Source organism: Dasypus novemcinctus, chromosome 7 (genome assembly GCF_030445035.2).
Source record: "Dasypus novemcinctus isolate mDasNov1 chromosome 7, mDasNov1.1.hap2, whole genome shotgun sequence".
NCBI lineage: Eukaryota > Metazoa > Chordata > Mammalia > Cingulata > Dasypodidae > Dasypus > Dasypus novemcinctus.
Window position 1 is genome coordinate 25,243,613 of NC_080679.1, and position 72,089 is coordinate 25,315,701.

Genomic DNA, 72,089 nt, shown 5'->3' on the forward strand with positions numbered 1-72,089 from the left:
GGGGAAATGGAAAGGAGAAATGAGATTATAAGGCTGTGAGTCTCTAAAAAAGAGTCTGGAGGTTGTCACAAGGAATACCCCTATGTACAACTGAACAGAGTCTAAGAGACAGATAAGGTAGATACAACCCCAGGTATTGGTTCTTTTGAGTCTGCGTGATGGAATTGGACTCAGAGGGGATCTCTTTTCACAAGACTTGCATGCTACTTTATTGGAATTGTAGTTGGTGCTGGGTTTGAGATATATGTAGGGGATTTGAATCTCTGGACTGATAATATGACACCCAGGCCCAGAGCCTCAACAGACTTCAGCTCCTACACTTTGATTTATTGGACTTACTCCACTCAGCTAACATGGAGTTGAAGAAGGTCAACCACCACAACATGGAGCCTAGAGTGTCTACAACTAGAAGCGGGAGGAGTGCATCCAGTACCCATGTGGAATCTAAGCCCTCACTTGACATAGGTGTGCAATGGACACAACCAATCCAATGTCCACAGAGAAAATGTGGAATGGGTGTGGGAACGGTAGCCATGGGGGCTGCTGGGTGTGGGGAACGGGAGGAAGAGATGAGATGTGGAGGCATTTTCGGGACGTGGAGTTGTCCTGGATAGTGCTTCACGGACAATTACGGGACACTGTAGATCCCCCCAGGGCCCACTGGATGGAACGTGAGAGAGGCTGGGCTATGATGCGGACCATTGACTATGGGGTGCAGTGATGCTCAGAGATGAACTTTACCAGGTGCAATGGATGTGTCATGATGATGGGAGAGGGTGTTGCTGTGGGGGGAGTGGAGGGGGCGGTGGGGTTGAATGGGACCTCATATTTTTTTAAATGTAAATTAAAAAATAAATAAATAAATAATTAAAAAAAAAATAAGCGGAGCTGAAAAGGGAGGTGTAGTAGGCGTTGCAGTGAGAGAGTTAGGCTCCGGCGGTTTTAGCCAGTGTCTAGCGGGGGATAATGAGTTATTTGATTGCCTAAAGGAGCTGGAGCTTGGGAAGCAGGGGGAGTACTTTTTGACGGTGTAGTCTTAGGTTTTGGACGTAAGTTTGAGCTATTTTCTGCATTGTCAGAAGGGGAAGTTTTACCATCACTATGTATAGTGATGGAGACTGAACTGGAGCGGCTAGAAGGTCTTGCAGCCTGAGGAAAAGGAGGTGAGGGCTGAGGGCAGAGGGCTTCATTATCTTGTATAGGAGGGGAAAGAGAAAGCGGAGGACTAAGAGCCTTTTCACCCTGTTTTACTACTTCAGCCGCTTGGGAACAGGAATGGCGTGCAGCTAGGAGCTCATTAATTACAGACCAATAATTGAAAGCAATAACGGGGACCCTTTTAGGGCCGAAGGTTTTGTAAAAGTCTTATAAGGCGTAACCTACACGGCGCCACCATTCTTCATCAATAGTACCTTCTTGGGGAAACCAGGGACAAATTTTTGGAGGAAGGCAAAGAATTTAGAGAGTTCTTTAAAATTAACCTTTACTCCTCTCGTCTTAAGGCCTGCAGGCCGAATAGGAAAAGGGAACTATTACTAGAGGAGCCCTGCCCCATTGTAGCCAATCACTTACCGAGAGGTCTTCCAGGGAATAGGCAGTTCCCTGAAGGTCTCCTCTGCCCAAGCTGAAAGCTCAGGTCTTCTGCCCAAGCTGATTGCTCAGGTCTTCCACCCAAGCTGGTTGCTCAGGTCTTCCACCCAAGCTGGTTGCTCAGGTCTTCTGCCCAAGAATTCTCAGGTCTTCCTTAATCACAAAAACCACCCGCGCAGGTTTTCCTGTGTATTGACTTGCTTCTTCCCCCAGGTCCTGTAAACAATGGTGGGCGGGGCCCCACGTTGGGTGCCACTTGCTCCGGAGGGTGGGGGGGCGCGAGTCCAGGGACCTGTGGGAAGAAGCAGGGTGGGGCAGGAGTCGAGAGAAGAATGGAGGCAAGACAGAGTTCTGATCAAGCCTCGTTTATTGGGGGTAAAACACGGGGGATATATAGAGAGGGAAGGGAACATGTACAGAGGTGATAGGCTGGTCTTGTGGGTGGCAGATGTCCAAGGAGGGGATTGGCCGACAGTTCGCACTGGGTCTGTGGAGTTTCGAACCTTGCGCATGCGTATTGCTGGGGTCACCTGAGTAGTGGCGGGAGGGGGAGAACAAAGAAGCAGGGAGGAGAAGAATAAGGAAATGACAGGGCAGATTTGTGAACTCCGCCATGTTGTGGGAGGCTGTAGATAGGTCTCACGGCAGGTGGCTCCCTACATCTGAGGAAGCTGACTCTGCCAGTTTTTGCTACTGTTCAAAGCTTGTGGGGGAATGGAATCCTGGAATGTCTCACACCGCCATCTGAGTTGACTGAAGTTGCTCTAAAGTTTTGAATGATTTCCACAGTTCCGAGAAGATTGGTTCTGGGTGCTGTCTGCTTGTTTACATTGTTTCTGTGTGGGGATTAGAGCTTGGACTTTCTTACTCCATCACACTGCCCTTATATATAGTTTCATTTTGCTTTTCTCTTAATATAAGTAAAGTTGAACATATTTGCCTATGATTGAGAACCACATATAATTCCTCTTCTATGAACTGTCCACTCATTATGTTTCCATTTTACTTAATTTCATTCACTTACTTTTTAAATTCATTCAAATGATAAAATTAATATAACTGTTTAAAGATTCTATCTTGTAAAAATATCTATCTCGTTATATGCTATTTACAAGAGATTCCTTTAAATCAAATTAACAAAGAATGATTGAAAATAAGGAATGAATGAAGAAATATCACACAAATGATTATAAAAAATATGTAATAGGAGTAGGAATATTAAAATCTAAGAAACTAAATCCCAGGCAATTGTATATTTCAAATTTATAAAGTTGCAATCCATCAGAAATATTTAATAATCATGAGCCTTTATGTACCAAAAAAAAAAAAATGCAGATCTTCAAAATATAAAACAAAAACTGTTTGAAGTCAAAGCCTATTTGGCAAATTCACAAATTCATTATATTTTTGGAATACTTGAACATGAACACACCTCTTTAAGAAGCTAAGAAATAAGAGGACAAGAATAAGTAGAGCTATAGAGGATTTAAGTAACAAAATTAATAAATTAGTGAACAAACAAGGCACATTTTAAAAAATACACATGGATTTGCATTAAAAAAAATAAAGTTCTAATCATTCAAAATATTTCAGTTATTCTAAAAATTGCACACATACACTCTGACCATAATGTAATATCATTCCAAATTAATTACAAGAATGACCACATTCAAAACAAAGCAATTATTTTTTTTTAAAGATTTATTTATTTATTTATTTCTCTCCCCTTCCCCTCTACCCTGGTTGTCTGTTCTCTGTATCTATTTGCTGCATGTTCTTTGTCCGCTTCTGTTCTTGTCAGCGGCACAGGAATCTGTGTTTCTTTCTTTGTTGTTGCATCATCTTGTTGTGTCAGTTCTCCGTGTGTGCAGCACCATTCCTGGGCAGGCTGCACTTTCTTTCGCACTGGGCGGCTCTCCTTACGGGGTGCACTCCTTGCGCATGGGGCTTCCGTACGCGGGGGACACCCCTGCGTGGTATGGCACTCCTTGCGCGCATCAGCACTGCACATGGGTCAGCTCTACGCGGAAAACAAAGCAATTAATTACTTGTAAATCAAAACAATTTTCTATATGACTCAGATTAAAAAGGAAATCACAATGGAACTTACAAACTATTTGGAAATGAATGACAATGAGGGAAGTAATGCAGCAAATACAGTTCGATATGGCCAAAACAGTTTAACAGGAAAATGTGTACCCTTAAATGCATTAAAAGGAAATAAGGATTCATTAGGCAATCAATTATTCGAAATGTTTAGAAACAGAAAGTATCAATAAAATGAATCCAATAGGGGATAAAAGAATTACTTTTTTTTCACATTAAAAACAGCATATATTTTATTTTCAAGCACACGATAAATACCAAACTTTTCCAATGACAGCTGTACCCTCTACAAATTCTTCTGTATAGAATTGGGTATGTTGAAAGCAAGTTCTTTCTGGTGAGGTTTCTGATGATCAGGAATCAAGGCACAGGAGCCTTAAAGGTAATAGCTTTGTAGCTAACATATCCCAAACCAAAACAGTACATATTTTACTTTCAAAGTACAGGATAAATATTTTGCCATAAGATGTACTCTGGATTGATCCATGTTGACTGCTGAATTCTTCTCACATACAATTCACTTCAAGCCTAATGAAGTACTAACTATAAAATGCATTTTGGGGGCAGCGGACTTGGCCCAGTGGTTAGGACGTCCATCTACCACATGGGAGATCTGTGGTTCAAACCCCAGGCCTTCTTGACCTGTGTAGAGGTGGCCCATGCGCAGCGCCGATGCATGCAAGGAGTGCCCTGCCACGCAGGGGTGTCCCCCGCATAGGGGAGCCCCAAGCGCAAGGAGTGCGCCCCGTAAGGATTGCCGCCCAGCGCGAAAGAAAGTGCAGCCTGCCCAGGAATGGTGCCACACACATGGAGAGCTGACACAACAAGATGACGCAACAAAAGAAACACAGATTCCCGTGCCGCTGACAACAACAGAAGTGGACAAAGAAGACGCAGCAAATAGACACAGAGAACAGACAACCGGGGTGGGAGGAAGGGGAGAGAAATAAAAAAATAAATCTTTTCTTTAAAATGCAGTTTTGAATGGACTTTGCTTTATTTGCAATTTTCAAGGACCAAAGAGTAGAATTCTACAACTTATCTTAAAAAGAAACAGTAAGTTCCAGAAATGTTTTATTGTTTGAATAACTAGACACTCAAAACCAGGCTGAGGAGTCCCCAAGGAAATGAGAGCCAACTTCACATTATTGGCCCTTTGGTCCTTCATTTTCTGAGCACTTGTTAGATTTCCTTTTTATGATATCAGACATCTTTTTTCCTTTTTAATGATTAATTTATTTATTTATATCTCCCCACCCCCTTGTTGTCTGTACTTGCTGTGTCCATTCATCTTCCTTGTTTCTTTAGGAGGCATCAGAAACCAAACCCAAGACCTCCGGGGTGAGAGGGAGGTACTTAATTGCCTGAACCCCTGCACTCCCTGCTTTTGTTGCGGCTCTCATTATGCTTTGCCTCCTGTTGTCTCCTTTTTTAAATTTTTAAAATAACACTCTTTTAATTAAAATTAATAGATCACAAAGAATGTTACATTAAAGAAACATAAGAGGTTCCCATATGACCCACTCCCCACCCCCTACCCCCATCATTTTTGTAAATTGTATTTTTTGAAGATATATGCCAGACATTTATTTTGATCACAAATGCAATCCAAGTATGAATAAATAAATGTTTTATCTTTTTTTTTTCTCTCCTCTTCCCCTCCCACCCCGGTTGTCTGTTCTCTGGGTCTATTTGCTGTGTGTTCTTTGTCCACTTCTGTTGTTGTCAGCGGCATGGGAATCTGTATTAGTTTTGGTTGCATCATCTTGTTGTGTCAGCTCTCCGTGTGTGCAGCACCATTCTTAGGCAGGCTGCACTTTCTTTCGCACTGGGTGGCTCTCCTTACGGGGTGCACTCCTTGCACATGGGGCTCCCCTATGCGGGGGACATCCCTGTGTGGCACGGCACTCCTTGCACGCATCAGCACTGCTCATGGGTCAAGGAGGCCCGGGGTTTGAACCACAGACCTCCCATGTGGTAGTAGGATGCCCTAACACCACTGGGCCAAGTCCGCTTCCCTGTTTTATCTTTCAAATGCCTCGCTCATTCCTTTAAATAGAAAAAAAGTGCTAAATGCCTCTTCCTAGACCATTTGACAATAGTTGTCCCACCTATGGTTTTAAGAACAGACTGTAACTTAGTTCTGAAATCTTCCTTAAAGTACAGCTCATTCTGTTAAACAAAGTCTAAACACCAGGCGTACTGATATTGTCAATAGTCTCCAGAAGGTGAGGGTGGTGACTGAGTTGAAGTTGAAAGTTCCTGGGAGGGATTTTCAGGAAACTGAGGACCATTGGGAAACTGTGTAGAGGCAAATCTTGTCAACAAAATACCAGCTCCTACAATTAAATCTAGGAGAATACCACCTGTCCCAACCATGGCCTCCAGTCCATTTCTTGCTGCCAGTCTGGCTCCTGTTAAGGCACTACTTGTGAAGGAGTTCCAAGGATCTTCTTTCCCTCTGGCTTGAACCATACTGCAGTCAAACATAGAAAAGAAACATTCCTGAACTGCAGAGCTACCTCCCAACTGTGGAGCCCTGGTTGCTTTTTTATGTTTTTTTTAAGACTTATTTTATTTATTTCTCTCCCCTTCCCCCACCCCTCCCCCAGTTGTCTATTCTTTGTGTCCATTTGCTGCATGTTCTTATTTGTCCGCTTCTGTTGTTGTCAGCGGTACGGGAATCTGTGTCTCTTTTTGTTGTGTCATCTTGTTGTGTCAGCTCTCCGTGTGTGTGGCACCATTCCTGGGCAGGCTGCACTTTCTTCCGTGCTGGGTGGCTCTCCTTACGGGGCGCACTCCTTGCACGTGGGGCTTCCCTACGCGGGGGACACCCCTGCGTGGCAGGGAACTCCTTGCGCGCATCAGCACTGAGTGTGGAACAGCTGCACACGGGTCAAGGAGACCCAGGGTTTGAACCGCCAACCTCCCATGTGATAGACGGACGTCCTATCCACTTCCTGGAACCCTGGTTTTAATAGCTACCAAACTTTGTGCTGGGACCCTAAAGGACTAAGTCTGGAAACAGACCAGCCCTCTGAAGGCTTCCAGGCATCTCACTCCTGAAACTGCATCAAGGTGATCCTGGATGGCTCTTTTTAAAGCTTTAGAAGGAGACAAGGATGAGGAGTGGGGTAGAAGCGATGTTTGTGCAGAGAATGGCAGGACATTTCCCAACACTAATGAAAGACATTCTGTGAAGATTCAAGAAGCTCTAGGAACCCTAATGGGAAAAGTTGAAAATTCCCCCCAAAGCCACCTCAGCTGTCAGTCTAGTTGCCCCTTTGAACTTCCTATGCCCCCCTCTGGCTGCCAGGAAATACCAAGTCTTCAAGTGCTCTTGGAACCAGTTTTCTCTCCTGCTTGGCCCTCACTAGGGGGTTGAGTAATCTTTGATATGCGCTTCTTTTATATTTGTATGAGTCATAGTTTTAACTTTGAAAAGAATACTTTATATATGTAGCACAACATATAAAGAAAGTATTGATTTAAAAGATTCATGAACCAACACATCTTCTGGCAACATTTTCTGTACTATTTTATTCTCTTCCATTTTATTAATAATAGTTCCTGCCACAAACCACTAAATCTAGTCTCAACCTACAGTTTCAAAAAGGCCTGCCTTGGCAGGCTTGGGGTGGGTGGGGAGAGTTATATCCTAAAACCCTCCAATATTTAAATATTTTGTTCGTTTATTTGTTTTACTCTCAGGTGGCAAGGCCCTCTGCTTGCAGCATTTGTTCTCCCCTAACTGAGCTTTCTCTCCTCACTCAGTGTTGAGACACACCAATCTATGCAGGCTGCGTTTAGACAGAGCATCCCCAAGTTTAACCTCAGCGGCAGACACCATACCCTGCAGGGAAGTGAGGGACAGCTGCGGGTGGAGCAGACAGGGAGAGCTGGTTTCAGCCCCGTGGGGGGGGAGAAGTCCACAAGTCTCAGAAATGCCTAGACTTTGCTTTTTTTTTTTTTTTTTTTTTTTTTTTTGAGGTACCAGGGCCGGGAATTGAACCCAGGACATTGAATGCGGGAAACCCGGGCTTAACCACTGAGCCATATCGGCTCCCCGGAGCTGGCTTTGTTTTACAATCCCCCGTCCCCTCCCCTCCCCTTTTTTTTTTTTCTTTTTTACTTGTTGTCTGTGTTTCAGGAAGCATGGTAACCGAACGCGGAACATCCGCTCCCTCCTCCACTTTGAAGCCTTCACTGCGCTAGCGCCAACTTTCCAGAGCAGGCGAAGAAGTGGCAGAAGAGCCCTGTGGGGCGTAGGAGGCAGAGATGGCCATCGGCAGAGCGCCGTGGCTCTCCCTACGGTCCCCGAGCCGTCTCCTGCCTTCGGGGTGGCCTGCCCTGACCGCGGCCCCGGGCGCTTCCAGCTGGAAGTGGGGCTGTGCACGCTCTCTAGGTCCTGCTTTGGAGGGAGTGAGGACCGCAAAAGTGAGCGGGAAGGGCCCTGGCAGACATTCTCCCGCCGGCTTCCGGCAGCCGCTGAACTTGACCCCGCCCCGTCTGTTCACCCCCAGGCTGATCCAGGCGCCGGGCACTCGGGATCCGGAGGCGCGGCGGGGCGAGCACGGCCATGGCTGCGCTGCGCTGCGCGAGGCTGCGCTGGGCGCTGCTGGGGACGCGGGTGGCGGGTCCTGGGCTCCGGCCCCCAGGGACGAGAACCAAGGCCGCGCTCCCCGCTGCCCTCCCCGCGGCAGAGGCAGCCTCCGCTCCCGGACCCGGGCCTGGCGTCCCGCGGCTGCGGAGCCCAGAGGAGCTTCCAGGGCCCGGGAAGCTGCGTTCCCTCTTCCAGCTGTTCGTGCAAGGCTACGCGCTCCAGCTGCACCAGCTCCAGGTACCCGGGCGGGGCATCGCGAACGGGATGGGGGTGAGCACCGGGGTGGAGAAGCAGGGGATGGAGGAGACGCTGGACAAAGTGAAGGGCATGGGAACTTAGCTCAGGACCAAATGGATCTTACCGTCATAAATTGGAACTCTATAGGGAAAGTGCAAAGTGCAAGGAGAACCCTTTGAACAGGCCTATCAAGGGTATGGATCTGAAAAGCAACAGAAAGGAGGTGACCTGGAGGTTAGGTTGAAAGAGGACAAAGGTTGAGAGAAGCGGGATCTGTCCTCCTTCCAGTGTCAGATTCTGTGGTCACACTGGCTACCATAGATTTTTCCAAAGGAAACAACTTAAGGAGGATTGTAGAGACTTCTTAGCAGTTTGCAAGGTAAATTTCCTCTTAGAGGAAAGCAAACCATAGACTTTAAGGGAAAGGTGCATTTTTGTTATTAAGAAGTAGATTTCCTGTAAGAAGGGCTTATCTAGTGGAACCCGGAGGCTAGGCAGGGGTGAATGGGTAGCCCACCGTCAAAGGAGCCTGGAGAGCCCCACCCTGAGCTAAGGTGGGCTGAGGTGGAGAGGTTTTAGGAAATGGAGCCAAGGGGCTCCTGAAGGATCTTTGTTCTTAATGACTATTTGAAAAACTTATCAGGAGCTGTGCCCCAGGTTGTTCCAAGTGCTGGGAGCCCTGGAGATGAGGTCCACCCTCCTGGGGTTGAGAGGCTTCTTGGGAGAAGACAGAAGGCAGGGAGTTAAGAGCAGTTAATCCGTGAGAGAACTGGAGTGCCTGGGAGGAGGAACTGGCCAGAGGTTGCTGAGGGGGGAGAGAGGGCACAAGGACTGGTTCAGGGGGCTGGATGTGTGCCCTCCACAGGGACTTCCCATTGACAGTGACTGACAGAAGGCAGGCAGGCCTTGGGCTGGGATGGTAAGCCATGGGGTCACTTTGGGGATGTAGAGTGAGCTCAGAATGTGGAGGAGCCGCGGGATCTGGTGGACTGTCCTCTGAGGTCCTGGTGGCTCGGGGCAGGTGTGGTGGCCATGGTCGGTTCTTGCAGGGGTGGGGTTAGGGTGGCACCCAAGGAGCACAGTCCAGGTTGTGGTGTGTGCATCAGGATGGACTGGACGGGACAGGGCCTGGGGGATGAGGGTCTGAGGGAATAGGGCTGGGGAGTGGCAAATGGAAGCTGGAGACGCTGGTCTGATGGAAGATGGAGAAGCAGGTTTCTCTTCCAGTCCAGAGAGAGCTGGCCTGGGTCTCGGGTACAAGGGAGGAAATGACTGTGAGGGTTGCACAACTGACCTCAGCCAGGGCTGCCTCCTCTACCTGGAGGCCGCCCTCTCCTCTGCAATCCTGGCCCCTTCCTGCGCATTGTGGCCAGTCACAAGGTACTCAGAGATGGTTTAAATGACATTCTCTGGTGGAACCGGCTCCTCTAATCCAAGAAAACAGAGTCCTATAAAGTTTCCCTGCATGATTTAACCATGAAACCTGAGTACCCAGAGAAAGTCCAAGAGTGGGGACTGAGGATTTGTCAGCTTTTCCCAGAGGGGGATTTGCTGGGCAGTTTTGCTCAGGGTTATCGCTAGAACAGTATCTACCATAGAGATTTGAAACAGGTCTATGAGGAGTCAGAAGCTGGAGAAAGCCAGAAACGGCTGGCCTTCTAAGGGGAGGCCAGGGCTGCTTTTTAGAAACCCTGGCTCTTCTACCCCAGAGATCTTGGATCACATGTAGGGGGTGCACCATGAGAAATGCTCCAGCCCTTCCCACTGCCTGTTGCTGGTGTGAGTTAATAAAAAACACAGTGGCTTCCATGTATGAAATTCAGTTAATATTACTGAGGAAGAGGGTCGAATTCAGTGACCACTTTGTACTTGCTAGAATTCATTTTTGGGGAGCAGATGAGCTCAAGTGGTTAGTGCCTGCTTCCCATGCACAAGGTCCTGGGTTTGATCCCTGCAACTTCCTAAAAACAAACACAAAACTAAAAACTAACTCTTACTGGGGAGCAGAAGGAGCTCAGTGGTTGAGTACCTACTTCCCATGCACAAGGTCTTGGGTTTAATCTCCTGTATTTCCTTTTTAAAAAAATTCATTTCATTCCTCTCAAATTGGCTTAAACTATACAATAGTCTCATGAGCTCATAAAACTGAAAAGTCTAATAATTGGATGCCTTTAGGTACACTTTGTCTAGAGTTCCATGATGTCATCAAGGTCACAGCTTTGTTTTTCTGCCCTTCTCTTGGTTTTGCTGTCTTGTAGACGTTTCTCCTTTGGCTATGGACCTCTGAGGTATTGAGGCTACGGCCAGCAAGTCCACTGTGAGAATCCACTGGCCTACAGCTTGTCCCCAAGTCCTGGGCACAAGTCTTGGGCCTCCCTGTGATTGGGTCAGCATGCATCATGTCTTTACCCCAGCCCATTCTCTGTGGTCAGGGGAAGTGCCCTGACTCCCTGCCTGGGCCCAGGTTAATTGCTCATCCCTGAACTCTGCCTGTCTGGAGCCTCAGTTCTGGTTTTCAGGACTTTCTCTTTTTTCTACATGTCATATGTGCTGGGGCTGGAATGTTGAAGGTGGCTTCTTTAACTGCATGTTTGGTGCCATGGCTGGTTTCCTCAAACAAATGGGCATCTTTCTCTCTCCACGTGGAAAAATTGGGCTCCCTCACAACATGGTGGTCTCAGGATACTCGCGCTTCTCACATGGTCCAGCTTCCCCTGATCAACGTCCTAGACATAGAAAGTGTAAGTCGCCAGTTTCTTTAAGTCTAGACCTGAACACTAGCACAGGGTCTTGTCCACTGTACTCTGCTGGCCAGTGCAATCACAGAGCACCCCAGATTCTAGAGGTGAAGACATAGATCCCCACTTCTTACTGGGATGGGTGTCAAATAATTTGTGGTCAATGGAATCCACCACATCCTCTTCCTAGGATCCAGGTATCTGGGGAGAGAAATTCTAACTACGTTAGTGAACTGCTTGGTGCATAGGGACCCAGAAGTACAGCAGCAGAATCCCGTGAAGGAAATGCATATAGGCCTTGGAGAGAACTGGTGGAATGTGCTTCTCCAGTGCCAGTCCATTAGATTAAGTAGCTCTGTCCTTGGATAAAAGAGATAAATGCTGCCAAAGTCTGGCTCTGCTCTTTTGGATTTTGTAAAGACCATCCCATTCTCTTACCACATTCTTTCTTCAGTTTGGCAATACCATGGATTAGATGGTATTTCTTCCCCAGGACTCAAGTTACCATCAACTCTTCCAGAGATAATCCTCCAGTTAATTTGGCTGAACTTCAGTGTTTTTCAGTTATATCTGGCAGACATTTACAGGTTTTTTTGGAGGGAAGAAATGGGGTAAGGAGGCAGAGTATAACAGAACTGGTTACACTGCCTTTGAGTCACAGGGATGGGGAATTTGGCATTACATGTCGAGGCAAAATGCGGGCCTCTTACCAACTCAGCAATTTCCCTGCCAGAATTTACCTAACAGATAAGCTAGTGTGGTGAAAGAGATATTCACGAATATTCAAGGTAACATTATTTGTGGTTGGGAAGTATAACTCAGTAGGGAAATACTTAAATAAATTATGGTATATGCATAAAATGGAATTCTGTGCAACCATTAAAAATAATAGTGGCATATTTGTATATACTCAGGTCAATTGATAGTCAAAATATGGAGAAAAAGCAAGCTTGGAAAAACTTTATAATAGCCATCAATTGTGAATAAAGAGCCTGGGGTATATAAGTGTGTGTGTATATATACATAGAATATGCATAAAATATCTGTTGAAGGACCCACAAGAAATTGGTAGCATAGTTGACTCTGTGTAGGGGTCTTGAGTCTGGAGGTGAGAGGTAGAAGGAAGTCTTACTTTTTGTTGCATAACCTTATTGTATTCTTAGAATTTTAATCGTGTGCATATATTTATAACCTTTTGCAATTAAAACAAAAAACACATCAGTAGCAAATGAATTGAGTGCAGAAAATAAAATTGTGGCTGACCACAAGTCTTCTGGTCCAGCATCACATACTGGGGTCTTCTGACACCCTTTCCTATCTGTACCCTCTTTGCCTCCTGTGCTTACCTTGGTGTCTACATCCTTACTTTGGTGTTGACATCCTCCTTTCAGCTCTGCATCCATTGCTGCCCACCCTCTCCCTCTAGCCCAGCCCTGTCTGTAGACAAAGGTGTTCTCAGCTTAGCTCCTTCTGTGGGGAGGGGGAAGGGGTATGTGCTTCCTGGTTTTCCTGAGGGCTCTCAGGGCATCCCAGGAACAGCCTTTCCTTGGAACACTCTGGAATCTTACCCTGCCCTCCTTCCATTGTTTGCTTAGATTGAAACACCAAAATGAAATCTTATGGTTCAATTATTTGGTATCTATCTTTGTTACTTATGAACAACTCTGTCTTGGTTAAAAACTTACATTTTTCTGATTTTCAAAGTTATGACTGCACACATGCACAAAAATGATTTTTGCAACCTTGTTTGCCAAATCAAAAATTAAGAAACATGAAATGCCCACTAATAAGATGAATAAATTGAGGTCTATTCATATAGTGAAATATATATTTTTTCATATAATGAGAAAAAATTTTAATCATCTAAGTACAATAGGTATTAATGAATACATATATATGTAGTTAAAGTATATAAATATTAACAAAAAGGATACAATTCAAATTTAGGAAATTGGTTGCTTGGGACTGGAGAAGGGTGAAAGGAGACAGTTTGTATCTGGTATCTTTCTATTCTTACTTAAGATTTGAGGCAAATATGATGAATATCAATGTTCCTTCATTCTGAGGGGAGGTACATGGGTGTTTCCAATGGCATTTTCTGTAATTTTTCTATATTAAAGTATTCTTAAAGAAAAATACAAGTAATCCTTCTCATCATGAGCCAGCTGGTGCCACTGGCTTGGTCGGGTCTTAGAGGAAGAAGAATCTGACTGCTGCTAATTATTTAGTACATCCTGCCACTTTGAACTGTGGATTCCACTTGCAAGAGAAGGCTGGGGTTAAATCCCTGATGACACTGCGACTAGCCCAACTTTTCTTTCCTCCCCTCTGACCCCAAATGGGTCCTCCTTCTCACATTTGTCAACACAGGCAAAGGAGTGGCCTGTGCCTGCAGTCTCATCTCTCCTTTTTGTCATCCAACTGAGGGCTTTTACTGGCAGGTTTGTTGATGCTGGCAAAATCATCTTTGGGATTTCTGTTTGCTTTTGTCCTCAGGGCTATTTCCTTTCAGAATCTGAGCTCCTTTGCTATCAGTAAGTTAAACGGGCCACTAAGTGGGACAGTAGAATATAAAAATATAGTATCAGGATTGTGGGACGACGGTGACAGACTAACAGGCAGAACTGAATGCCCTCACAGAAACAATGGATAAAGAGCCAAAAGCTGTCCAAGGGACCTGCTTTGGGGATCAGCAGACCAGGACAATGCTACACAACTCCCAGGAGGGTGGGGGGCAGAGAGAATAAAAGCCGGAATGACAATCAAGAGTGACCAAGGCCCCGTGGCAGCCACAAAGGTCTCCCCTCCCTCACCCCCAAGATATTAAGCTGGAGTAAAGCCCTGGCTCACTGCAGCCAACAGAGAGGGGAACAGACATCTTCCTTCTTGTCAGCTGTTTCTAGGAAAAAGGGAGGAGAGGTCAGGGTGCTTTTCTTCAGTGAATTCAGCCAGAAGAACCTGCTTTGAGTCTCTCTTCTAGAGATTCAACACAGGAAAACAAGAAAGCCAAGACTGAAACACCTCAGTGGAGAGGTGCACTGACTAGGGCTATTTGCTGACCTGTCTAGAAACTGCATGGACAAAAACTGTTCAAGCTCTCTATGGCCAACCCTTGGGAGAAAATCTGTGCCCACTAATAAGTCCCTAGCCCAATTTTGAAAACTTACTCTGGGCAGTTTTAAAGACTGAGAATACATTGAACCAAATACCAGAGAAGAGCTGTGGGGAAAAAAAAACAATAGGCAAAAGAGAAATTAGCCAACATATTCAGATGCCTAGACATCATCAAGAAATTACATGCCTTGCTAAGAAACAGGAAGAGATGTTTAAGCCAAAAGAACAAACCAAATATCCTGAACAGGTACAGGATTTAATATAATTAATCAGTGATAATCACACAACTCTCCTAAATCACATCAAAGAATTTAAAGAAAATATGACTAAACAAATAAAGAATATTAAGAAAACACTAAAAGAGCACAAAAAAAATTTTTGAAAGCCTGCGAAGAAAAGTAACAGACCTCAAAGACACAATGGATGAGATTAAAAATACATTAGAGGCACATAAGAGCAGATTTGAATAACTTGAAGACAAAATTAGTGATTCCTAACACAAAACATCCACACTGGAAAATACAGGAGAACAGAAAGAGAAGAGAATGGGGAAAAATGGAACAGAGTCTCAGGAAATTGAATGACAGCACAGAATGCACAAATATTCACATTATTGGTGTCCCAGAAGGAGAAGAGAATGGAAAAGGGGTGGAAAGAATATTTAGGGAAATAATGGCTGAAAACTTCCCAACCCTTATGAAGGACATAAATATCAATATCCAAGAAGGACTACGCATCCCAAACAATAAATCTGAATAGACCTACCCTGAGATACGTACTATGCAGAATGATAAATATCAGAGATAAAGAGAGGATTCTGAAGGCAGCAAGAGAAAAGAAAAGCATCACTTGCAAGGGAAACTCAATAAGATTAAGTGACAAACTCTCACCAGAAACCCTGGGAGAAAGAATAAATGGCATGATGTATTAAGATACTGAAAGAGAGAAACAGACAGCCAGTTTTTGTATCTGGCAAAGCAACTCTTCACAAATGAGGGTGAGCTCAAAGTCTTCACAGACAAAGAAAAACTGTTGTGGGAAAACAGTAAGGAACATGGTTTGAAGTTGAAACATTTCCATAACACAGACAAAATTTGCAGGCTTAGGAACACCGGGCCTTGACTAGATGAACACCAGGCTTTGACTAGATGGAACACCATCTGGTCAGCATGAAAAAATGTTTGAAACTGACATTATATTGGGATTCACTTTACGGGAAGTTTTGGATCACAGAGTGGTTCAACAATGGCGGCGGAGGAATACTGGTATGGGATGTTATTGACAGGCTATATATGGTTGTCAGGGAGTTATACAGGGCGTATGTCCAGGGTGCATGGTAATGTTTAGATATACTCATAGTGGAAACAATTAAAAACAACAGCTGGGGGGGTACTGGGTTCCTGGCCAGGGGGGCTCTGTTGTGGTCCCTAGGGGAGCAGCGGCAGTCCCCCAGGTGCAACGGTAAGAACCAGGAAGGAATGAGGGTCCAACAGTGGGCTCCTGATACTAATGGCTATGCTTGTGAGCCTATACACCTGCAATAAGAACAAGGCCTAGAGCAGCATTGTGCCTGGGAGTTTCCTCCTGACAGCCTTCATGTTACTCAAATGTGGCCACTCTCGAAGCCAAACTCAGCATGTAGATGCAGTGCATTCTCCCCAGCGTGGGACATGACACCTGGGGATGAGCCTCCCTGGCACCGAGGGATCACTACCAAATACCAGCTGAAGATGCAACTAGAAAATGACCTTGAATTAAAGGTTCAATGCAGATCAGCAGAATATCCCTATCTACATATAATAATATGACTTCAAAATGCTGTTTGACCTAATGTAAGGGGGAAATAGAAAGGAGAAATGAGTTTATATGGCTACGAGTCTCTAAAAAAGAGTCTGGAGGTTGTCAGAAGGATTGCCCTTATGCACACCTGAGCAGAGTCTCAGAGACAGATAAAGTAGATACAACCCGAGGTATTGGTTCTTTTGAGGGATAAAGAGACCCACGGGTTCTATGGTCATGGCAGATGGGGTTCACTGCCATGTCAGATGGCCCTTCTTTGGAGCTGGTGTTTCTGCGTGATGGAACTGGACTCAGATGGGATCTCTTTTCACAAGACTTTCATGCTACTTTACTGGAATTGTAGTTGGTGCTGGGGTTTAAGATATATTTAGGGGATTTGAATCTCTGGACTGACAATATGATAGCCAGGCCCTGAGCCTCAACAGACTTCAGCTTTTACATCCTGATTTATTGGACTTACCCCACTCAGCTAACATGGAGTTGAAGAAGGTCAACCACCACACCATGGAGCCTAGAGTGCCTACAACTGAAAGCAGGAGGATTGCATCCAGCATCCATGTGGAATCTAAGCCCCCACTTGACATAGATGTGCAATGGACACAACCAATCCAATGTCCACAGAGAAAATGTGGCATTGGTGTGGGAAGGGTGGCCATGGTGGCTACTGGGTGCAGGGAATGGGAGGAAGAGATGAGATGGGGAGGCGTTTTCGGGACGTGGAGTTGTCCTGGGTGGTGCTTCACAGACAACTACGGGACATTGTAGATCCCCCCAGGGCCCACTGGATGGAACGTGGGAGAGTGTGGGCTATGATGTGGACCATTGACTATGGGGTGCAGCAATGCCCAGAGATGTACTTACCAGGTGCAATGGATGTGTCATGATGATGGGGGAGAGTGTTGCTGTGGGGGGAGTGGGGGGTGAGGGCAGTGGGGTTGAATGGGACCTCATGTTTTTTGAATGTAATATTTTTTTAAAAAATGAATTTAAAAAAAAATGTTTGAGTGAGGAGGCATTTGAACTCTGTATGACGTGTACCTTATTATTGCTCTTGTCCCTTATTATAGTAAATAAAAAATAGCTGCTTGTTAGTTCCTAAATAAATATGATGTGGAAACTAGGGTTGAGGTTCTCAGTTTCAGAAGCTGTGAGTCCCCTTGTCCCCTCTTTATTTCCTATCTTGTGTCTTTCTTTCTGTCCTTTTATTTCTTCAGTTCTGTGTCCCCTTCCCTTTGTGCAAACCTATTGCTGAGCTGGTCTCAACAACTGGCACCCAGTGTGGGGCTCAAAGGGAAGAAGACCTGCTTCAAGCAAAATTAAAGGTGTTGTCACGACATAGAACTCAAGTGGTTTAGAAGACCTTCCAAGTCCTTGGTAAGGACACTCTCGGATATTCTAGCAGTGTTATGATCATAAACAGAGACAGTTCTACAAAATATCGCCCATATGTCTGTCTCCTCAAACAATTCCTCAATGCAGGAGGAGCCGAGGCCAGCGAGTCTTGTATTTTAGAACTTTTACGGATTATAGAAAAATATTACTCATGGTTCCCATCAGTAGGAACTTTCGAATTCGAAGACTTGGAAAGCATAGGAAAAGAGTTAGAAAAATTACATGTACAATGTGTTCCACTCCCTGTTACTATTTGGTCCACTTGGATGATTATTTAAATCTGTTCTGGAACCTTTGCAAACAGAAGATGAGGAGGAGGAAAATGAAAATAGAGAAAGTGAGGAAGTTCCTCCCACTGAATTTTTTGATGATACTAAATCTAAAGTTATTTTGCCTTCAACTCCTTCATTAATTAACTTTAGAAAGTCACCTTCACCCCTCCCCCCCCATCTGACAACTCCCCCCCTTCCTATGCCTGGAGATGCTCAGCCAAAGTTGTCAGCTTTACAACAAGGCATTTTACAGGCTAGAATGGAGGGTGACTTGGAGGCACTTCAAATGGCCTTTCCAGTCACCTTACAAGAAAGAGTAGCTCCTGGAGTGGATCCTCAAAATCCGAATGGAGTTTATGAGTTCGCTCATGAATCCTTCCCATTTAAATTTTTGAAAGAGATAAAAGTAGCAGTGCAACAATATGGTCCAAGTTCTCCTTTTATCTATTGTATGGTGCAGGGGCTTTCTGAAGGCTCTAGGCTGATCCCAGTTGACTGGTCTGCATTAGCATGCATCACCCTAGAGTCTGGTGTGTTTTTGCAATTCAAAACCTGGTGGACAGATCATGCAGAGACTCAGCCTGCTCATAATAGAGCCCATAATTTCCCCATTTCCTTGGATCAGTTAGTGAGAGTAGGGAATTGGGTGGGAGTAGATCAGCAATTAACAATGAATGATCAAGTCATTGCACAGGTCTGTCACCGTTGCTTAAGGGCCTGGGAAAAAATTGGGGCTAAAGGCTAGGCTCTGGTGTCATTTCAAAAAATATTACAAGGACCTAAAGAAACTTACCCTGACTTTTTCGCTCGGTTACAAGAGGCTATCAAAAAACAGGTCAGTAATTTAGAAGTTTCTGATACTATTTTGCAGCTAATGGCTTATAAAAATGCTAATCAGGATTGTCAGAAAGCTATTGGTGGGAAGCGGATTTGGCTCAACTGATAAGGGTGTCTGCCTACCACATGGGAGGTCCAGGGTTCAAACCCAGGGCCTCCTGACCCATGTGGTGAAATGGCCCACATTCAGTACTGATGCACACAAGGAGTGCCGTGCAATGGGGAGCCTCGCTTGCAAGAAATGCACCCCATAAGGAAAGCTGCCCCTTGCAAAAAAAGTGCAGCCTGCCCAGGAGTGCTGCTGCACACACAGAGAGCTGACCAGCCAGATGACACAACAAAAAGAGACACAGATACAGATTTCCGGTGCAGCTGACGAGACTGCAAGCGGACACAGAAGAATACACAGCAAATGGACAGGGAGAGTAGACAACTGGGGGGAAGGGGGAGGGGAGAAAAATAAATTAAAAATCTTTAAAAAAAAAAAAAAAAGAAAGCTATTGGGATTATGAAAGGTAAAGGGGATTTGACTGGATATATTAAATTGTGCCAGGATGGAGGGATGGAGGGCCACTGTGCTATTATGATGGCTCAGGCTATGGCAGGAATGAAAATCAATAAGAGGTTCTCTGGGAAATGTTTCAATTGTAGAAAAAGTGTTCACATGAGAAAAGATTGTCAGAAAAAGTCTGAGGGAAAAACAATGCTGCCCAGGCAGAATATTTCTGCTCTGAAAACATTTGAGCTGTGCTGCCGCTGAGGAAATCATTGGGTTAGCCAATATCAGTCTAATTATTATAAGAATAGCATTCCCTTGTCGGGTAACTTCCAGCAGGGCCCGCTCCTAGCCCTGTTCCAAAAGGGAGCTTTCCTGGTTCAGCAGAGCAATCCTGGCACTCCGCCATACTCCTCTGTGCCCTTGACTTATCCCCCGCCACGGCAGGAAGCGCAGCCGTAGATATCCCTGCGGCAGGACCTGTTATCTTGCTTCCAGGGATACGCCCATCTGTATAAAAACGGGAATAAGGGAACCTTTACCAATTGGCACAGTCAGACTTCTCCTCAGGAGGAGCAGTCTCACCTTGCAGGGAGTTAGAGTACACACAGGAGTAATTGATTGTGACTATCAAGGAGAGATTCAAGTTATGTCCACCTCAGTTCCATGGAAAGCTGATATTGGAGATCACATAGCATAATTGTTGTTGCTCCCTTATGTTCCTGTAGGAATTAGTGAGAAAGTCTGAGGGAAAAAATGGTTTTGGAAGGACAGGAATAACAGGAGTATTCTTAAATGAAAAAATTTTAGAATCTCATCCCATTTGTGAAGTAACCAATCAGAATGAACAATTTAAAAGACTTATTGATGCTGGAGCTGACATTTCTATCATTAGTTCTAACCATTGATCCTCTGCTTGGCCATTACAAGATGCATCTATTTCTGTTGTGGGAGTGTTTGGGACCTGATGAGCAACATGCCACCCTGCAGTCTTATGTTGCAGACTTACCTATTAATCTCTGGGGACGTGATCTATTAGAACAATGGCAGGCTGAAATTTATATTCCCCAGGTTAGCCAACATAGTAAACAAAGTCAACAATTAATGAAGAAACAAGGGCGTGTTCCAGGGTTAGGACTGGGTAAGCACCACCAGGGAATTGTTAAACCAATAGATCCCACCGCTCATGGTAATCATAAAGAATTAGGATATTCACCTTTTCCAAAATGGCCACTGCTCAGTCTAGCCTCCTTGAGCCACCCAAACCCGTTCCTCTTAAATGGACTACAACCTCTCCGGTTTGGGTTGAACAGTGGCCATTAACCCAAGAAAAATTGGAGGCACTCCATAAATTAGTTAAGGAACAGTTAGATAAGGGGCATATTGAAGAATCTTTTAGTCCTTGCAACTCTCTGGTGTTCAGCCTACAGTGCACTGTAGCCAGGTGTGCCCACAGCAGCTATGATCCCTTGTAGCTGGCCACTTGTTATTGACTTAAAGGATTGTTTCTTTACAATGCCTTTGACTTCCCAAGACTGCAAGAAATTTGCATTCTTTCAATAACAAAGAACCTATGAAATGGTTTCAGTGCAAATATCTTCCTCAAGGAATGCTTAAGAGCCCCACCATATGTCAAAATTTTGTAGCTAAAGCCTTAGTTCAGTCAGACTGGTTTTTCCCTCTTGTTATATTATACGTTACATGGATGACATACTGTGTGCTGCTCCCTCTTCCCAGACTCTAGCTTTAGTATATCAGGCCTTAGAAAAGAGCTTAATTACAGCAGGGTTAAAACTTGCCCCTGAGAAAATTCAAAAGATTACTGCCATTTCTCATCTTGGGACTATTGTTGATAAAATTACAATTAAGCCTCAGAAGGTTCAGATTCATAGGGACACTATTAAAACTTTGAATTATCTGCAGAAATTATTAGGAAATATAAATTGGTTGAGGCCCAAAGTCAGCATTTCCACATGTGAACTGTCTAATATTTTTTCCCTATTATGAGGAGATCCTCAATTAAACAGCCCCCAAGTTTTAATGAGAGAAGCAGAACAGGAATTAAAACTAATGGAGAAAAAAATTCAATGTGCCCAAGTTGAGCGCATTTATCCAGAACAGCCACTGCAATTGATTATCTTGCCTTCCTTACATTCCCCCACAGGAATTCTTATGCAACAAGATCATATTGTAGAATGGATATATTTACCTAAGTGTATTGTTAAAACTTTATCTCCTTACGTGAATTTTATGGCCTAAGTTATACTTAAAGTCCATGAACGCACTCGTGCCCTTCACAGACAGTACCCTTCTCATATCATTCTTCCACTTACGCGCAAGGAAGTTGAGGCTTCCCTACAAAACTACTTACAATGGGAAATAGCCTTTGCTGATTATATTGGACAGATAGATAATCATTATCCTAAAAATCATATATTACAATTCATTAAAAGCACTCAATGGATTTTACCTAGCATAACTACGTTTTGACCAATACTTGACACCCCTACAGTCTTTACTGATGGCTCTGGAAATGGCGCAACCCAGTTTTATACTGGGTATAAAACTAAGAAAATTCCTACTCCTGGATTTTCAGCTCAGCAAGCTGGCAAGACATACCAGAGTCCATAAACATCCTTTCAGATTCGGCGTATGTCATCCAGGCTACTCAACTGATTGAAATAGTTCTTATCAAACCTAAAATGAATCTGTTTCTTTATAAGCTTTTTCACAAACCTCAACAGATAATTAGAAAAAGTCCATTTTTTATCACTCATATTCGATCTCATTCAAATTTACCTGGACCATTAGTTCAAGGCAATAATGCCACTGATAAATTAGTCACTCCTGTTTTACAAGAAGCTATTCATTTTCATAATGCAACTGACCTCAAGCTCATTTTCCTTTAACATGGACACAAGCTAGGGTCATTGTTCAGACTTGTACATCCTATCAAATTCTTAATAACCCAAAACAGCTGGAACCTGGAATAAATGTCCGTGGTTTAACTGCTAACTCACTGTGGCAAATGGATGTAACTCATATCTCCTCTTTTGGAAAATTATGTAGATACTTGTTCAGGATTCATTTGGGCTACAGCTTCAGATGGGAGAGACTGCTCGACATGTAAGACAGCCTTTGTTTGCTTGCTTTGCTGTAACGGGACTTCCCCATCTCTAAAAACAGATAATGCTCCTGCTTATACCAGTGTTTCCCTTAAAAGATTTCTAGATCCTTGGAATATTTCACATATTACAGGACTTCCATATAACCCCTAAGGGCAAGCTGTTGTGGAGTAAGCAAATCAAACCCTTCAACTCATGTTACAAAAACAATAAGGGGGAAACAAGGAAACACTGCAGGTGCAGTTACATAAAGCACTGTTCACTCTTAATTTTCTTAACTGTGGAACCACTCTGGAAGGAACAGCAGCTGGAAGGCATTTCCAAAATAATTAGAAAACTCAAACCCAAACTCTATTTGAAAAACCTTTGATTTGGTGGAATGATCCACTGACTAATGAATAGTCAACAGGGAAGCTGTTAACTTGGGGAAGAGTGTGTGCTTGTGTTTCCCCAGGAGATGGGAAACATCCTGTGTGGGTACCATCTTGTTGAATACAACCATATCAGGAACACCAAAAGACATCAAAAGTTCCTTTGGAACCCAGAACCTCCAGTCATGCAGATGGAGAAATTGATGCTGGAAACTACACGGCTGGGTCCCACTCTGAAGACCAGAGCAACTTCACCCCCAACATGGGGACAAATTAAATGTCTGAGTCAAGAAGCCAAACAACAGTTGGAAAAGAAGAAATTACTAGTTACTGCTCCTAATTTGCTGGTAGTTATGTTTGCCACAGTAACAGCTACCTCCTCAGATGCACGCAACAAACCCTCTGGAGTATGAAACAGCAAGAAATCACCAAATGTGTCATCAATGCTTTGCAAAAACAAAAAGGGGGAATTGTTGTGGGAAAACAGTAAGAAACATGGTTTGAATTTGAAACAGTTCCATAACGCTGACACAAATTGCGGGCTTAGGAACACTGGGCCTTGACTCGATGGAATGTCATCTGGTCAGCATGAAAAAAATATTTGCATGAGGAGGCATTTGAACTTTGCATAACCTTTACCTTATTATCGTAAATGTTGCACTTGTCCCTTATTATAGTAAATAAAAAACAGCTGCTTGTTAGTTCCTAACAAGTGGAAACTAAGGTTGAGGCTCTCAGTTTCAAAAGCTGTGAGTCCCCTGGTCCCATCTTTATTTCCTATCTTGTGTCTTTCTTTCTGTCCTTTTATTTCTTCAGTTCTGCATCTCCTTCCCTTCATGCAAACCTATTGCTTAACTGGTCTCAGCAAAAAACTGATAGAATATGTTACCAACAGACCTACTTTGCAAGAGATACTAAAGGGGATGCTGCGTCTTGGAAGGAACACCAAGGGCAAGAGATTTGGAGAAGAGTTTAGAAATGAAGATTTTTAGGAAGGGTAAACTAAAGGATAAGAAGACAGACAATAGAACAATAGAACAACAGAGAACTGAAGGACACATGGATGAAGTGAGTAATGGCTTTACAGTAATAACACTGAATGTTAATGGATTAAACTCTGCAATAAAAAGTCATAAACTGATAGAGTGGGTTAAAAAATATGAGCCATCTATATGTTTTTTACAAGAGACCCACCTCAGATGTAAGGACACAACCAAGTTAAAAGGAAAAAGTTGGTAAAGATATTCCATGCAAATAGTAACCAAAAAAGAGCTGGAGTAGACAAGATAAATGTAAAATAACAGCATTATATTATATGAACAATAATTACTCAGCGCAACTGGCAAATTGTTCCTGTGATCAGTATTCTTTTTTTCATACAAAAGAAACACTTGCTTTTAATTGAGGAGGGCTGGAGAAGACATATGTTTTTGGATACTTCATTGTTCTTTAACCCTTTCTTATTACTACTCTTTAAAATAATCTACCTGGATCAATAATTATATAGCATAACTACTGTTGAACAAGATTTTGTTTTTCTGCCTCATAAAATTATTTTTTAATGACTTATTTTAATTATTTTTTTCATGTTTTGCACTCACTGTCTGCTTTCTGTGTCCATTCGCTGTATGTTCCTCTGTGTTTGCTTGTCTTCTCTTTAGGCAGCACTAGGACCCAATCCTGGTGATGGATGTAGGATGACCGAATTCCTGAAAGTAACTTGTTTCTCTCCCTGTTGCTAGGATACAAAGAAAAGAATTGTAGGTAAATCAGAAGATAATGAAATGCAACCTTCTCTTTGGGCCAAATTCTGCTTTTGGTGCTTAAGAATATCCTGTTGAAGCAATGAAGTATGAAAACCATCTTCAACCAGTTGGCTGGACCGGCGCAGAAGTAGCCCCTTGCTGCCCTCACTTCAACTTGCTTAATTAACATAGTAAAATTCCCACCCAGGGGTAGAGTTATCCGCCCCTTTCTTGATCATGCAATGTATGTGCAAGGGTGATTTCCTGAACATACTAATCATACAATTATATAACCAGCTATGTGTGTCCATCCATATGCATAAAAACTAATGCATAATCAAAGCAAATGCTAAGTAGTAACTTGGGTATTTAAACAAGAGTGAAACTGCAGCAGGGGGAGTCAGGTCTGAGTTACTTTGGACTGGCCTTGGCTCCTTACCTCTGCAGACATAATAAATGTGAGTTTGCCTCTCATGTTGAAGTTTTCTTCATGCCATCTCTGGTTATCCATAAAGGCCTTGCTTTGAGGCCTAACACTGGGAACTTCTGGAGTGGGAAAGAGGCACTGAATCTCTTTGCCATCTCAGCTCCCTGGTCTGCTGCATCTCTTATTGTCTCTCCCTGCATCTCTTTTTGTTGTGTCATCTTGCTGCACCAGGTTCCCACACTGGCCAGCACTCCTGTGTGGGCTAGCATGCCGTGCAGGTCAGCCTTCCACACGGGCCAGCACTGTGTGGGCCAGCCTTCCATGTGGGCCAGTTCTCCACTCAGACCAGCTTGCCACACGGACCAGCTGGACCTCCTCTATAGTAGATAGGAGCCCAATAACTTGAGCCACATCCGCTTCCCCATAAAATTATGAGTTGGCAAATTGTTATCTGCTGTAATTCATTCTAATAAGACGTGAAGAATTCCCAAATAGGAATTTGATTATTTAGAAACAATTATGGTTGAAATGGAAATTAAATAATTAAACCAATAATTTATCTCATTCTTAAAGATTATTTCCAATAGTTAGAGCTGTAATATAAAATTAGAATTATGTCGTAATTATTTTCTATTATATTTGAATTATTCTGTACATTTATAGATGTTTGTTACTATACTATTTATTAATATTTTTTACTACCTCTCCTCCTCCCCAGCCCTGCTGTTTTTGCTGTCTGTGTCCATTTGCTGTGTGGTCTTCTGTATCTATTTCTCTTTTTGTCTTCTCTTCTCTCCTCTAGGATTCACTGGATTTGATCCTGGGGACCTCTGATATGCAGAGAATTCCCTGTCAATTGCACCACCTCAGTTCATGGTTTCTGCTGTACTTCACCTTGACTCTCCCCTTCATCTCTCTTTTGTCGAGTCATTATCTTGCTCCATGACACACTTGCACAGGCACTGGCTCACAGCATGGGCACTTGGCTTGTTGTGTGGACACTCAGCTTGCCACATGTACACTGGCTCACCACACAGGCACTTGCTCACCACGCAGGCACTGAACACGGGCACTCGGCTTGCCATGCAAGCACTTGTGCGGGCACTTGGCTCTCCATGCAGACATTCGCACAGGCACTTGACTCACAATGCAGGCACTTGGCTCACCATTTGGGCACTCACATGGGCACTCAGCTTGTCACACAGGCACTTAGCTCACCATGCATGTACTTGGCTTACTGCATGGGCACTCAGTTCGCCATGTGAACACTGGCTCATTGAGCAGGCACACTCTCTCCTTTTTCACCAGGAGGTTCCAGGGATTGAACCTGTGTCCTCCCATATGTTAGGTGGAGGCCTTCTCACTTGAGCCACATCCACTTCCCTTAATATTTTTTATAATTGATTATGTTAATTATAACCTGGCCTGTCACTCTCTTTTCAACGTGTAATTTCAATCTGTTTTTCTATTTATTTTACAATTTACAATAAAATACATTTTAACAGCTAAAAAAAAGAGGTCATTGATTATACACTTTGAATAGATCATATGGATGTAAATATATCTCAAAAAAACTGCTTAATAAACAGATAAATAATTGTGCAAAAACAGCCAGAAATAGCAGCTATGTACAGCAGGGGAAACAGAGGACTTAGAGGTGAAGAATCTTCTTGTTTGTCTGTTTTTTTGTTTATTATTATTATTGAAATAATGAAAATGCTTTAATAATGATTGAAGTGATGAACGCACAATTATGTAATTACACCAAATATCATTGATTGTACGCTTTGGATAAATTGTATGCTTGATTCATATGTATCAATAAAATTGGTTTTTTTTTTTAAGATTTATTTATTTTTATTTAATTCCCCCCCCTTCCCCCCCCCCCCCAGTTGTCTGTTCTCTGTGTCTATTTGCTGCGTCTTGTTTCTTTGTCCACTTCTGTTGTCATCAGCAGCTTGGGAAGTGTGGGCAGCGCCATTCCTGGGCAGGCTGCACTTTCTTTCGCGCTGGGCGGCTCTCCTTACAGGGCGCACTCCTTGCGCGTGGGGCTCCCCTACGCGGGGGACACCCCTGCGTGGCAGAGCACTCCTTGCGTGCATCAGCACTGCACATGGGCCAGCTCCACACGGGTCAAGGAGGCCTGGGGTTTGAACCACGGACCTCCCATGTGGTAGACGATGCCCTAACCACTTTGCCAAGTCTGTTTCCCTGATTTGTTTTTAAAAAGGTAAGAGTTTATGGGTCTAACCATAAAGTTTTAAAAGTCTCAGTATCAAATAGTACACTGATACAAAACCAAAATTTAGTTCTCTCTGTTAATGTAATAAAGTTTCTTAAATCATAAGTCCTTTTTAGAAGATTATAACAAATTTTCTTGTGAATAATCAGTTTATAAAGCAGAAAATCTGATTTATCAAAATAACTTCTTATACTTTAACCTTATCTTGCCCTTGGTGGTTTAAGGAAAATAAGTCTTCTCACTTTTAAAAGAATATAATGTTCAAACCTAACAACTTTTAACATGTTGCTTTCTCAAAGTCCAACATTAGAAAGTATCTTTTTATTTCAAACTCTTGCAAAAGATTTGTGCTTTCACTTTTAAAAAAATAAAGTAATAAAAAAGTAATTGAAAAGTTAAGTTCATTTGATATGTTATAAGTTAAATGAAAAGTGTTTAAAAGGCATTATAAAATTAAAAGAGATTTTCTAAACTTCTGTTAAAAATATAGAATCAATTTTTATGTTGTGCTGAGGGATTTCAGGGGATTTTAATGTTTTTTATTTTTGGTGTTTTTTTTTAAATCACTTTATTGAGATATAATCACAACCGTACAATTCACTCATTTAATAATTAAATGGTTTCCAGTATATTCACAAAACTCTGGTCTTTTGTGACTGGCTTTTTTTAATTTATCATGTTTTCAATATTCATCCATGTTATAGCATGGGTGAGTACTTCATTCCTTTTTGGTTGAAATAATATCCCCGTGTATGGATATACCATATTTATTTATCCATTCTACTTTGGGCTCAGTATCACTGTCTGAGTTTTCAAGGCACACACAACTCAGGGCTGCACTTCCAAAATTTATCAGGTTACCTACCTTTTGAAAATCTGAAAACTATGTTATTTTTCTCCAGGAAAAAAAAAATTCTACACATATTGCATTGCATGCTATTTAGGCCCTCCCCCTCCCTCTCAACCCAATCCTGTTTGTACACCTCTTGTCTTGGAGGCAGATCCATGCGTTTTCACACTAGGTGCAATTTCGGTAATATCTACCACGGGCTTCCTTGGAATACCAACCCTTAACCTATGGGCTGGCCACGCGCACCTATGAGGCAACTAGGGATGCAATTTCCTTGTTTAACTGATGAGGAATTGTTAGGACAAGTCTTACAAGACCAAGGCCTGAATGCTTCACCAGTAAAGAGACAATGAACCACTTTTAGATGTGAGCAGTTTAATACTCACATAGACCGGAAGAGAGGATAAGCCAAAGGTATCAGCTCCCCAGGAAACCTGTCCCACCCACCAAAAGGCCATATGTAAATAAACGGGGCCAGTGACTGCGACAGGAGTTGTGGGATACCCTGTTGCTGAGGAGCCACTTCTAGAAGGCAGTGAAGCTGTTTAACACTCTGCAGCTCTGTTCTGAGGGCACTGGGACAGAAAGCACCAGCCTCATCAGACCCCAGAAGGTGATGATGAGAACCTGTCTCATGGCAGCACGTCAGGGGAGTTGAGAGACCTCCTCACGAGCCGCCCCTCCTTATCCAGAGGATCATGGGTATTCAGTTGTCAATACCTAGGGAGGTGAGATTCCAGCCTTCCCCTGTGTGTGCACCTGCAGGCTACACAGGGTGCCACGGCAGAGCTGCTTCCCTACAGGGGACAAAGTGACAATACCTGTTAGTGTTCAGCCTGGAGCTAGAACAACATCTCCTGCCAAATAGTCCCTGACCCCTCAGCTGATACCACTGGCAGTGCATGACTGAGCTCAGTAAAAACACATAGACAAGGAGAAAGGCAAGTTATTGCTCTATAAAAATTATCTTTGTTTCCAAATGTCACAGAAATATGAGTTACATGTTAAATGTTTGTGATGACCTACTGCATTTAAGAGAAAATGCCATTTAGACTAAGTTAAATTAATTTGCAGAAGTAATAGATGTTTTTTGTAAAGAATTCAGAAAATAGAGAGAAGCAAAAAGTAGAAAGTTAAAATATTCCATAATCCCAACACCCAGCACATAGTACAGTGCCTTGCACATCAAAGTGCTTAATAAGCATTTAGAAACAAATTTGTAAATATGCATTCACTTTATTATAGAAAGCATTGTCCCATCTTATGAATAGGTTTCTACATTTATCCCCCATGTATCAAGCATATATATTTTTTATAAAAATATTATATTTCTATGCTATAACCTGCCATTAGTACAGACAAATAAATATAAATATCTTTCTATAGCAATAAACACACTTCTATAACATAATTTTTAATGGCTAAGCAGAGCTCCATTGTAGGGAAATAATTTACTCAACTCTACCATTATACATTTAAATTTTAGACTTGACTTTTTTGTGTAGAAATTTGCTAATATATATCCTGCATATCCTCAATTATTTCCTTGGAATAAACTGTTAACATGATGATAAGTATATTGAAAAATGCTCCTGGGTTTTCTCAGGATCAACACAAAAGTTAAATACCCCAAACTGACATAGAATTATGTGACAAACATCCTCTTCAGAAAGTCCCTATCTGGACGCCAGACCCTGAAAACTCAAAGGAGCCCCTAGTTAAGCACCCCTAGCCCAACTAAACACAAAGCCTGCTTATATTTACCCACCCTTATAAAATGAACCCCATCCCTGGTCAATAAAACCTAGCCCACTTCTTTCTGTTTATGAAACTGCCCACAAACTCCCTGGCCTCACAGGTGCTTTTTGTTTTTGCAGGTAAATAGTTTCCTTGCCACTGCAGCAACCTTGGTGTCCTGAATGAAATGCAATAAAAAGTAAACTGCCTCAGGACTCCAATTTGTCTTTTGACAATTGAATTGTGGTGGTAAAACATTTTCTTAAGTTCTTCTGTTTGTGTCAACTAACCTCTCAATAAGTCATAAATGTAGTAGTTTTTCACAACAGAGGGCATTACTACTCTTACAAAATCTCTGTAAATATCAGTTGAAATGGTATACTTTGTAATATATAATAGTACATACCTTTATTTGTCAGAATACTCTATTTTCCACATGTATTTACTATTTGCATTTATTTTGTTTTGAATTCCCTGTTATTGCCCTTGGATCTACTTTTCTAAGAGTTTTTTATATTTTCCATATAGATTTCAGCTCCCTCTTTTTTTAAGGAGGATATTGACTCTTTGACATACCAAGTGAAAATATATTCCTGGATTGATGTCTTTATAACATTATGTCATCAAATCAGCCTTCTCTTTATGCTTTTTCACTTTGGGGATCCTGCCTACCAAGTCCTCTCCCAGCCTGCTTGCTGCTGCCAGGGGAAAATACATCCTAGTTCCTGCAGAAAGGCAGTCTCCACCAGTTAGTTCTTCTGAGAGCAAAGAAACCAATGAGCAAACACCCCTTAAAGCCCTGGTTGGGAGCTGTGTGATGGGGTTTAATGGGGGCCAGAGCTGGGTGTCTCTGGGGTCCTCTCTGGTCCCCCTCTGAGCATGGCAAGGAAGATTTGATCTGGTCCTCTTACTCTTTGATCCGCATAAGAGGACACCTTGGACTCAAGGAAGGACCAATTCAGGGAGAACATCCCTCAGTGCCTTTCCCATCTCTATTTTCCAAGGGCTAATCAACAGCAGGTTGTTATGGAGGCTCACTAATTTTAACCACACAAGTGAAACATGAACACCTTCTTGTGAAACCTTAACAATATAAGAGAAACAAAGATTTCCCTTCATGGTCCATCCATTCCCCACCCCACCCCTCTGTAATGCCTGTTTCCTGTGAGTCCTTCTCCCCACCACTTCTCTCTCCGTCTGCCTGGTAGTCTTTGTACTGTAACTTTTTTTCCCACTTGATTGACAATTGAGAAATATGTGTCAAGTGTCTAGACTATGCTGGCAGCGTGTCACACAAAGTGTGATGTAATGAAGAAGGATGACCTGGTTCCTGCCCTCAAGGAACTTTCAATGTCTAGTCCAAGAGACAAGACATACACATGAAATAATTGGAGAACAATTTAGAAACCTATGCAATTGAATACTCAACCGCATGGCTCACACAGCAGGATGTAAATGCTCCAAGGGCTGGCCTGGCCCTTTGCATTCACTGCAACTACTGTGTGTCTTTGGTCTAAAATGAGTGTCTTAATAAAAAGCATGTGGTTGGATCATGCTTTTAAAAGTCCATTCTGCTAATCTGTACCTTTTTTTTTTTTCACTCAAAATAGTTACTGATAAGGCAAGGCTTACTTCAAACATTTTGCCATTTGTTTTTCGTAAGTCTTAATATATTTTTTTGTCCTGCATTTCCTCCATTGCTGCTTTCTTTTGTGTATCATTGATCTTTTGTAATGAAATAGATTGAGGTCATTCCCATTTACTTTCCTGTATATATTTTAGGTTTATATTTTTGGTAAATGGGATTTACATTTACCATCATTAATGTTTAAGAATCTGGTTGGAATTGATACCAACTTAACTTCAGTAAGATTCACAATCTCTGTACCTATACACCTCTCCCACCTTTATTTTGTTCTTGTCACAAAATGCATCTTTATCCTTTGTTGCCCCAAAACATAGAATTATGATTATTTTTATGCATTTATATTTTAGATCATGTGAAAAATATAGAGTTACAGACTAAGAATACAATTATTAAGGCACTTATATTTACCCATATAGATACCTTTACTGTGGAACTTGTTTCTTCATGTGACTTCAAGTTACTTTCTAGTGTCTTTTCCTTTTCTCCTGAAGGGCTCCCTTTAGTATTTCTTATAGGACAGATCTAGTGCTAACAAACTCACTCAGCTTTTGTTTCTCAGAGAATGGCTTGAATTCATCATTTTGAAGGACTGTTTTGCCAAATAAGAAATTCTTGGTTGACAATTTTCCTTTTCAGAATTTTACATATACCAGCCCACTGCTTTCTGGTGTCCATGTTTTCTGATGAGAAATAGGCCCTTAAACTTATTGAGGACCCTTGTTTGTGACAGTGAGTCCATTCTCTTTTGCTGTCTTTAGCATTTTCTCTTTGTCTCTGTCTTTCAGCAATTTGACCATAAAGTGTTTTGGTATGTCTCTCTTTCAGAGTATCCTATTTAGAGTCCATTGGGCTTCTTGAATATGTATATTCATGTCTTTCATATATTGGTATGCAGAATGGAGTCACACATGTCCCTGAGGCTCTGTTCACTTTTTTCCCATTCTTTTTCACCCCTGTTCTTTAACCTGAATAGTCCCAATTGTCCTGTCCTTAAGTTTGTGATTCTTTTTCCTGTTCAAATTTGCTGTTGAACCCCTCTAGTGAATTTTAAATTTCAGATTCTGTTGCTTTAGTTTGTTCCTTGGAATGGGGCATCTCTTCCTTTCTCTTTAAACACCTTGTGATTCTTTTCATTGGAGTCCTGACATGTCATTATTTTGATGTGCTAAATCTGCAAATTGTTTGTATTAGTCAGGGTTCTCTAGGGAAACAAGATCAACAAGGGATATCTGTCGATAGTAAGAGGTTTATCAGAGTCTCTCATGTAGCCATGGGGATGCACAAGTTCAGCTGCCACAGGCAGGCTGCAAGCAGGAGCTCCGATGAAAGTCCAGTGAAGATTCTTGATGAGTTCTGGGAGATGCTGGCTGTCCAAAATCAAGCTGGGAAACTCTCTCTCAATGCTGGAATCATTTCCTCTTTTAAGGGATTCAACTGATTGGGTTAAGTGTCACTCACTGCTGAGGGCAAGCTCCCTGACTGATGTAATTATAACCAGCTATCTATGATTTACCACTGTAGTAAAGTCAGTGGTGACTAAAGTCCATAAATGCCCTTGTATTACAGTTAGCCCAGTGCTTCCTTGACCAAACAACTGGGCATAATTACCTGGCCGGGTTGACACATCACCCTTATCACCTCAGCAACCATACTCATTACCTTAAACCATACTTAGTCTCTAAGTAAAAAACAATAACAGACATGCATATTTATATATATTTCCACCTAACAATGTTCAAATCTCCTGCATACAAGCAGAAACGCATTAATTCCATACAGAATAGGGTGCAAGTTCCTGGGTAATATTCACTCTCAAACTTGACATCCTCAAATATTATGATATGAAATGGATACAACTTATTATATGATAAGGGGAAATTTTGGGGAAGAAGATAAATTCATTTTGTGTACATATACTATCATCATAATGAAACAAGGAAGAAAGATTCATGATCATTATAGTCCTCATTTCTGTAACTGGTCACATGGTCAAAGTTCATATTTATCACTACCTTCTTCCAATACTCATTCCATATTTCCATTACCCTCAGCAAGCACTTCAGCTGACTGTGTTTCTTTGCCTGGTGGGGTGACCCAAACTTTCATTCCTGAAGATTCTGAGCCATTGTTAGTCCTGCTTGGATTGGGTTGTTACAATTTTCCATTGATTTTAATCATAGGACATGGCAGTACTAAGAGATGCCCTAGAGGACCTCCTGTAAAATGCTTCTTTACTCCTATTATGTAGATGCAGTCCTATTTCCCCCTTGATAGTCAGGATCAATCACCCCAGCCAGTAGAGTAATTCCCTTCTTTGACTGTTGATTCAGAGGCAAGAGGAGCCCAAAGTGGCCAGATGGCAGTTTTAACTACCAGTTCAATGGAATCGTTGTTGTGTTCCCTGGTGACAGCACTCCTCCTCCTTTTGGGACTAAATCCTGTAGACCAGCAGTGTTTGAGGTTGCAGGGATAGGAAGCAAAAATTCTCCTAGTGGGTCACTAGAGGTAATAGTGAGTGGTGCCACTCCCATTTCCACCCCTTGATTCCTAGACCCATGGATCCTGGTTATGGGAGAAACAGCACCATAGAGTGGATGCTGATTTAAAGCATACACAGCTTCCTAGAGAACATTGTCCCAGCCCTGTAAGCTATTGCCAACTAGTTGGCACCATAATTGAGTCTTCAAAAGGCCACTCCACCAGTCTATCGATCCAGCTGCTTCAGGGTGATGGGGAACATGGTAAAACCAATGAATTCCATGGGCATGTGTCCATTCCCACACATCATTTGCTGTGAAATGGATTCCTTAATCGGAAGCAATGCTGTGTGGAATGCCATGGTGGTAGATAAGGCATTCAGTAAGTCCATGGATGGTAGTTTTGAAAGAAGTATTGTGTGCAGAAAATGCAAACCCTTATCCAGAGTATGTGTCTATTCCAGTTAAAACAAATCGCTGCCCCTTCCATGGTGGAAGTGATCCAATGTGGTCAACCTGCCACCAGATAGCAAGCTGGTCACCTCGAGGAATTGTGCCATATTGGGGGTTGAGTGTGGGTCTCTGCTGTTGGCAGATTGGGCACTCAGCAGTGGCTGTAGCCAAGTCGGCCTTGGTGAGGGGAAGTCCATGTTGCTGAGCCCATGCATAACCTCCATCCCTACCATCATAGCCACTTTGTTCATGAGCCCACTGGGCAATGACAGGAGTGACTAGAGAAAGAGGCTGAGTATTAGCTACAGAGCAAGTCATCTTATCCACTTGATTATTAAAATCTTCCTCTGCCGAAGTTACCCTCTGGTGAGCATTCACATGGGACACAAAAATTTTCATGGTTTTTGCCCACTTAAAAAGGTCAATCCACATACCTCTTCCCCAGACCTCCTTGTCACCAGTTTTCCAATCATGTTCCTTCCAAGCCCCTGAGCATCCAGCCAAACCATTGGCAAGAGCCCATGAATCAGTGTGCAAACCCATCTCTGGCCATTTCTTCTTTGAAGCAGAATGAACCACCAGGTCCACTGCTTGAAGTTCTGCCCACTGGGAGGATTTTCTCTCACCACTGTCCTTCAGGGATGTCCCTGAAAGGGGCTGCCATGCTGCAGCTGCCCACTTTTGAGTGGTACCTGCATATTGTGCAGAACTATCTGTAAACCAGGCCTGAGTTTTCTCTTCCTCATCCAATTGATTGTAATGGACTCCCCAAGAGGCCAAAGCTGTGGGCTGGAAAAGAGAGGGTAACATGACAGGGGTGGTGACCATGAACATACGGACTACTTCCTCATGTAACTTACCCATGCCATGAGGACCCACTCGAGCTCCATCTTGTACATACCACTTACACTTTATTATGAAGTGCTGCTGAGCATGCCCAACTTTATGGTTTGGTGGGTCAGACAATACCCAGCTCATAGGCAATTCAGGTCTCATGGTAACTTTACGGCCTATGGTTAAGCATTCAGTCTCTCCTAAGGCCCAGTAGCAAGCCAAAAGCTATTTCTCAAAAGGAGAGTAGTTATCTGCAGAGGATGGCAGGGCTTTGCTCCAAAATCCTAAGAGTCTGCATTGTGAGTTTGCTATAGGGGCCTGCTAAAGGCTATAGACAGCATCTCTGTTTGCCATGGAAACTTACAGCACCATTGGATGTGCTGGATCATTTGACCTAAGTGGTAGTGCAGCTTGCACTGCAGCCTGGACCGGATGCAGAATCTCTTCTTGTTCTAGTCCCCAATCGAAAGTAGCAGCTTTTCTGGTCACCTGGTAAATGGGCCTGAGTAGCACACCCAAATGAAGAATATGTTGTCTCCAAAATCCAAAGAGACCAACTAAGCATTGTGCCTCTTTTTTTAGTCATAGGAGGAGCCAGATGCAACAGCTTCTCCTTCACTTTTTTTTTTAATTTATTTATTTCTCTCCCCTTTTCCCTCTCCCACCCCACCCCCCCCCCCGCCCCGGTTGTCTGTTCTCTGTGTCTATTTGCTGCGTCGTCTTCTTTGTCTGCTTCTGTTGTTGTCAGCGGCATGATAATCTGTGCTTCTTTTGATTGTGTCATCTTGTTGTGTCAGCTCTCCGTGTGGGCGGTGCCATTTTTAGGCAGGCTGCACTTTCTTTCATGCTGTGCGGCTCTCCTTATGGGGTGCACTCCTTGCGTGGCACCCCTGCGTGGCACGACACTTCTTGTGCGCATCAGCACTGCACATGGGCCAGCTCCACACGGGTCAAGGAGGCCTGGGGTTTGAACCGTGGACCTCCCATGTGGTAGATGGATGCCCTAACCACTGGGCCAAGTCCGCTTCCCATTCTCCTTCCCTTTAGAAGGGATATCTTGACATGCCCCATACCACTGGACACCTAGAAATTTCACTGAGGTGGAAGGACCTTGTATTTTAGTTGGATTTATCTCCCCTCCTCTCTCACACAAATACCTTACTAATAAGTCTAGAGTCTTTGCTACTTCTTGCTCACTAGGTCCTATCAAGATGATATCATCAATATAAAGGACGAGTGTGATGTCTTGTGGGAGAGAGAAACGATCAAGACCCCTGTGGACAATGTTATGACGTAGGGCTGGAGAGTTGATACACCCTGAGGCAGGGCAGTGTCCTGAAGGTATACTGCTGGCCTTGCCAGCTGAAAGCAAACTGTTTCTAGTGGTCCTTATTAATACCAATTGAGAAAAAAGCATTTACCAAATCACAGCTGCATACCAGGCACCAGGGAACGTGTTGATTTCCTCAAGCAGTGATACCACATCTGGGACAGCAGCTGCAATTGGAGTCACCACCTGGTTAAGTTTACAATAATCTACTATCATCCTCTGAGATCCATCTGTTTTCTGTACAGGACAAATAGGAGAATTGAATGGGGATATGATGGGAATTACCACCCCTGCATCCTTCAAATCCTTGATGGTGGAACTAATTTCTGCAATCCCTCCAGGAATCCGGTATTGCTTTTGATTTATTATTTTGCTAGGTAGGGGCAGTTCTAGTGGCTTCCACTTGGCCTTTCCAACCATAATAACTCTCACTCCACAAGTCAGGCATCCAATGTGGGTATTATGCCAGTTACTGAGTATGTCTATTCCAATTATGCATTCTGGAACTGGGGAAATAACCACAGAATGGGTCTGAGGACCCACTGCACCAACTGTGAGATGGACCTGAGCTAAAACTCCATTAATCACCTGACCTCCGTAAGCCCCTACTCTGACTGGTAGACCATAGTGACATTTTGGGTCTCCTGGAATTAATGTCACTTCTGAGCCAGTGTCTAATAATCCCCAAAATGTCGGATCATTTCTTTTCCCCAATGCACAGTTACTCTGGTAAAAGGCCATAGTTCTCCTTGGGAAAAGGTGGGAGGAAGATTAACAATATACAATTTGGGTAGTTTAACAGGATCCTTCCCCAAGGAGACCTGGCCTCCTTCTCATTCAAGGGGCTCAAGTCTGGGAATTGATTAAGGGACTGTGATTCTCTGCATCTGTAATTTGAGTTAGGGTTTTGTTCACTCGACCCTGAACTCTTCTGTTTATACAGATCCTGAAGAAATTTAGTAGACTGTCTATTTAACTGCTAGGTAACCCATGATATATTAGCCAACACCATAACTACATGACTCAGACTATTTTGAGTGCTTTTTTTGAATCTGTCTTTCATTGCGGCAGCCATGCCCACCTTGACTTTAGCGATTAACTGCTGATACTTGACTTTTACCAGACCAACATCCAATCATCCCCATAATGTTTAAGGATTCTAATTCCATCATAAACCTCTCTACATCTGGACTACAGAAAGAAACCACAGAGCTCTTCAGGGAAGACAGAGTTAATCTTACAAATTTATTCCTCACAGTCCTGGTTAACAGTGTTTCCTCTGGACATTCCTGGCATGGGTGGGCAGCTCTCAAATGGTAAATCCATTCTAGCATTCCAATCTCCCTAAGCCTTTGAATTCCCTCTTCTACTGTGTACCAGGGCAGATCGGGCATCTCAACCTCAGACATGCTAGGCCATCTTTTGGCCTATGTTTCAATCAACCACCCAAACCAACTGTTAGAACCCTTTCTAACTGTAGCATTGAATCCAGAATTTCTGCTTAGTGGGCCCATATCAATCAACTCAGCCTGATCCAAATTTATATTCCTTCCACCATTATCCCACACCCCTAGTATCCATTCCCACACATATTCTCCTGATTTCTGTCTATATAAGTTGGAAAACTCATGTAGTTCTTTCTGAGTACACCTTACTTCCTCATGTGTCACGCTTTATATTTCACCTTTGGGGGCTTGTTGTGATTTTAGTCTAGAAATAGGTCTCGAAAACAAGAGAGGTGGTGGAGGTGGATAAGGAGAAGGATTAGAAATCCCTTGCAAGCTGCTGACCTCAGGGCATTCCCTTGCATTTTATTCTGGTGAGATTGGATTAATCTCTTCAGGTAGGATTGGAAGGCAGTTTCCTCAGGACAGACTGAAGGCTTGGCAGTGCATGCTGGAGTTTGGCTGGTACGTGCCTCAGGGCTGGGAGGAGGTCCAGACTCCCTGGGGCAGGCTGGAGGCTGGGCAGGGAAGGCTTCAGTTTGGCTGGTACTCACCTCAGGGTGGAAATTGCTTCAGACTCCCTGGGGCAGGTTAGAGGTTGGATGATACAAGGTTGACAAGGTGTGGCCTGGACAGGGCAGGCCATGGCAGGCTTATCTGGCAAAGTCTCAGCAGAATTCAGGGTTCCAATGTCTCCATCAATATCATCATCATCCCATATGTCTCCATCCCAATTCTCTGGATTTCACTCTTTTCCAGTCAATGCCTTCACTTTAACTGCATAGACACTGCAGTGTTGAGATTTTGGGTTCCTTTGTAACTCCGCTACTCGAACAATGAGAGTCTTGGCTTGGGTCTCAGATATTTTGAGCCTGTGGCAAGGTTTTCTTTCAGAGCACAATTGGAAACTTTTGCATCATCTATTTGGTATTTAAGTTTCAAAATTGAAGCCTTTAACTCATCTCTTTCTTTGGTAACAGTACCCAGAGTATTTAGAAGGAGCCATCCAACATCCGTTATACCATTTGACTCCACAAAACTCTGTTAAGGTGTTGAAAACACTCTCACCCAGATCCTTGCTTCTTACAAGCATGGAAGTAGGGGAACACAGTGATGCTGTTTTGTGGATCTCAATTGCCAACTCATACCATGGACTGTTAGCAGCCTCTTCATTACTGGAAAGGGAGTCGTCAGTACCCCTGAATCTAATTAGGGTAGAAAGACAATTACAAAACTCCCAGAACAACCTCAGATGCCCCATGTTTAAGACTCTGTTCCTCAAGAACCACTCTCAGTACCAAACTGTATTACTCAGGGTTCTCTAGCGAAACAGAATCAACAAGGGATATCTGTTGATAGTAAGAGGTTTATCAGAGACTCTCACACAGCCATGGGGATGCACAAGTCCAGGTTCTGCAGGCAGGCTGCAACCAGGAGGTCCGATGAAAGTCCAGTGAAGATTCTTCACGAGTTCTGGGAGATGTTGGTTGTCCAAAGAAGTGCTGGGAAATTCTCTCTCAATGCTGGAATCACTTCCCCTTTTAAGAGATTCAACTGATTGGGTTAAACGTCACTCACTGCTGATGGCAAGCTCCCTGATTGATGTAATTATAACCAGCTATCTATGATTTACCGCTGCAGTAAAGTCAATGGTGACTAAAGTCCATAAATGCCCTTGTATTACAGTTAGCCCAGTGCTTCCTTGGCCAAACAACTGGGCACAATTACCTGGCCGAGTTGACACAATAGCCTAACCATCACACTGTCTTTTCTCCCTTCTCTGGGGTTTACTGGTTTTTGTTTTTTGGCTGTCAAATACTATAATGTAGATGGACTCTGTTTTGAAGCTCTCCTTCAATACAGTTTATGCTGAGGCTGTAGATCAACCCTCAGTGAACAGTTAGGTTCTTCTCTAGTTTTTTAAAGCATGTGCCTTGCCCTATGTATGCTTAGTAGCTTTCATATATTCCCCAATTTACCTAGTCTGTCCTGCCACCCCCAACTCCACAAATTCTCTTTAACTTCTCTTCTCAGGCCCCAGGTTCTCTCTTTTATTTCTCTGCCACAATTTTTTCTCTCTGGCACCTGTGATTTGCTATGTACTGTGGTACTTCTCTGCTCTGTTTTCAAAGTGCTTCTCATCTGCATAATTTCTGGGTAAGGCAAAAGTAATAATGACCTTGAATCATTTTTTTCTGGAGTTAGTGTGGGTAGACATAAACACACTAAATAGGACCTGCACTAGGAATGCAGACCTCCCAAAATGGAAATGTGGGCCCTTTTCACCATTTTTGCTATGCTAAATTGGGGCATGGTGCCAGGGCCAGTGAAAGAACCCAGAGATTTCTTATCATTTTTAGGTTTTCTTTATCCTGGTTCTGCATTCACTTGGGTAGTAACCCTTGAGTGCCTTCTAGGGTTCTGAGAAAATTGGTTCTGATCATATGGGGATGCCATTTACCCAGAACATCTTACTTTCCCATCTTGCTGATGTCACTCTTCTCCTTCTGCATGTTTTTAAGATTTGTCCATGCTGTAACATAAATCAGAACTTCGTTGCTTTTTATGGCTGAATAATATCGCACTGTGGATATACCACAGTTTGTTTATCCATTCACAGTTGATGGACATTTGAGTTGTTTATACTTTGGAGCTTAATCCACTTTTTGCGTTTCAAGGCACACACACCTCAGAACTGAGCTTCCAAATTGTATTTGGGTCCACAACTCATTGGCAATCTGAAAACTGTCATTTTCTCTCCAGTAATAATGAGTTTCTGCACAACATGTTGCACAAGATTTCAACTCACTCTCTTTCATTCCCAGTCCGTCTGCACACCCTAGGTTATGAGTCTTTCCTTCAATGCAAGTTCATGCAGTCCAGGCATTGTATCTACAATTTGAGTAATGGCCACCAGGGGCAGTCTTCGGTTATTAACCATTAACTTTGGGTTAGCCACAGTGTACCTTTGGGATCAACTACAGTCCAAGTTCCTATTTTAACTGATGGAAAATTGTCAAGTTCATGCATACAAGGTTAGATCAAGTCTGACTGATTCAACTGCTAACAATACAATGAGCCACTTTCAGTTTACATACTTATTATTACTCGCCTGGACAGGCGAATAATAAGAAGAAGAATAAGCCAAAGGTGCCAGGTCCGCATGATCCTTGCCCCACATGTCAAAAGATAATACTTAACAACAGGGTCCAGATAACTAAGGTTTTGCTGAAAAGTCACTTCTAAACTCCAGTGCAGCAGTTTTACATTCTGCAGCTCAGTTCTGATGAGGATGGGCAGAGAGCCCCACAACTCATCAGAACCCAGTAGGCTATGAGAAACTGTCTTATGATAGCCCCCTATGGGAACTAGTGGCTTCTTACAAGTCTCCCATCCTTTCCTTCTCCACAAGAATCACAGGATGTTCAACTATCTCATAAACCGTGGTTGAAGCTTCTGTCTGTGTGAATATGTGCAAGATCACCAGACCACCATGGTGAAGCCATTCTTATACAATTCTACCCTTGACGTTTTCCCATATCCAACTAAGAATTTTCAGGAGTATTGGCCACCCCCTCAGATATCTGTTAGCATCTTGTACCAAATCCATTCTGTTTGTCAAGGCAATATCAGACAAGAGTGAGAGTGACTAATGCGCAGTACACTAATCACCATATTTGGAGGATAGACCTCAGCCAGGTTCATGTTTGTACTGCAGTGGGAGTTATGGACAACCACACATACCTGCCTCGACCTGCCTGCAAGAAGTCATGAGCTATATGATTGTCTATTACCTCCCCTGCTCAATCGTATAGAACAAGCTGTGATAAAGCATACTGACAAGGCCAAGAATAACAAGATGACACCAAAGGGACAACATCAGTGTCCAAAAATTTAGTCTTCTTCTGTCATCTTTAGTGACAGCTGAGCCTTTCTGAAGACAGTGGATGTTGTGTAGTTTCTGAGTTCTTAGATTCTGATCTCTATTTGGCAGTGGTCAAGTTGAGGATGGTAGCAGAAGTCTGCGTAAATAGACCAAATGCACTATAAACAAGGATTGAGAGAGATTAGTGGTCCTTCTCTGTCCCCCTCCTTTCTGAGCTTGACCTCTGATATTCCAGAAGGAGAAATTGCTCTCCTCCTTCCACAGCCACATGTTAGTTTCTCAGTGTCCACTAGTGTCCAATAATAAGATAGTAATTTTCTCTCAAAAGGAGTGTATTGCATGGCATTTTCAGTCATTTGTCATGTCCAAAATGCCATCTTTATCCACAGTCTGAGTAGATGTCAATCACTGACACCTTAGACTCCAGTGGCTCATTAAGACTGACTGTCACTAGGGAAAGGGCAATCTGTGAGATAGTTTTCATAAGCACTTCTACCTCCACTGCTTCTTTAATCAAGAAATAATCCTCCCTTTCCACCCCTCCCTTTCCCTGGCATGCTGTACTGGTGAACCTGGTGGAACTGGTGAGTTCCTGGTTGGTTGTCACAGCTTGGGAGGAACTGTTAGTGGGGAGGCCAGGGATGCTCTCAGCCTCCCAGGCACAGAACAGCCCCCACAGTAAAGAATTTTCCAGCCACAAAAGTGCCACAGTTGAGAAACCCTGGGGTGTTGTTATATTTATGCTTCTTTTAAATGGCATGTTTTTAAAGGACTTAAGTTTGTTTCCAGTTTATAGGGCAGAGTTGGTTTCCTCAAGGATCAGTGGAGTAAGTGGTTAAGAGCACACCTTATGGGGGGGGGGGAAGGGGATAGAAATAAATCTTAAAAAAAAAAAGAGCATACCTTAGCCACGTGATCTGAGTGTTAATCTTAACTCTGCCATTTACTGACAAAATGACCTTGGGCAACCTCTCTGGGCCTCGGTGTCCTCATTTGTAAAATTGTGGTAGTGTGAAACTACCTAACTGGAATCTTGTGAGGATTGAATGAGCTAATATAAGAGCTTGGAGTGGTATTTGCTACCATTATTATTAATGTTTTAAATGGATTTTGAAGGCCAAATGGAAACAATTCAGCCGTATGTTAGGATAATTATCATAGAGAATTTATCGAATGAATAGGCCTGTAATAAAGTATTTTTAAAAATGGAAATTTTGGGGTAAATAATAAAATTCCATTATGGGAAAATTAATGTGCCTGGGCCCACTTATAAAAGAGTATATACATTAATTCAGAATTTCGGCTAGGCTCATTTTGTCCTCTGAAATTACCTGATGAATGCCAGATTGATTTATTTCAGGAAACAGTAACTGTTTTTCCCCTTTAGGTTTAAAAATTGGAGAGGTAATACCTTCTCATAGTTCAAAAATAAAAATAATATAACAACATATAAATTGAGTAGTCTTACTGACATCATGGCCTCTACCACACTATTCTATAGGTAACCAGTTTTATAAGTTTCTGATATATCCACCCAATGTTTAGTTATAAGAGCAAATGCAAATACCATATTTAATTTTGCCCTACTTTATATATAAAAAGAATCATACTTTTTCTCCTAACAGTCTATTCTAGATATTTTTCCATACCCATATGCTGGGAATTTCTTCATCCCTTTTTAAGATGATATATCATTCTAGTATGGGTATATAACATACTTTGTTTATAAATTTCATTTGTAAATTTTAAATACTAAAGAATTTTTCTTTTATAGGGTTGTGCCATTTTAGACTCCCACCAGAAGCTTATAAATATTCCAGTTTATTTCCAAGAATCACCTTACTTTGCAGATCATTAAAATCATGGTATGATGAAAATCATACCACATTGCCTACTTCATACATTGGAACCTGACTTTCTCATTCAGCTTCTTGGTTGTCCTGGACTTTCTGATTGGGTTTCATACTTTTGTTGGTTGCATGAGACATTTTTCTTGATTGCATTTATAGAAGGCTGAAGTTTGCTATCTGAAGTAGATTTAGATGCTAAAGAAGTACAAGGGGCCATAGAGTGTCTCCATACTTTTCTGAGGCCCTCATTTTCCCTAAAACCCTGAACCCCAATTATCTGTACCTTAGCATACCTCAACTTGTCATGTTTTCCCAAAATCTCACTTTTCTAAGGGCATCAGTTCCTCTAGTCCCATCAGATACTCATTGTCCTCAGTATTCTAACTCCTTCTGTTTATTTTTTCAGTGTTCTCCCTCTGGAACCACAAGGCCAGTGCAGTGCCAACCTCCTATAGAATGTACTTTTTTCCAGTCCATGTTTTGTGAAGTGGCCATCAGACCTCCCTACCTCGTACTTGCTCTCTCCAAGTGCCTGCCTGTCTGGACCCACTTATTCAACTTTGGTTGAACCCCACAGATGCTGAACAAGGCCAAGTATGGGCCAATATGGATATCCAACTTAGGGCCTCACATCCATGTGAACCTGGCCAGTGCCCAGCTCCTGGAGCAAGTGATGAGGCAAGAAGACAAGTACCCGATGCGGAACGACATGGTAGAATGGAAGGCGCACCGGGACCAGCGGGGCCTGGCCTATGGGCTCTTCACCATGTGAGCCAGGGCATGCCCTGCAGGGGCAGGAGCAGGACAGTGGGCACAGGGTGGCCAGTGGGCAGGAGGGAATCTCCCTGCATCCTGTGGGCCTGATACTTAGAAAGAAAAGGTTGAGATGGACTAAAGCCCAGGCACCATTCATTGGCTCTTCCTATAACAGGCCATGTGGCTTAGGACAAGTGAGTAATTTCCCCTTCCTGGGACTTGTGTTTTGCATCTGTGACGTGAAACATGTGGACTGGAGTATCTCCAGGGATCTCTAAGGCTCTTTCCAGCTCCATATTCTACATTATGACTGAAAACATATTAGCTCAAATCACAGGAGAATATATCTGTTATATTAAAAACCACCATCACCATTTTAGCTGGGAGAATTTAATTTAACAATGTTCCTAAATTATGCATTCATTGCAGTACACTATTCTCAATGCCACAGATGAAATTGGGTGTATTCCTACTTTCTTTTTGCTGTAGTCTAACAGCAGAGGTCAAAAACAATGGACAGCTTTTCTCCCCCTAGTTACTTGACATTCATGCTTTAGTCACACCTAAAGGGGTTAAAGGGGATCAGGTGACGATCACAGCTGTGACCAAGATAATAAGTGTGTCCTTGTGACATAGCAGGCTTTCAGCGATGCTCTTTATATGTATTGTTTTATTTCATCCTCACAAGAAGTACACAAAGTAGATAATATTATTTTCCCAATTTACAGGTTTAGAAGCTGAAGCCTGGAGAACTTTACATCACTCATGCTTCATTCTCCCAATGCATGTTTTTTTCATGGATCCTTTATAAGTGGACACTTCCAGAACTAAAACAACTTTTGGCCCTGTTTATTCAAGCTTCTGGAGAACAGTTCAAAATGTCTCTTCTTCAAAGCCTCTTTATTATGATGTCTGACAATGAGGTCAAGATCTGGGCCCAGGTGGTCTTCCATCAAACCACCTCTGCACTTGATGGCTCCAATTTAGAATTGCAGCTGAACATGAAGTACAAGATATAGTCATTTACTTAACTTTTAACTTAAAACTAATTTCAAAATATATTATATCACATACATATATTTAAAAAGCTATTTTAACCCATGATAAAATTTAAGGAAGTTTAATGTACAAATTTATAAAATCTCATTTTATGAAACACTTTTCTACATACAAAGTATTTTAACAACCACAAAAATGATCTCATTTAAATTCTACAAATATGATTCCTGCTGTCGGGAGAGAGTCATTCTTGGAGAAGCCCTGACAACCCGAAGTTCCAAGTCAAGTGTCTATTGTGATTTTCATTTCTTCTTCAGGAACACTTTCCATTAATTTTTTGCCAGTTTCTGCCCACCATACCAAACGTAGAGCACCCAGGGTTTGACATTCAATTTCCTAAATTATTTTAAAATCTGAAATTTGACGTAAAACTTTTGTGTAGTTTACTTTTAAAATACTTCATTGGGAAAGTAATAAGTGCTCATTGTAAATATACAAATAAAGGGAAAATTAAGCCTCCCTCTCCCCACTCTAATCCCATCTTCCGCAGTAACCCATCTAGGAGTTGGGTGTATGTAGTTGGCAATTTATTTAGTCATGTACAGATACACATATGTTTACAGAGGGTTTCCTGTCTATCTATTTATATTAAAATTCAATCACACTATATTTCTACACTTTACTGCAACCAGCTTTAAAAATAAGGGCTTAGACTCAGCTTGCTTAGGAAAGGTAACAGGTTGGGGGACAGCTGGGGGCGCCCTCGGAATGCTAAGCCACTGGAAAGGAAGCCTGTTCCCCGCCCCGGAGCATCCCTGCCTAACCAGGGAGGGGGCCCAACCGTCTCCTGGGTGCAGGGGCAGGAGGGCCTGGGCAGCAGCTGGTGGGCCCTCCTGTCCCCTTGAGCCACTGCAAACAAGGGCATGGAAATCCAGGACCTGAGCACCCAGGAAGTGAGCCTTTATTCCTCTATCTCCTCACTGCAGGGCTGGAACCACCCAGACACCCTCATCTCTCATGGAGAAGATTCCGAAGTTGTATAATTCTCAGAAACACAGTCCACATTGATTAAGCGTTTATCATGTCCAGGCAGTGATCTGAGCACTTAATCACCTGGACAAACATATGTGTCAGACCCTGAGAAATCCCTGTGTTAGAGACGGGGAAGCTGGGACCCTGGAGGGTCTGTCACTGAAGGTCACTCAACAAGAATTTCCAACTTTTGATTATGATTCCAGAAGCCAGCTTCAACCCCTTGCATGGTACAGGAGTGTGATTCTGTAGGTTAGTGATTCTAAGAGTCAATCACTCAAATCTGATTTTTGTAGACCCCCGTAGAGATCTAAGGGTGAGATGACCATTGGATTCAGCACATCATATGCTTACACTCAGTCTTCTTCTCCATTGCCCTGCAGGGAGGGGCATGACTGGTACAGGCTGCGCCAGGCTCTGAACCAGCGGTTGCTGAAACCAGCAGAGGCCGCGCTGTATACAGACGCACTGAATGAGGTGGCCGACGACTTTCTGGCTCAATTGGACCAGCTGCGGGCACAGAGCATCTCAGGGGACCAGGTGCCCGACATGGCTCAGTTCCTCTACCAAGTGGCCTTGGAAGGTACCCCCACTGGGGAGGAGGGCTGGGGTGGGAATGGGATTCTCTGTGCCTGGGCGCCTCCTGTTTTGACATGGGTGCATGGCCCCCAACCCTCTGCCCTGACCAGCTATTTGCTACATCCTGTTTGAGAAACGTGTCGGCTGCTTGGAGGAGTCCATCCCTGAGGACACTGCGGCCTTCATCAGATCTGTTGAGAGCATGTTCTGGAACTCGATCTATGTGATCTTCCTCCCTAAGTGGACCCGGCCCCTGCTGCCCTTCTGGAGGCGATACCTGGACGGCTGGGACACCATCTTCTCCTTTGGTGAGGCGTCCCAGACTAGAGCCAGGAAGGGTAGCTGGGCCCCAGGACCCCAGGCCCCAGGGTTGGGGAGTGAGCACTCTCTCCCAAGACCTTCTCCCTCGTGCTTCCAGCGTGGCTCTTGGTCCATGCAGGTCGTGAGTTAAACCTGGTTCTCTCCATCCTCCATTGCCCCTGCAGGGAAGAAGCTAATTGATGAGAAAGTCAACCAAGTCGAGGCCCAGCTGCAGGCAGGGAGGCCAGCTGGGGTCCAGGTGTCTGGCTACCTGCATTTCCTGCTGACCAGCGGACAGCTCAGTCCTCGGGAGGCCATGGGCAGCCTGCCCGAGCTGCTTCTGGCTGGAGTAGACACGGTACGTGAGGGGGACCAGAGAAGACCACAGGGACACGCAGCTCTGGTCCCCATTATCCCCCACTGTTCATGACCTTCCTGTCTTCAGGTGTTTGCTTCTCTGTCTATGACATGGACATAGAGCTGGGTGGAAAGCAGACGGGTCTTACGGCCCAGCTGAGGCGGGAAGGTCCTTTCATGAGGGGGAGTTCAGCGCCTCGTCACTCTCTCTGATGGCTGTGAAGTTCCATCTCACAGCCAATGCAGCTCCCTCTTGCCGAAATTTAAGCCTACTTCTCATTTCATCCTCTGGAGAGTCGAAGAGCTGTCCACAAGCTTCTTCTTTCCCGAGGGCCCCTGGTCTTTGGTCATGTTGGCTTACCTTTGTTGCCCCCTCCGCCTGATGGTAAAGCATGGACCTTGTGACACTGATACTCGTGCTGCTTAGCTCGGAGGTCCCCATGGACCCATGGCTTTTCCTGTCATGCTGGTGGCACATGGTTTATCGCCTTGTGTACCACCCACTCACAGCCCCTCCCACTTCCCAGCTGGCCTCTTCGGAGAAATCCCCTCACTTCATCTCCCACTCTTCTTCCCAGACATCCAACACGCTGACATGGGCGCTGTACCACCTGTCCAGGAGCCCAGAGGTGCAGGCGGCCCTGCACGAGGAGGTGGTGGGGGTGGTGCCAGCGGGGCAGGTGCCCCAGCACAAGGACTTTGCCCAGATGCCCCTGCTCAAGGCTGTGCTGAAGGAGACCCTGCGGTACGATGCTGGCCCAGGGGGCGGCGAGAAGTCATCGATGGGAGCAGAAAGTGCGGGCTGGTGTGCTGGGGTAGGGATGGGTGAACTGGGAAGAGCGGATTTGAGAGGTGGGGCACCTGCCCTCCTGGGATGTCAAGACAGACCCTGAACTACCTTCTCCCCACAGCCTCTATCCTGTTGTCCCCACAAACTCGCGGGTCATCGTGGAAAAGGAAATTGAAGTGGGTGGCTTCCTGTTCCCCAAGAACGTGAGTGTGGTGGAGAGCCCGGTCCCCCCACCCCACCTTAGGTTGGCCTCAGCTCACGTGCTGCCTGTTCCTCCTCTGCAGACCCAGTTTGTGTTTTGCCACTATGTGATCTCCCGGGACCCCAGCACCTTCCCTGAGCCTGAGAGCTTCCAGCCCAGCCGCTGGCTGAGGAAGAGCCAGCCTGGTGCCGTAGGGGTCCAACACCCGTTTGGCTCCTTGCCCTTCGGCTACGGGGTCCGGGCCTGCCTGGGCCGCAGGATTGCGGAGCTGGAGATGCAGCTGCTGCTGGCAAGGGTGAGGGGGAGAAGCTGGAGGGGTGCGTAGGCCAGGGAGGCTGAAGCAGTTGGAGGTCGTGGGGAGGTGTGTGCAGAGGGGGCATTGAGGGAGGACACAGACTCTCACCACCCCGTGTGCCTCTCTCCTCCCAGCTGATTCAGAAGTACCAGGTGGTCCTGGCCCCTGAGACGGGGGAGCTGCACAGCTTGGCCCGCATCGTGATGGTGCCCCACAAGAAGGTGGGGCTGCGCTTCCTGCAGAGACAGTGCTGAGCTGGGCCCCTGCCTTCCTGGGCTTGTGCCAGATGTCCCCACCCTGGTTCTGCCACAGCTGTGTCTCCGTGAGTTGTGGAGGAGGAGGCTGCCTCTGCGGGGTGGGAGGAGCTCCGCACACCTCCCGTGGAACCTGGGGTTTGCCTCTTTTTTCTGTGCTGAGCGTCTGCCTCTGAGATGAAAGGCCCTGCCCTGTCAGCATTGCTACCTTGGAAACAAACAGAATAAAGTGACTTTCATTGATTCGAGGGGATCTTTGTCATTCTTCGTGGCATCCCTGCATCTGAACTCCTTTCTTGTTTGGGCAAGACTGTCCGCCCACTTAGGAATCATGGTGGGAAGCAGAGCCACCTCCCTACACATAAACTTAGATGGTCCACTACTTCCCAGGGACACACAGAGAGGCCTTAGCTTCACTTGGCATTGGCTTAGGCACAGCGGGTGGAAAGTTCAGCACAACTGTCGGAACCTCAGAGGGACACCGTAGCAGTCAGATTTAGTTGTGGAGGATAGAAACCACCCTCTAGCAAAAAAAGGTGCCAGGAAAGGGGTGTTGTAAACACTGCTGGAAGGACGAATGGAGCACCACCAGGGCCATGACCATCCTGGAGAACCCACGTTGGCCTCAGTGGAAGGATAAGGGTTGGGAACATGCTTCTACATATCTTGGCTGTTGGTCTACATGTCCTCTTATCCATACTGGTGAGAAAAAAGAAAATTGAAGGAAAAAAGAGGCCCCATCCTGCCTCTCTTGCTCATGTTGCCAAGAGCACTGCACAGGAGGTCTGCTAGCGCCTCCATCCTGCTCCTGACAACAGAAGCTCTCCTACCATACATCCACCCTCCAAATTCATGTCATGTCCATGTCATGTCATGCCTGTCTTCCTAGCTTTAGGGTAATTTGAGAATTTTAGTGTTTAGCTTTCTAGCTCTGCCCTGCAGAGGATGGCAAATAGAAGGGCAGCGGGTTGGCTTTGAACCCCAATGCTCTATACCGCAAGCTGAAAAGTCAATGAAATCCAGCCACCTTTATTGTACATTTCTCCTGAGTCATGGGAAAATAAAGATGAAATGGATAAGTAACTCAACAAATGTTATTAAAGCAACTAGTTGATCATTTGGAGGCAAAATATACTTAGAACCCACCTCCATGGTCGTTGTCACCCCAAGAGTGCCAGAAGTAGGAACTAGATAATTCTAAGGAGGTCATATGGCTGAATATACTCTCTCTATAACCCTGGATCATGAGTGGTCTTGGTAGGCAGGACACCCAAAGTGAAAAAACACAGTGTAAAGATAAATGACATAAGGATATAAAAACATCGACCCAGGAGCATATTTTCACTTAGTATGTCAAAGGGTTGATATACCCTTATACAAAGCAGGAGTTGAAAACCATGTGAAAAATAGAAAAACCTCTTAAAAATAGACCTGAGTGACAACAGGAAATTAAAAAGCACTTAATGCAAATAGTCCGGGCTTGTAAGAAGATGACAGATTAGAGAAACGCAGGACTCGCTTGTCTCCCAGAAAAATAACTAGAATACAGACAGAAAGTGTAAAAATGATCTAGGGTCTAGGACACCAGGGGAAGTCTGAACAGCACCAGAAGAGAGAAGGGCAAAGAAAGAGAAAAAGAACTCTTGACAGGAAACGTTTGTGAGTAAAGGCTGCAGCTGTAGTTGCTGGCACCCTTCCCTCCACTCTCAGAGCAGACAGCTTTGTGTATTCTGGTTTCTGGCAGGTGGCTATTGTTAAGGAGGCTACAGAGGTCCCCTGTCCCAGAGAAGGTGAGATCCACGCGTGCAGATTTTGGTCAATGAATTTGGTCTGCTATGTCCCAGGAGGCCTCCCAACGTGGATTGGGCCATGCTATTTTTGCCCTGGAACCTGGCAAGAGATCCTACTCACTCAAATCTCCCAACTGACTGGAACTGACTGTTAATAACACAGAGGGGAATAGAACTATTTCTTACCCAGGAAAAAGGGAGAGGACTGCCAGCAAACGTAGCATAGCTTCTAAGAATGTTTCATTTGTAAGGCTCCGAATAGCACTGAGGCATGATCCTGTCTCATTGTTCTGGGCAGGTTACATCGAGCACATTCTGACCAGCGATTGAGTTGAGAGATCTGGCAAAGAGTTCTATCTACCAAGAGATCAAGGAAGTGGATGGAAGGTAAAGAAAAGTAAATAAATAAAAGAGGATTTTTCAGGCTTTTACAGCCTCCCTCCCCAAGGCCCTTGCAAACTGGTCGGCAATCCATTACTGGGTCCATGGCCCAGATTTGAACAACTAAACAGGGACAATTCTAAAGAGCTAGAAGAGGTAGAACAAAGAATCAAAGAACAGCAGTAACACACAACCTCCTGCCATTAAATCCCTACACGAGAAAGAAAGTGAGCATCAAAGTAAATTCACCATCATATTCAGATGCCTAGACATCAGCAAATAATTACAAGCCATACTAAGAAAATGGAAGAAATGGCCCAAGAAAAGGAATGTCTCAAAGCCCCAGATGGGACACAGGATTTGAGACAACTAATCAACAAGGTGCATACAAATCTCCAAAATCAAATCAGTGAGTTGAAAGGCAACATGACTAAAGAGATAAAGGGCATTAAAAAGACACTGAGTGAGTACAGAGAAGAATTTGAAAAACTGAATAGAAAAATAACAGTGCTAATGGGAATGAAAGACACAATAGGAGAGCCTAAAAACACATTAGAGGTATACATACAACAGCACACTAAAAACAATAGAAGAAAGAAAAAGTGATGTAGAAGACAGAACAGCTGAAACTGAAGAGAGAGAACAGAGAGAGGAAAAAAAAGGAAAAATTTGAGCAGGGGCTCAGGAAGTTGAATGATAGCATGAAGTGCTACAACATACTTGTCATTGGAGTTCCAGAAGGAAAAGAAAAGGAAAAGGGGCAGGAAGAGTATCTGAGGATATAATGGCTGAAAATTTCCCACAATTGTGAGAGAAATGAGCTTACATATCCAAGAACTGCTGCGAACCCCAATCAGAATAAATCCAAATAGACCTACTCCAAGACACATACAACTCAGAATGTCACATCAGTGATAAAGTGGAAAATTTGAGAACAGCAAGGGAGAAGCAAACCATCACATACAAGGGATGCCCAGTAAGACTTAGTGCAGATTTCTTATCAGAAAGCATGGAGGCAAGAAAACAGTGGTGTAAAGTAATTAGGATCCTGAATGAGAACGATTGCCAGCTGAGAATACTTTATCTGGCAAAATTGTCCTCCAAATATGAAGGTGAGCTTAAAATACGCACAAATAAACAGAAACTTAAAGAGTTCATAAAAAAGAATCCACCTTTTTTAAAAAAAAAAGGGGGGGCACCTTAACAGCCCAAAGAAAAAGACAGGAGAAAGGCTTGGAGAAGAGTGTAGAAGACAAGACTAGCAGGATAATCAAAAGGGTAACCAAAAGGGTAAAACTACAGGCAAAAATAAGATATGACATGTAAAAGCCAAAGAATTAAATAAAATGGTGGAAGTAAATAATGCGCTTATAGTGATATTACTGAATGTGAACAGATTAAACTCCCCAATCAAAAGATACAGGCTGACAGAATGTACAGAGAAACACGAGCCATCTGTATGCTGCCTACAAGACACTCAGTCAGGGATACAAAACAACTGAAAGTGAAAGCGTGGAAAAATATATCCTATGCAAATAGTAAACAAAAAAAGAGCACAATAGCTTTGCCAATATCAGGGAAAACAGGATTTAAATGCAAAAAAGTTATGTGATAAAGAAGACTATTATATATTAAAAGAGACAATCCATCAGGAAAGAGTAACAGTCATAAATATCTATGCAACTAAGCAGGGTGACCCAAAATACATGCGGCAAACTCCGGCAAAACTGAAGGGAGAAACAGCCAACTCTACAAGAATAGTTGGAGCCTTCAATATGCTATTCATATCAATAGATAGAAGAGCTAGAGAGAAGATCAACAAGGAAACAGAGATCTTGAGCAATATGAAAAATGAACTAGACCTAACAGGCATATACAGAAAGTTGCATCCCAAATCAGTGGGTTATCTATTCTTCTTAAGTGCTCATAGAGCTTGGGTCAGATGTTGGGTCACAAGCAGGTCTCAGTAAATATAAAAAGACAGATATTCTAAAAGCACCTTCTCTGATGATAATGGAATGAAGCTGGAAATCAATAACAGGTGGGAAAGGGGAAATTTTGCAGATGTGTGGCGGCTGAACAAACAATCCTAAATAATCAGTGGGCCAAAGAAGAAACTGTAAGAACAATCTGTAGATATCTTGAGATGAATGAAAATGAGAACACGACTTATAAAACTTGTGGGATACAGTGAATGCTGTGCTGAGTGGGGGATTTTAGCCCTAAATGTCTATATTAAAAAAGAAGAAGGAACTAAAATCAAAGATGTAGCTGAACACAACACCTGGAGAAACGGGAAAAGAACAGCAAACCAATCCCAAAGCAAGCAGAAGGAAAGAAGTAATAAAGATCAGAGCACAAATAAGTGAAATTGAGAACAAGGACAAAAAAGCAATAGAGAAAATCAACAAAATCAAAGGCTAGTTGTTTTAGATCAATAAAATGGACAAACCCTTAGCTAGACTAACAAAGAAAAAGAGAGAAGAGGCAAATACATAAAATCAGGAATGAAAGGGGAGGCATTATGACTCAGCCCACAGAAATAAAAAGAGTCATAAGAGAATATTATGAGAAACTGTATGCCAACAACTTCGACCATCTGCATGAAATGGACAAATTCCTAGAAATGCACAAGCAACCTACACTGACTGTACAAAAGCCATAGAAATGCAAAAAAACAATCACAAGTAAAGAGATTGAATAATATATGTTCCAACAAAGAAAAGCCCAGGACCGGATGACTTCACAGGTGATTCCACCAAACATTTTAAGAAGAATTAGTACCAATTCCATTTAAACTCTTCAAAAAAAAAAAAGGAAAGAAAACCACCCAACACATTTTATGAAGCCAACATCATTTTAATACCAAAGCCAGATAGACACAGACCAATCTCTCTAATGAACATACATGCAAAATTTCTCAACAAAATACTTGCTTATCAAATCCAGCAGCATAGTAAAAGAATTATACACCATGATCAAGTGGCTTTTATTCTTGATATGCAAGGGTGGTTCGACATAAGAAAATCCTTTACCACAATACACCTCATCAGCAAGTCAAAGGGAAAAAAACAAGACATGGTCATCTTGATGGATGTAGAAAAGGCATTTGACAAAATCCAGCATCCTTTCTTGATAAAAAACACTTTAATGTTTGGTATAGAAGCGAAGTTCTTCAACATAGGAAGGGCATATATGACAATCCCACAGCCAATATTGTACTCAACAGGGAGAATCTGAAAGCTTTTTCTGCAAGATCAGGAACAAGGCAAGAAGGCCCACTGTCATCACTGTTATTCAGTATTGTTCTAGAAGTTCTGGCTAGAGCAATTAAGCAAGAACAAGCAATAAAATGTATCCAAATTGGAAAGAGCGGTTAAACTCTATTTGCAGATGTCATGATCCTATATTTAGAATATTCTGAAGTATCTACAACAAAGCTGTGAGAGGCAATAAATGAGTTCAGCAGATAAGCAAGATTCAAGGTCAACATGCAAAAATCAACATTTCTATACATTGGTAATGAGAAGCTGAGGAGGAAATCAAAAGTAATTCCATTTACAGCAGCAACAAAAAACTCAAATATGTAGGAATTAATTTAACCAGGAATGTAAAGGATCTGTATTAGAAAATGACAAAACACTGCTAAAAGAGGTAAATGCACTTGGCCCAGTAGTTAGGGTGTCTATCTACCACATGGGAGGTCCGCGGTTCAAACCCCGGCCTCCTTGACCCGTGTGGAGCTGGCCCATGCGCAGCGCTGATGCGCGCAAGGAGTGCCGTGCCACGCAAGGGTGTCCCCCACATAGGGGAGCCCCACGCGCAAGGAGTGCTCCCCATAAGGAGAGCCACCCAGCGCGAAAGAAAGTGCAGCCTGCCCAGGAATGGCGCCGCCCACACTTCCCGTGCCGCTGATGACAACAGAAGCGGACAAAGAAACAAGATGCAACAAATAGACACAGAGAACAGACAACCGGGGGAGGGGTGAATTAAATAAATAAATAAATCTTTTTTAAAAAATAAAAAAAAAAAAAAACCACTGCTAAAAGAAACCAAAAAACACCTAAACTATAGAAGGACATTCCATGTTCATGGATTGGAAGACTAAACTCTCATGATGTCGGTTCTACGAACATTGATTTATTGATTCAATGCAATGCCAATCAAAATGCCAACAGCCTAGTTACAGAAATAGAAAAGTCAAATACCAAATTTATTTGGAAGGGATAGGGGTCCTGAATAGCCAAGAGCATCCTAAAAAGAAGAGCGAACTCAGAGGACTCATGTTTCCTGATCTTGAAGTCTATTATAAAGCTACACTAGCCAAAACAGCATGGTATTGGCATAAAGATTGAAACACTGATCAATGGATTCAAACTGAGTGTTCAGACATAGACCCTCAGCTCTATGGTCAACTGATTTTTTTTTTTTTTTGGAGGCACTGGGGACCGAACCTGGGACATCCCATGTGGGAAATGGTGTTCAACTGCTCAAGCCACATCCTGGTGATTGATAAGCCTACTAAGTCCATTTGTATGGCACGGAACAGTCTTTTTAACAAATCATGCTTGACAACCGATATCCATAACCAAAACAGGAAAGAGAATCCCTATGTCATTCCTGTACAAGAAACATCTCCAAATGGTTCAAAGTCCTAAACATAAGAGCAAGGACTGTAAAATTCCTAGAAGATAATTCACTGATAGGAATGCTTATCACTGTTGCTGGGAATGTAGAATGCTACAGCCACTGTGGCAGCCTGTTTGGAGATCCTCAGGAAGTTAGATACAGATCTACTACATGACTTGGCAATACTACTTCTAGATATATACCCAGAAGAACTTAGAGCCATGACATGAACAGACATCTTCACACTGATGTTCCTAGTGACATTATTCACAATTGCTACAAGATGGAAATAATGCAGATGTCCACTGTGGCAGTTTGGCATTGTTTTCTGAATTCCAAAAATAGATATCGGATTATGTTTGTAAACTGATCTGTTCCTCTGGGCATGATTAAATTATGATTAGGGCTTTGATTGTGCCACATCAGTAGGACGTTGAATCCCCACCCCTTTGGTGGGCAGGGACTGACAGAGAAACTGCACTGCAGAGAAGGGAGGTTGCAGATTTGAAGTTGGAGTTTTGAGGTGGAGCCTGAGGAAGTAAAGACACAGAGAAGGAGCACACAAGAAGTTTTGATCCAGGAGTCTGGGAAGTAAACACGTAGAGAAGCAGATACACGAGGAAGGAGAGAAGGCTCAGCTGGATACAGGAGACCCAGGGAAGAGGGACAAGCTGTTTACCTGATAGTCTACAGCCAGCCTTGTGGAGACAGCAGAAGAGCTAAGCCCAGAGAGAAATGAGCCCTGGGAACAGGGAAACCCAGGAAGCCTCAAGCCTTGCAGACATCGGCAGCCATCTTGCTCCAGCTTTGGCACTTTTGTCAAGCGCAACATATTGCATACAATTTCATCTCTCCTAGCCCCAACCCAGGCCAAATCTCAGGTCATAAAGTCTTGCCAAGAGGCCAGTCCGTGCAGTCCAGGCACTATACCTACAATTTGGGTAATAACCACCAGAGGGAGCTCTGGACTGTCAACCATTAACATCATGAGCCTCCACCATGCACCGCTGGGATCGACCAGTAGTACAAATCCCTTGTTTAAGTAATGAGGAGTTATCAAGCTCTCACATACAGGGAAAGGCAAGAGCAAAGCCTGATGTAACCAGTAAAGAGATACTGAGCTACTTTATATTTGATGGTTACTTCCTTACATAGACAGCAAAAAGAGCTATAGGCAAACTCCCCGTGATCCCTGTCCTGCACACCAAAGGGTGACACCAAAACAGATGGGGTCAATGGTTGCAAGGAAAGTTGTGGGATACCCTGTTGCTGAGGAGCTAGCCCTGGAAGGCAGTGAAGCCATTTTACATTTGCAGCTCTGTTTTGAGGGTGCTGGGGCAGAAAGCGCCATCCCTCATCAGATCCTGGGAGGCCATGAGAAATTGTCTCGTGACAGCCTCCCAGGTAGCTGGAGAGACGAGGGGAGGTGGGCACCTACCGGCTGCCCCTCCTCTGGTGTCCCCAGAGGAGACCATAAGCTGCCAAGACTCGATCGCTGCACTTGAAGCCTTTCCCTTGTGGGAAAATGCGGGGTTGCCAGAGCACCACGGTGGAGCCATTCCCTTACAATTCCACACCGATCTTTCACCTATTCAAGTAAGAATTCTCAGGAGCATAGACCACCCCATCAGATAGTCTACTTAATTGTACTGATAGAATCTTGTACCAAATCCATCTTGTTTGTGTTAGGCAATAGCAGAGGGAAGTGACCAAGACTGTGACTCCCAGCAGGCTGTACAAGCCCAGTGGGAGGAGAGACCATAGCCAGGTTCTCCATCTGCAAGCCAATGAAATACATCATGAACCCAGGCACGGTAAGAGGTGTTAGCAACAGGACATACCCTGCCTTGACTGGCCCGCAGATGTCCAAACAATATGATTGCCTATTACCACCCATGCTGAGGATTTTAGAACAATCTGTGAAAAATTTTTCAAGAGAAGCCAAAAATAATAGGGTGATTCCAAAACACCACCAGTGTTCAGAAAGCTAATCATGTTCTGTCATCCTTAGTGGCGGCTGATCCATTCCTTCAGTCAGCAACTGTCAGGAGGTTTCTGAGACTTCTTTGATTAGCATCTTCATAGTCCAGAGGTCAAGATGAAATTGGTGGCAGAAGTCTGGGTTAAATTGACCAGATGCCCTGCGGACAAGAGTTAAGGATTAATGGCCCCACCCTCTTCCCCATCTCCCAGGATGGAGGCCTGATGTCCCATAGGCAGGAGTTGCTCTGCTCCTTCCACAGCCCCGTGTTCAGTATTAGCAGTTCCTTCAGCAGTCCCTTTGCCCTCTTCTCCAGTCCTCCCACGTCTTACCCATATATGTGCCCTGCATCATTACTTGTTGGCTTGGTAGTTTCTTCCTTATATTCTTTGTTCCATCCTAGAACATCAGTGTAGGAAAGACTTCAGTCAATATTCGGACCTTACACGGAATGAGAGAACTCATACTATAAAGGTTTTGAAGATGGAAGAGACTCAGCCATAGATTTAACCTTTAAATACACCAGAGAACTCACATACTGAAAAAACGTTGTTGTTAATCAGTATGAAAATGCCTTTAGTCATTCATACTACTTTAGTTAAACTAAGGAAATTCATACAGCAGACAATTCATATGAATGTCGTCTATGTAGCAAAGCCTTTAGGAGCTCAGTCAATGTTATACCGTATAAGAAAACCCACAATAAAAATCTATTGGAGGGAAGCAGCTGTGGCTCAATTGACTGGGCTCCTGACTACCATATGGGAGGCCCTGTGTTCGTGTCCCAGGGCTTCCCTGTGAAGGCAAGCTGGCCTGCGCCCACGGAGAGCTCACAGCCTGTGCCCGCAGAGAGCTGGCGCAGCAAGATGACACAACAAAGGGAGACAAGCAGACACAGAAGAACGTGCAGCAAATGGACACACAGAGCAGAGAGCAAAACAAGCCGCAAAGAGGGGCGGGGATAAATAATACATCTTTTTTTTAAAAAAATCTACTGGAAGTGGAGGGTCCTCATCTAAAACTCTGATAGGAAAACCAGAGGTATCACATGTGAGAAATTCTACGCCTGAACTCAGTGTGGGAGTGCCTTATTTTCTAAGTTATCCTTTAATAAAATGACTGAACTCCAAAGGAATGAAACTCTTTGGGAAAAAAAAAAAAAAAAAGGCAGGGCTCCAATGCTGGGTTCCTCACGATGTGTTCTGCTGACCAGAGCATCAGCTTCACCTTGTTGTTGGTTAGAAATGCAGACTCTCAGACCACTCGAATCTGAATCTTTGGGGGTGTGGCCCAGCATCCTGTATTTGAACAAGTCCTCCAGAGAGTCTAATGTATGCTTAAGGTTGAGAACCCCGTTAAGTACTGCTATTGGGTAAGGCAACACCAACTCCTCCCAGAGTTGCTGTAACAAGGAATGCAGCCATCTGGGCTGATCCAGCTTAAGCCACCCCATTTCTGGAAACAGACATTTTCCTGCAGTTGTAAACCATCTGTTTAGCGAGAGCTGAAGAACACGTAGCAGAATAAAATGATGTTCAATTAGATGCTTAGTTGGGGGATGGGGCGGAGAGCTGCGAGGTGCGGTGGGAGGTCATATGTGTGGGCCAGGTTAGGACCTACCAATGAGGTTGTCACCTCATATTCATGATCATTATCTCCAATATCCCCGATTGTCCCAGGCCAGCAAGCATAGCCAGGGGATAAAAGAAGCACCAAGTTAGAATTTCCCAGGGTTAGTCGTTGGAAGAAAGATGGTAGTCTGAGAAGAATTAATTATATGGCTTGGGTCTCTTACACCCAATCTGTGCCTGCTTCCTCCTCCCCAATCTCATCATTAAATTTTCTATTGAAATGGGGTATACCCTTCCAGGAATTGCCACATTTATATTCCAAACTGACTTTCTTAAGTATGTGATCCGCTGGAAGGTGAGGTTTGGTTGTTACCTCTTTCTGTCTCTCTTTTAAGAGTCTATTTGGTTTTTCAATGGCTGCTGCCTGGGTATGATCTGGGCATGAAAGGGCCAGCAAATGACCCACGTAGCTGCCCACTGCTGGGTACTGTTTGCTGTAAAGTTGGCACCATAGCCATTGTTTTTTGGGATGTGTTCAGGAAACCCAAACCATATAGCATAGTCCATTCCAAGGGTCCTTGAATAGTGCAACCCTCAACTGGTATGTGGAGGGGAGAGCTGTGCCATATTCTGAAAAGGTGTTTCCTGCAGTCAGTGCCCACCGGTACCCTTGAGAGGAAGCTGGTGGGCCTATGTGGTCTATTGGCCAGGCCAGGTCCAGTAGCCCTGACTATGTTCTCCAAACTTTCCTTTTCTGGACTGGGTAGCTGGCTATCTGGGCACATTTGCCAGGCTTCCTTTGCCTCATGTATTGGACTCAACAGGTCTTGTTTTTGGGCCAGATCTTGAATTAGAGGTGGATTGCCTTGTCCTGTATGAGGTGTATCCAGGTGGCTGTGCTCCTTAGCTGGACACTGCAGCAATGGCTGGCTACTGATGCCATTGAACTTCATCTCTGAATAGACCTTTTTCATAGGCATCCACAGGGGTCATGAACAGGAGTCATGGCTCTTGTATGATCTGCTGTCACCATGTTTGTTTCCAAAGAGGCTGAGACTTGCTCATCCTGTCATCTTTAAGGAAAGTTCCTTAATATGATAAAGGACTCATATGAAAAACCCACAGCCACTATCTGACTCAATGGATAAGTTCCTTCAAGATCAGGAACAAGGCAAGGATGCCCACTCTCACCACTGCTATTCAACATTGTACTAGCTACAGCAATTAGACAAGAAAAAAAAGGCATCTAAATAGGAAAAGAGGAAGTAAAACTCACACAATTCACAGATGACATGATCCAATATTTAGAAAATTACAAAATATCTACAACAAAGCTCTTGAAGCTAATAAACGAGTTAAGCAAAATGACAGGATACAGATCAACACACAAAAATCAGTATTGCTTCTGTATACTAGTTTTGAACAATCTGAGGAGAAACAGGAAAGAAATTTCCATTTATGAAAGCAACAAAAAGACTCAAATACCTAGGAATCAATTTAACCAAATGTATAAAGGACCTGTATCCAGAAAACTATAAAACACTGCTAAAGGAAATAAAGGAGACCTAGAGAAATGGAAAGACATTCTGGCTTCATGGATCAAAGACTAAATATTATGAAGATGTCAGCCCTACCCAAACTGATTTATAGATTCCATGCAATATCAATCAAAATGCCTACAGTGTACTCTAAATAAATAGAAAAGCAATTACCAAATTTACTTGAAAGGGAAAGGTGACCTGAATAGTCAAATACATCCTAAAAAAAGAAGAGTGAAGTAGGGCTCTTACTACTTGACCTTGAAAGATATTACAAACTTACAGTGGTCGAAACGGCATGGTATTGGCATAGCTAGACACACTGATAAGTTGAATAAGATTTGAGAGGCCAGAAATAGAACCTGATCTCTATGGCCAACTGTTTTTTTTTGTTTTGTTTTTTTAAAAAGGAACCTGTTTTTTTTTTAAAGGAGAGATCCAAGAAAAGTTAATATATAAAGAATGTCTATGTATTCCTTATCAAAAAGTATCAGCTGAATTCCTGATAACATGGTGGATTACTTCTCTAAGAAGAGCCAGGAATTGTACCAGTTACCTTGTATAGCAAGGTAGGAATTCTTCCATTAAGCTAAACTCTCTCCCTAAGTGAGTTGCCTTTCAGAAAACTATCTGCCCCCTTTCCTTCAAGCAGGCTAGATTCCTAGCAGTTTGCCAGAGAACAACTGATTAGCTGCCTGTCTGTCCCCAAGCCCTCTCTGATGTAATTCCTCTCTTTTCCTCAAAGGACTAGACATAACCTGCCTGAGGAGATCCCTCGCCCCTCTTTGCATCAGGTCAGGGTCCTCCCTGAGATTCAAAGAGTGCTCAGCTGGCCAAATTCACTTCAAAGAGACCACCTTCCACCCTCCTAGACCCCTCTTGCTCTGAAAGAATGTCCCCTAATACTCAGTATAGAGCAAGGTGCCACCAACTGGTTTTTGACAAGCCTACAAAGTCCACTTTACTGGGACAAAACAGTCTCTTCAACAAATGGAGCTGGGAGAACTGGATATCAATAACCACAAGAATGAAAGAGGACCCCTATCTCACTCCGTATATAAAAATCACCTAAAAAATGGATCAAAGGCCTAAATATAGATGCCAGGACCATAAAACTCCTAGGAGATAATGTAGGGAATACCTCCAAGATCTTCTGGTAGTTGAGGTTCTCTTAAACCTTACACCCAAAGCTTGAGCAATGAAAGAAAAAAGGTAGATTAATGGGACCTCCTCAAAATTAAACACTTTTGCATCTCAAATGACTGTCAAAAGAGTGAAAAGGCAGCCTACTCAATGGGAGAAAATATTTGGAAATCACATATCCCATAACTGTTCAATATCCATGATATACAGAGATCCTACAACTTAACAATAAAAAGATAAATGACCCAAGTAAAAAAAAAAAAAAAAAGGGCAAAAGACTTGAATAAACCTTTGTCCAAAGAAGAAATACAAATGGTGGAAAAACACATGAAAAAATGTTCCAACATCACTAGCGATACGAAAATGCAAATCAAAGTTACAATGGGATATCATTTCATACCTCTTAGAATGTCCAGTATTAAAAACACAGAAAACTGTAAGTGTTGGACAGCATGTGGAAAGAGAGGAACACTTAGTTACTGCTGGTGGGAATATAGAATGGTACAGGCACTGTGAAGGACTATTTGCCAGTTCCTAAGGCAGTTGATTATAGATTTGTCATGTTATCTGGCAATACCATTACTAGGTATAAACCCAGAAGAACTGAGAGCAGTGACACGAACAAATACCTGCACACAGATGTTCATAGTGGCCTTTTTCACAATCGCCAAAAGATGGAAACAACCAAGGTGTCCATCAATTGATTAATGGATAAACATATGGTGGTATATACATACAATAGAAAATTATTCAGCTGTAAGAAGATGTGAAGCTTATGAGAAAATGGATGAAACTGGAGGACATTATGTTGAATTAAGCAAACGAGACACAAATGCACAAATACTGTATGATTGCACTATTAAGAACTAAATATGTTATGTAAGCCATAGTTATTATAACTAGAATATAGGTCACCAGAAAATAGAATGAGTTTAGAGAAGGGAAAGCTGAGGTTTAATCTATGCAGAACTGGTAAAAAGTTGTTTGTAAATTGGAAATAAATGGAAATGGTGAAAGCACATCATGGTTTTTTTACTAGCAGTGCTAATATATGGGTATGATAGTGGTTGAAAGGGAAAGTCTAAGGTCCCGTATATTACTAGAAGGAAAGCTAAATGGTATAACATGGGATTGCATAGCATAGCAAAACTTTATGAGAAATGTGAGTATGGGTAATACTGTATATATAATACTGTTTTTCTTTGGAATAAAACAAATGTACCTTAATGTTAGAAGATGTAATATCAGGCAAAAATACAACAAACTATGGACAGTTATATATAACAACATATTAATAATCTTCCATTAAGGATAAAAAAAAAGGAAAAATACTAAGTGAAAGAAAGTAGAGAAAAGGTACTACATATTGTTTGAAAGAGAAGAGCAGCTATTTATGTCAGGGGAAAGATAGAGTGAGAGGTGATTATTAAGGGGTAGAGATTTTTGTTTCTTTGTGTTTATTATTATTATTACTATTGGAGTAATGAAAATGCCCTAATAGCTTCACTTTTGAAGAAGTTTTGGATCACAGAGAGATTCAACAATGGCAGTGGAGGAATACTGGTGTGGGATGTTATTGACAGGGGACACATGGTTGGCATGGAGTTCTCCAGGGCATATATCCAGGGAACATAAAAATGTTTGGATATTTTCATAGTGGTAACAATTAAAAACAACAATGGAGGGAGCACTGAGTTCCTAGCCAGGGGAGCTCTATCACAGTCCCTAAAGGAACAGCAACAATCCCCCAAGTGCAACGGCAAAGACCAAAAAAGAAGGAAGGTCCAACAATGAGCCCTTGATACTAATGACCATGCTTGTGAGCCTGTGCATCTGAAATAAGAATGAGGCCTAGAGCTGCAGGGTGCCTAAGAGTTACCTCCTGAGAGCCTCCGTGTTGCTCAAATGTGGCCAGTCTCAAAGCCAAACTCAGCATGTAAATGTGTTGCCTTCCCCCCAGTGTGGGACATGACTCTTGGGGATGAGCCTCCCTGGTGCCAAGGAATTACTACCAAGTACCAGCTGATGATGTAACTAGAAAATGACCTTGAATAAAAGGGTCAACTTGTACCAGCAGAATATCTCAATCTACATATAATACCAGGAGCTAAAAATGCTTTTTTTTACCTGAATAAAAGGGGAAAATGGAAAGAACAAATGAGTTTATATGGCTATGAGTCTCCAAGAAGAGCTGGGAGGTTATCAGAGGGGTTGCCCTTATGCACACCTCAGCAGAGTCCCAGAGACAGATAAAGTAGATACAACCCCAGGTATTGGTTCTTCTGAGGGCTACAGAGACCCACAGGATCTATGGTCATGGCAGATGGAGTTTAGTGCCATCTCAGTTGGCCCTACTTTGGAATTTGTGTTTCTGTGTGATGGAGCTGGACTTAGATGTGATCTTTGTCCACAAGTCTCTCCTGTTACTTTTACTGGAACTGTAGTTGTGCTGGGGTTTAATGTATACACAGGGGACCTGAATCTCTGGACTGACCATGTGAGAGCCAGGCCCTGAGCCTCAACAGACTTGCATCTCCTACACTCTGATTTATTGGAATTACCCCACTCATCTAACATGGAGGTGAAGAAGATCAACCACCACACCAGGGAGCCAAGAGTGCCTACAACTGAAAGCAGGAGAATTGCATCCAGCATCCATGTGGAATCTAAGGCCCTTCTTGATATAGATGTGGAGTGGATACAACCATTCTAAAGTCCACAGGATGGAGGAATAGAGTATGGATTAGAGTGGACTGACTGATATTCTATTCATGAACTATTGTGATTAGTAATCGAAGAAAATGTGGCATTGGTGTGGAGAAAGTGGCCATGGTGGCTGCTGGGGGTAGGGAGTGGGAGGAAGAGATGTGATGTGGGGGCATTTTCAGGACTTGGAGTTGTCCTGGGTGGTACTGCAGGGACAGTTACCAGACATTGTATGTCCTCCCATGGCCCACTGGGTGGACTGTGGGAGAGTGTGGGCTTTGATGTGGACCATTGACCATGAGGTTCAGCAGTGCTCAGAGATGTATTCACCAAATGTAATGAGTGTCTCAGGATGATTGAGGAGGTTGTTGTTATGGGGGGAGGAGTGGGGCGAGGGGTTGGGGGGTATATGGGGACTCATATTTTTTTAATGTAACATTAAAAAAATAAATAAATACAAAAAATTGAAAAAAAAATAAGTTTATTGAGGGTCACTAGCATATATATCCAAACATATTACTCTGATAAATAAAACAATAATTGGGTTAATGGTAATGAGAGGAACATCTGGAAAGCAGAACTTTTTTACTTGTAATTACTTATGAATATTGAATGCATAGGCATATTAGTAAAGAAAATAATCTCTAATATTGTATTATATATTAGTAGAGAAAATAAATTATTCAATAAATTGTAAAAAAATAGATTGCAAATAGGGTTTATTTTTTATTTTTATTTTTTTTAAAGATTTATTTATTTATTTAATTTTCCCCCCTCCCCTGGTTGTCTGTTCTTGGTGTCTATTTGCTGCGTCTTGTTTCTTTATCCGCTTCTGTTGTCGTCAGCGGCACGGGAAGTGTGGGCGGCGCCATTCCTGGGCAGGCTGCACTTTCTTTTCACGCTGGGCGGCATTCCTCACGGGCGCACTCCTTGCGCGTGGGGCTCCCCCACGCGGGGGACACCCTTGCGTGGCAAGGCACTCCTTGCGCGCATCAGCACTGCGCATGGCCAGCTCCACACTGTCAAGGAGGCCCGGGGTTTGAACCGCGGACCTCCCATATGGTAGACGGACGCCCTAACCACTGGGCCAAAGTCCGTTTCCCACAAATAGAGTTTAAAAAGCACAATATCTCCCTCATACAAAAAGCAAAGATAATCTAATCAAACATTAAAACAAATAAATATCCTAGATTAAAGGCATAATAGGCTTTTTAAATGAAATTGTGATGTGCAAGTCATTATAAAAGATCCAAATCATATGCTAAAATTTTTAAACCTATTTTTGTTCATAAAATAAAATAAAAATGAAATCAAAAGTAAAAATAATCTCAAAAATAATTTAAAATGTATAACATAAAAAGGTAACTAATACTTTCATTAGTTTTAAAAATGAGGCTGAGATAACACTTTAAAAAGCTGGGCAAAGTTTATACACAGTTAATTTTTGAGAAAACCGTATCATACACTCTCACATTTTTTTCACTATACAGTATGTTAATTTGCTAAAATATCATTGTAATTTTAAAATTTATCATTTCATTGCTCAGAGCTATTTAAAGAAGCCTTGAAATTTTAAAATATTTCAAAACATTCTGATTTTGGAATACCTATAGATTTCTATATTTATTTCTTAATCATTTACAGTTTTATCAGCCACATTTAACTAGACAGGGGTATTTTTAGAACCTAAAAGTTTTACAATGTTTTACTAGAAAGGTTATGGGTTTACAGAAAAATCATGCAGAAAATACAGGATTCCCATTCACCACAAAACCATTGACACCTTTCATTGGTATGCAACATTTGTTACAATTGATGAAGGCACATTTTTGTAACTGTACTTTTTAAAAAAAGCAGTTACCTTTGTTACAAATGATGAAATATAATTAAAATAGTATTAATATACTTTAAAAAAAAAAGAAAATGCCCTAATAGTGATTGAAGTGATGAATGCACAACTATGTGATTACATAAAATACCATTGATTGTACACTTTGGATGTATTGTATGTTTTATGAATATGTATCAATAAAGTTGATTAAAAATGAAAAAATGCAAATAATAAATATATGTGGAAAATAGGTTCATTCTCACAAATAAAGGCATCCACTATATATCTCAAAGTATACTGTTTCAACTGATAATTGCAGAGATTTTTATAAAAAATGGTACTACCCTCTGTTGTGAAAAATTTCTCTATTTATAACTTATCTGGAGGACAATTTGGCTATTGATTCATATTGAAAAGCTTAAGAAAATCCTCTACCACAATAATTCCATTTTAGGAGCTTATTATAAGAAAATAATTGATGATATACAGAAACAAATGGTGGCAGTTGCATTTAGCAAAACTTGATATGCAAAAAATAAAATCTTAATGTATAACAATAGAATTGATTAAATTCTGTTGTGTCCATACAATGGAACCCTATTCAGGTATTAAAAATTATGTAATAAAAGCATATTCAGTGGTATAGACTTAGGTTCATATTTATTTCTTAGTAAAAAAGGCAGGGCCACAAAATCCCCAAATGAATGCTTGGACACAGACCAAGATAAGTTCCCTTCAAGCTAAAGGGGAAAAAGAAAACAAATGAAGGTGCAGACTACAGGAACATGTGGATCTATTATATCAGGGGGTCCCCAAAGAGGAGATGGTTTGCTCATGAGGGAGATTCTCTCTCACTATCAGGAAATGAGAAAGTCACAAACCTAAAAATCTGGCCACAATAGGGAGGTTTCCCATTCAGCTTTGACATTTACTTTTGAAAAAAACATGAATAGCTAGAGGAGACCTAGACCCGGTGCTGAGGTCTGTGATGTTTGGACTGGTGTGAATTCAACACATTTGCACCATGTTTCTACTCTAAATGTAACCCTTCCATAACGAACAAGACCAGGGCAGAGGCCAAAGTCTCTCCTTCCTCAAGGAGGGCCAGAGGACTTACGCACTGGTCAAGGTGAAACCAGGTTGTCAAACCCCTTCAACCTATTTGACTCTAAGGATAATCTATTTTATTGCTGAGAAACACCCATGGGTACAATAAAAAAAGCAACAACAAAAAAGCCTACTTTAAATGGATTTGAAAGTAAATCTCATATTGAACAATGGGTTGGTGTAATTTTGTAGGTGGGCCCTTTTAAGTCAAAACATACCACATGGTTGTAATTTATGTTCCTGAATGGATTGTGGGAATAGATGTGTTAAGTATGTGAGTTCTTCATTTGATTGTATGGGATGTTCCCAATGGAGAAATACCCCAATTAGAAGAGAGATAGTGGGAAGGGTGGAAAACCTGAAACCCATCTGCTTCTCTCAACTCTGTCATGTGGTATCAGTAAAGCAGTATAGGAGGCTAGGGAAATGGAGGGAAGATCACTTTCCTGAGTAAATAATTAGTAGAGACTTACATGCTTAAGAAAACCATCCATCAGACTGTGTAGACAACCCTTCACCTTGGACTGGTTGGCCCTGTTGAGCCTTTTGAACTATTGGTGCCGGTGATGGATAAATATGCAGACTGGGGCCTGTGGTAAAAAGATGTAGTTTTCTGGATACAGGTCCTTTATATATTTGGTTAAATTGATTCCTAGGTATTTGAGTCTTTTTGTTGCTTTCATAAATGGAAATTTCTTTCCTGTTTCTCCTCAGATTGTTCAAAACTAGTATACAGAAGCAATACTGATTTTTGTGTGTTGATCTGTATCCTGTCATTTTGCTTAACTCGTTTATTAGCTTCAAGAGCTTTGTTGTAGATATTTTGTAATTTTCTAAATATTGGATCATGTCATCTGTGAATTGTGTGAGTTTTACTTCCTCTTTTCCTATTTAGATGCCTTTTTTTTCTTGTCTAATTGCTGTAGCTAGTACAATGTTGAATAGCAGTGGTGAGAGTGGGCATCCTTGCCTTGTTCCTGATCTTGAAGGAACTTATCCATTGAGTCAGATAGTGGCTGTGGGTTTTTCATATGAGTCCTTTATCATATTAAGGAACTTTCCTTAAAGATGACAGGATGAGCAAGTCTCAGCCTCTTTGGAAACAAACATGGTGACAGCAGATCATACAAGAGCCATGACTCCTGTTCATGACCCCTGTGGATGCCTATGAAAAAGGTCTATTCAGAGATGAAGTTCAATGGCATCAGTAGCCAGCCATTGCTGCAGTGTCCAGCTAAGGAGCACAGCCACCTGGATACACCTCATACAGGACAAGGCAATCCACCTCTAATTCAAGATCTGGCCCAAAAACAAGACCTGTTGAGTCCAATACATGAGGCAAAGGAAGCCTGGCAAATGTGCCCAGATAGCCAGCTACCCAGTCCAGAAAAGGAAAGTTTGGAGAACATAGTCAGGGCTACTGGACCTGGCCTGGCCAATAGACCACATAGGCCCACCAGCTTCCTCTCAAGGGTACCGGTGGGCACTGACTGCAGGAAACACCTTTTCAGAATATGGCACAGCTCTCCCCTCCACATACCAGTTGAGGGTTGCACTATTCAAGGACCCTTGGAATGGACTATGCTATATGGTTTGGGTTTCCTGAACACATCCCAAAAAACAATGGCTATGGTGCCAACTTTACAGCAAACAGTACCCAGCAGTGGGCAGCTACGTGGGTCATTTGCTGGCCCTTTCATGCCCAGATCATACCCAGGCAGCAGCCATTGAAAAACCAAATAGACTCTTAAAAGAGAGACAGAAAGAGGTAACAACCAAACCTCACCTTCCAGCGGATCACATACTTAAGAAAGTCAGTTTGGAATATAAATGTGGCAATTCCTGGAAGGGTATACCCCATTTCAATAGAAAATTTAATGATGAGATTGGGGAGGAGGAAGCAGGCACAGATTGGGTGTAAGAGACCCAAGCCATATAATTAATTCTTCTCAGACTACCATCTTTCTTCCAACGACTAACCCTGGGAAATTCTAACTTGGTGCTTCTTTTATCCCCTGGCTATGCTTGCTGGCCTGGGACAATCGGGGATATTGGAGATAATGATCATGAATATGAGGTGACAACCTCATTGGTAGGTCCTAACCTGGCCCACACATATGACCTCCCACCGCACCTCGCAGCTCTCCGCCCCATCCCCCAACTAAGCATCTAATTGAACATCATTTTATTCTGCTACGTGTTCTTCAGCTCTCGCTAAACAGATGGTTTACAACTGCAGGAAAATGTCTGTTTCCAGAAATGGGGTGGCTTAAGCTGGATCAGCCCAGATGGCTGCATTCCTTGTTACAGCAACTCTGGGAGGAGTTGGTGTTGCCTTACCCAATAGCAGTACTTAACGGGGTTCTCAACCTTAAGCATACATTAGACTCTCTGGAGGACTTGTTCAAATACAGGATGCTGGGCCACACCCCCAAAGATTCAGATTCGAGTGGTCTGAGAGTCTGCATTTCTAACCAACAACAAGGTGAAGCTGATGCTCTGGTCAGCAGAACACATCGTGAGGAACCCAGCATTGGAGCCCTGCCTTTTTTTTTTTTTTTTTCCCAAAGAGTTTCATTCCTTTGGAGTTCAGTCATTTTATTAAAGGATAACTTAGAAAATAAGGCACTCCCACACTGAGTTCAGGCGTAGAATTTCTCACATGTGATACCTCTGGTTTTCCTATCAGAGTTTTAGATGAGGACCCTCCACTTCCAGTAGATTTTTTTAAAAAAAAGATGTATTATTTATCCCCGCCCCTCTTTGCGGCTTGTTTTGCTCTCTGCTCTGTGTGTCCATTTGCTGCACGTTCTTCTGTGTCTGCTTGTCTCCCTTTGTTGTGTCATCTTGCTGCGCCAGCTCTCTGCGGGCACAGGCTGTGAGCTCTCCGTGGGCGCAGGCCAGCTTGCCTTCACAGGGAAGCCCTGGGACACGAACACAGGGCCTCCCATATGGTAGTCAGGAGCCCAGTCAATTGAGCCACAGCTGCTTCCCTCCAATAGATTTTTATTGTGGGTTTTCTTATACGGTATAACATTGACTGAGCTCCTAAAGGCTTTGCTACATAGACGACATTCATATGAATTGTCTGCTGTATGAATTTCCTTAGTTTAACTAAAGTAGTATGAATGACTAAAGGCATTTTCATACTGATTAACAACAACGTTTTTTCAGTATGTGAGTTCTCTGGTGTATTTAAAGGTTAAATCTATGGCTGAGTCTCTTCCATCTTCAAAACCTTTATAGTATGAGTTCTCTCATTCCGTGTAAGGTCCGAATATTGACTGAAGTCTTTCCTACACTGATGTTCTAGGATGGAACAAAGAATATAAGGAAGAAACTACCAAGCCAACAAGTAATGATGCAGGGCACATATATGGGTAAGACGTGGGAGGACTGGAGAAGAGGGCAAAGGGACTGCTGAAGGAACTGCTAATACTGAACACGGGGCTGTGGAAGGAGCAGAGCAACTCCTGCCTATGGGACATCAGGCCTCCATCCTGGGAGATGGGGAAGAGGGTGGGGCCATTAATCCTTAACTCTTGTCCGCAGGGCATCTGGTCAATTTAACCCAGACTTCTGCCACCAATTTCATCTTGACCTCTGGACTATGAAGATGCTAATCAAAGAAGTCTCAGAAACCTCCTGACAGTTGCTGACTGAAGGAATGGATCAGCCGCCACTAAGGATGACAGAACATGATTAGCTTTCTGAACACTGGTGGTGTTTTGGAATCACCCTATTATTTTTGGCTTCTCTTGAAAAATTTTTCACAGATTGTTCTAAAATCCTCAGCATGGGTGGTAATAGGCAATCATATTGTTTGGACATCTGCGGGCCAGTCAAGGCAGGGTATGTCCTGTTGCTAACACCTCTTACCGTGCCTGGGTTCATGATGTATTTCATTGGCTTGCAGATGGAGAACCTGGCTATGGTCTCTCCTCCCACTGGGCTTGTACAGCCTGCTGGGAGTCACAGTCTTGGTCACTTCCCTCTGCTATTGCCTAACACAAACAAGATGGATTTGGTACAAGATTCTATCAGTACAATTAAGTAGACTATCTGATGGGGTGGTCTATGCTCCTGAGAATTCTTACTTGAATAGGTGAAAGATCGGTGTGGAATTGTAAGGGAATGGCTCCACCGTGGTGCTCTGGCAACCCCGCATTTTCCCACAAGGGAAAGGCTTCAAGTGCAGCGATCGAGTCTTGGCAGCTTATGGTCTCCTCTGGGGACACCAGAG

General features: G+C 42.9%; 1 protein-coding gene across 3 annotated transcripts; it reads left to right on the top strand.

Annotated features, from left to right (window-relative positions):
- Nucleotides 1-7,919: 7,919 nt before the first annotated feature.
- LOC101411078 (sterol 26-hydroxylase, mitochondrial-like) lies at nucleotides 7,920-49,412 on the top strand. 3 transcript variants are annotated; one of them, XM_071216118.1, is made up of 9 exons: nucleotides 7,922-8,536; nucleotides 44,183-44,373; nucleotides 46,776-46,975; nucleotides 47,082-47,279; nucleotides 47,457-47,629; nucleotides 48,207-48,433; nucleotides 48,540-48,621; nucleotides 48,703-48,915; nucleotides 49,050-49,412. In XM_071216118.1, the coding sequence occupies exons 1-9, from the start codon at nucleotides 8,276-8,278 to the stop codon at nucleotides 49,167-49,169; spliced, it is 1,665 nt and encodes a 554-aa protein (XP_071072219.1). In that variant the 5' UTR covers nucleotides 7,922-8,275; the 3' UTR covers nucleotides 49,170-49,412. The 3 variants fall into 3 exon arrangements, with proteins under 3 accessions (XP_058156089.1, XP_071072219.1, XP_004467779.1); XM_004467722.5 differs by having other exon boundaries at nucleotides 7,924-8,536; nucleotides 48,207-48,373; XM_058300106.2 differs by lacking the exons at nucleotides 48,207-48,433; nucleotides 48,540-48,621 and having other exon boundaries at nucleotides 7,920-8,536.
- The last annotated feature ends 22,677 nt before the right edge of the window (nucleotides 49,413-72,089 follow it).

What these genes read in the sequence shown, in the direction of transcription:
- LOC101411078 (XM_071216118.1), top strand. Translation starts at nt 8,276, where the DNA reads ATGGCTGCGCTGCGCTGCGCGAGGCTGCGCTGGGCGCTGCTGGGGACG. An exon ending in GCCTATGGGCTCTTCACCAT is followed by an intron (nt 44,374 to 46,775) that starts GTGAGCCAGGGC and finishes ATTGCCCTGCAG; the next exon opens with GGAGGGGCATGACTGGTACA. An exon ending in GCTTCCTGTTCCCCAAGAAC is followed by an intron (nt 48,622 to 48,702) that starts GTGAGTGTGGTG and finishes CCTCCTCTGCAG; the next exon opens with ACCCAGTTTGTGTTTTGCCA.